Source organism: Pipistrellus kuhlii, unplaced genomic scaffold (genome assembly GCF_014108245.1).
Source record: "Pipistrellus kuhlii isolate mPipKuh1 unplaced genomic scaffold, mPipKuh1.p scaffold_m20_p_6, whole genome shotgun sequence".
Classification (NCBI taxonomy): domain Eukaryota; kingdom Metazoa; phylum Chordata; class Mammalia; order Chiroptera; family Vespertilionidae; genus Pipistrellus; species Pipistrellus kuhlii.
Genome location: NW_023425562.1, coordinates 58,421,609 through 58,492,957, shown reverse-complemented (window position 1 = coordinate 58,492,957; position 71,349 = coordinate 58,421,609). Strand labels below are relative to the sequence as shown.

General features: G+C 44.3%; 2 protein-coding genes and 1 pseudogene across 3 annotated transcripts; 1 reads left to right on the top strand and 2 right to left on the bottom strand.

Moving 5' to 3' along the window:
* Positions 1 to 12,920: 12,920 nt before the first annotated feature.
* On the bottom strand, positions 12,921 to 17,123 carry PRND (prion like protein doppel). Its single transcript, XM_045574605.1, has 2 exons — positions 17,058 to 17,123; positions 12,921 to 14,535 (listed from the first exon to the last, which is right to left on the bottom strand). The coding sequence occupies exon 2, from the start codon at positions 14,522 to 14,524 to the stop codon at positions 13,979 to 13,981; it is 546 nt and encodes a 181-aa protein (XP_045430561.1). The 5' UTR covers positions 14,525 to 14,535; positions 17,058 to 17,123; the 3' UTR covers positions 12,921 to 13,978.
* Positions 17,124 to 22,260: 5,137 nt separating this feature from the next.
* Positions 22,261 to 23,054, top strand: LOC118708436 (annotated as a pseudogene).
* Positions 23,055 to 26,893: 3,839 nt separating this feature from the next.
* LOC118707523 (prion protein) lies at positions 26,894 to 42,998 on the bottom strand. 2 transcript variants are annotated; one of them, XM_036417932.2, is made up of 4 exons: positions 42,889 to 42,998; positions 39,623 to 39,721; positions 28,980 to 29,240; positions 26,894 to 28,946 (listed from the first exon to the last, which is right to left on the bottom strand). In XM_036417932.2, exons 3-4 carry the CDS (start codon positions 29,224 to 29,226, stop codon positions 28,438 to 28,440), a joined length of 756 nt encoding a protein of 251 aa, XP_036273825.1. In that variant the 5' UTR covers positions 29,227 to 29,240; positions 39,623 to 39,721; positions 42,889 to 42,998; the 3' UTR covers positions 26,894 to 28,437. The 2 variants fall into 2 exon arrangements, with proteins under 2 accessions (XP_036273825.1, XP_036273824.1); XM_036417931.2 differs by having other exon boundaries at positions 26,894 to 29,240; positions 42,889 to 42,997.
* Positions 42,999 to 71,349: the final 28,351 nt, after the last annotated feature.

The window sequence follows — 71,349 nt, the reverse complement described above, 5'->3', positions numbered from 1 at the left end:
CCTTTTAAAGCTTTTCAGAGGCCCCTCATGCAGATTGGAGTGATGATCCCTGTGCACAGCGGCACCCTGGTTTGGATACCTGGATGCTCAATGCCCCGAGTACCTCACATGTGTTAACGAAAAAAAGCCATTGAAACCTGTAAATAATTTTTTTATGAGTTTATTTGAGCCAAAACTGTCGACATATGCCGGGAAGCAGAACCTCAACGGATTGAGATAATGCTCCAAAGAATGGCGGGTTACATTTCTCTATTTATACACTGAAACCAAAGGAAGGACATAAGTGGGTTACATGAAATTCATTGGTGATGGAGTAAAGAGGCAGGAGAAAGCAAAGTGGTGGGAAACTCCTGGGATTGGATAAAAAGTAAAATGATGGACGTGTACTCAGGTGAGTGCAGGAACAATTAACATGATAAAGAAGGAATTTGAGGCATCTGTCCTGATGCCCACCACATTTGGTTGTTCCCCAGGAACTCCGGAAAAAGGGAAGTTACAAGTTACCCAGACATCTCACAGATATGTTATCTTAGAGGCAAAAAGGCAAATGGGCTCAGTAAAAAGATCAAAGTTGATCTTTGTCTGGGAAAATATCTGGGACATGACTACCTACTATAACCTGTTAGATATTTAATTTTCAAACCATCTTTTGTGGTTATCTTAGGTTTCTGGGTTTGCAAGACTGCCACGCAGGCCTTCCCTGAGCTTGTCAGGTTAGCATGTGGCTTTTTTCTTTCACACATGTCATAAACTTCTCAGGATCCTGTATCCCAATCCCCAACCCCAACTTGCAAACTCATCTTTGCTCCCATCTCTAGACAGTGGCTAAGAAACTTCATTTTTGGCTAGTAATGTAAACACATGTGGGATTTTTTTTTGTTTTTTGTTTTTTCTTTTTAACATGAGTTTCATTTTTAACAAATATATATATATATATTGATTTCAGAGAGGAAGGGAGAGAGATAGAAACATCAATGATGAGAGAGAATCATTGATTGGCTGTCTCCTGCACATCCCACACTGGGGATAGAGCCCAAAACCCGGGCATGTGGCCTGACAGGGAATCGAACCGTGACCTCTGTTTCATAGGTCGACACTGAACCACTGGGCCACGCTAGCCAGGCAACATGAGTTTTGTTTGAAATACATAAGGAAAAGCTCTGGTTTTTAAAAACAAGTCTCTTTTGAGATCCGAAATGTCAAATTCTGGGTGTAGAGCCTGGTGTGGTGTTGGCAGCCAGGGGCTCTCTGGGGCTTTGAGGCCTGTCCCGGGCAGTGGCCCGTTCTCACCCAGGTGGCTCTGTCCCGGTACAATGAGCTCCCGGCCAGCTGTGACTTCTCCCCAGGCAGCCTCTGATTGTCCTCTCACTCTTTGTTCAGTGGGTTTCCCTTCCTGCCAGCCCCCATTCTTCCCTCCAGCAGGAAGAGCTGACAAAACCCGGAGCTGAAGCTTCCTTCAGCTGGCCCGCTGTTCCTGGACACCCCGAGCTTGCAGAGGACGATGGAGCTGTGAGCACTCAGGAGAGCCTGCGGCTGCTTCCTCTAGATCAGTGGTCTGCAAACTGCGGCCCTCGAGCCATGATTTGCCACTCTGTTGACTAATGAGTTTGCTGACCATTGCTCTAGACCAGTGTTTCCCAAACTTTTGACATATGTGTACCCTTTCTATAATTTTCGTAATGCTGAGTACCCCTTGTACTCATGAGAACGTAGAATTAGGCGCAGCTAAGCACGGTGCAGTGCATATCCCCACCAAACTCCGGTGCAACTAGTACCCCCACCAAACTCTTCCCGTACCCCTGGGGGTAGGCGTACCACACTTTGGGAAACACTGCTCTAGACCATCTCATCTTCACCTGCCGTTGGTGCTGACTGAGGTGTTTCAATTCATCCTCATGGAATTTTGCCTGTCAGAAGGGCCTTGGGGTGATTTTTAGAGAGTGGAAGGGAGGGAGGGAGTGGGGGCGAGGTCCCTGCATCATGGCAGGTAAGAAGAGAGACAGTGGGCTAAGATGGAAAGAAAGTCTGTGAACTTGACCCTCTCAGCTTCTGTGGCTCCTGGCTTCTCATTTCCTAAATGAGAGGGAAGAGCTCAAGGCAAGCTGCCTGATGCTTTTCTCTCACACGTGCCTCTGGACCTCCCTAAGGCCCTTGGCCATTGGCTTGCAGCCTGGAGGCCACCACAGCGGCTCCCTGAGGAATGGCTCAAATTATCTTCAATATTTTATTGAATAATAAATTTAATGGGCTGGCACTGGTCAATAAAATTATGTACATTTCAGGTGTACAATTATCCTATACAATAAAAGCCTATGTGGTCGTGACACCCTCACGCCATATGACTGATCACCAGCAGGCTGCATGTGCAGCAGGCATGTGTGGGTGGGTGAGGTTGTGTGCACAGCGAGGCACATGCAGGTGGGTGGGGGCTTGATGCTGCATTTCTGCAGACGCAGGTAGGTCTGGGTCTGCATGCGCAGCAGGTGTGTGTGGTTGGGCAGGGCTTCCTTGGGGCTGAATGGCAGTTGCTGCTGGGAGGGCTGGGCTGAGGCTCAGGCAGCCCTGGTAGCTAGCAGTAGCAGCAGCAGCAGCAGCAGCAGCAGCGGCGGCATGATGGGGGCGTTGCCTTCCCCTGATCAGCCTGGTCACCTCCTGCAGAGGGAGGCCAGACTGTGACTCTATGACATCCCCGTAGGACATCCCTGAGGGCTCCTGGACTGTGAGAGGGGGCAGGCCAGGCTGAGGGACCACCCCAGTGCATAAATTTTCATGCACCGGGCCTCTAGTATAATACAAATCTCTATGTTGTATTGTTTGTTCACCACCCCAAATAAAATCTCTTTCCATCACCACTTACTCTCTCTTTCCCCTCTTCTACTTACCCCTATCCCCTTTTCGCTCTGGTAATCACCATACTGTTGTCTGTGTCTATGAAGGTTTTTTTTTTTGTTGTTGTTTTTTTTTGCCTAATACCTTCACATTTTTCATCCAGTCCCACAATACCTCTCTCCTTTGACAGCCATCAATCTGTTCTCTATCTATGATTCTGTTTTCTGTTTTGTTCATTAGATTCTACATATAAGTGAAATCATATGGTAGTTGTATTTCTCTGACTGGCTTGTTATTTCACTTAGCACAATACTCTCCAGGCACATCCATGCTGTCACCAAAGGTCAGATTTCCTTTTTTTTTTTTTTTCCACAACCGAGTGTTCCATTGAGTAAGTGCACCACAGCTTTTTATTCACTCATCTACTGATGGACACTTAGGCTGTTTCCAAATCTTGGCTCTTGTAAATAGCGCTGCAATGAACATAGGGTACATATATTCATAGGGTTGCATATATTCTTTCAAATTAGAGTTTCAGGTTTCTTTGGTATCCCAGAAGTGGAATCACTGGGTCATAAAACAGTTCTATTTCATAGAGTCAGAGATAGAAACCATCAGGGAAGATTGCCCTTGGAAAAAAAGGGCCTCGTTTGTATTTCTGCACTGCCCCCTGCTGGCTGATGCTGGAACATCATTCCTCCTTTGGCTCTAGGAAGAGCTAAGAGAATGCCATATTGTTGCTCTTGAGAGGCAGAGGGCTCCTGCGAAAAGCGTTGAGCTAGAGGCAGTTGGATTTGGCTGAGACCCTCCACCAATGAAGGCCCTCCCTGGGATGTGAGTTTGAACAGCAGTGAAGGATCAACTTCTCCAAGGCATGTTAGATCCGGTGAGTGCTTCCAAGACAAAAGCATGGGATCTCGGTGAAAGGAAGAGATTCGGAAGCAGTGGAATTCAGGAGTCAGACAGGTGCAGAGAGGCATTGAGGGCCCCAGTCTGCGGACTCCAGTCCCCACAGATAGTCTGGGCACCTGCTGTTTAGAAGGTCACTGACTAAAGCACATCATTGGGTTTGAGGGTGCCTGCAGTGTGCTATGGGAGAGGTACATGTAAATGAATAATTATGTCACAAAGTGACAAGGAGGCTGGTTATTTCATCCAGAATCTTAACACAGGCCTCTTGAAGGTCACGTCTGAGCCGTCCGTAGGTGTGAGTAGGAGTTCTGCAGGGAGGGATTGGGGGAGGGTTTGAGAGGCTTTGGCTATAAGGCATGTGTTGGGGGTGATGGAAGGTGAGCTTGGAGAACAAGGCAGGTCTGGGTTTAAAGGGGCACCCGCACTTTGTTGAGATGCCATGACTTTCTGTGTATGGCGGAATGCCCTTATGGGATTTTTGAATTGATGTGGAGGACTCTCAGAAACAAACAAACAAAAACAACAACAACAAAACAACAGTGGATGCAAAACAGACCATAGGCATCATTTTGTTCTGCTTTCCTTACACAACCAGAGGTGTTTCAACCTGGATTGTTTCGGATGCACCTGAAGGATGGTCTCACAAATCCCATGCCACTTCACAACAATTCCATTCTTTGCCTTTAAAAAAAATTTTTTTTTTATTAATGTTTTTTCATTCTTTGCCTTTTTTATGGTGCAGGTAAGCTCTTGGGCTTTTTGTAGGAGTGGGAAGGCAAAGACTTTTATCCTACATTACTTTGAGCCACACATTCTAGTGTTGCCAAACCACTGATGGAGAATAAGGAGTTCTTGTAAGAGACCCAGGAACCCCACCCTTCCTTGCTCCCCTCTTACCTACACCCTTGCTCCTGAAAGTGTGGTCCATAGCACAGCAGGGTCAGCATCACCTTGGTAGAACTGCAGAACCTCAGGCTGCCCCAAACCTGCTACACCGAATCTGCACTTAACCAAGATTCCCCAGGGACTCCAGGTGCTGCCCTCAGCACACAGGGCCAGCAGAGGAGGCATCGCTGCTGGTCTTGCCCTTTTGTTCTCCAGCCTCATGGCATCACTCTCCTCCCTATGCCCCCGTGTTCCTGCTGGACTGAACCACTTGCAGCTCCTGGAATGTCCTGGCTCTTTTTTTTCCCCCCTTCAGTGATAGCCTTTTCCTCTCTTCTCCACCTGGGCACACCATCCATCTTTCAGGCTTGCTGCCTCAGGAAAACCATTCTTGCTAGCACCCATGACTCTCCCGCACTGCACGGTTGTTATCTGTGTCTTCCCCATCACACCATGAGCACCTTGAAGGTGGTTACCATTCGCTGTGGTATCTGCAGAGCTGGTGGATGGTCAGGCATGTAATAGAAAGTCAATAAAGATGGTCACTAGCCGACCTTGAACCCCAGCAGCAGCCCCAGGTGCCACCTCTGCTCTGTCCTCGGCTCTTCCTGGAGCCACATCCTGCCGGGTGTCCACCCAAGTCACTGCATGTGGGATGAGGGATTTCAGGGCAAGCTTTATCCATCAATAGCCCCCCACCTGACAGGACTTCAGCTCTGACTGGAGAGGGCTATAAAAACTGTCCATACTATAGACTCTATAGAACGAATGAACACGTACAAAAGCGTGAACGGTTACATCACTTGTGCTGGGGCTCTCATGCAGGCTCCCGAGACAGTGGTTCTCAGCCTTTCTAATGCCGCGACCCTTTAGTGCAGTTCCTCATGTTGTGGTGACCTCCAACCATAAAATTATTTTCATTACTGTAATTTTGCTACTGTTATGAATCATAAGGTAAATATCTGTGTTTCCAATGGTCTTAGGTGACCCTGCTAGCGGTTCTCAACCTATGAGTCTCGACCCTCAGCTTGAGAACCACTAGGTAGTAGGGTCGCCTAAGACCATCGGAAACACAGATATTTACCTTATGATTGTTCCCCCCACACATACAAGCAATTCCCCTACACCAGCTGGTAGCCTTATAATTCCATTCACTTCTGACACTGTCTACCTGGAGATAGCATCATACCCCACAGGTTAAGGCTTCGGTCTTACAAGACTTCCCGCCCTACGCCTCCCTGAGATGCCAACCCCAAGTCCAGGGCAGGATATAGATCATAGATCTAAGCTTCCAGCGACCCCCTCCTTGGGCGCCAGCACTAAAGTAGCTCACAGAACTCAGAGAAACATTTTGCTTACTAGATTACCGGTTTATTATAAATGGATATAACTCAGGAAGAGATGCACACAGCGAGGCCTAGGGAAAGGGCACGGACCTTCCATACTCTCTCTGAGCACCACTCTCCCCAAATACTCAACTGTTCACCTGCCAGAAGCCTCCCCATCCTTTTGGGTTTTCATGGTGACTTCACTGCACAAGTATGGCTGATTAAATCATTGGCCATGGATGACTGATTCAACTGCCTATCCTTTTCCTCTCCCTGGAAATCAGTGGGTGGGACGGAAAGTTCCAATCCTCTATTCTTGGTTGATACCCCTGGCACCCAGCGCCCATCCTTAGATGCTTTCCAGAAGTCACCTCACTAATAGAAACCCAGGAGTGTTGGAAAGGGGCTTGTTATAAATTATAAGACACCCATCACACTTTGTGCCTCAGAAGTGATTTCAGAAACCGAGGCAAAAGATCAAATATTATAACACGAGATGCTTCCATTGCTCTTTTAAAAAAAATATTTTATTTATTTTTTAGAGAGAGGAAGGAGAGAGATAGAGAGTTGGAAACATCCATCAGCTGCCTCCTGCGCACCCCCTACTGGGGATGTGCCCACAACCAAAGTATATGGCAGGCCGACATTCTATCCACTGAGCCAAACCGGTTTTGGTGCTCCCATTGCTTTTATTTCTCAGGAAACTCCAAGGGTTTGGGGAGTTGTGAGCCAAGAACCAGGGCTGAAGACTACATATATATGAGAGATGTATTTTGGTGATTTGAATGACCAAATCTATTTTTCTTATAAATCATTTCACAGACGTGATAAGCTCTTTTATTTTGTTCTTGATTGCCAAGTAACCCTTAGTCAAGAAAGCCAGTTAAAAAATCAGAAGCCTTAATTATGGATTTGGAAATTCAAACACAGCACAATTGATATGGGTCTTGTTTATCCAGGACCCTACTCTGGCCCTTTCCCTCTGCTCAGTCCTTGAACATCTCTCTCCTTGGTGCTGCTGTTTCTTGAGTGGGAGCCCTGGGGGCATAACACCTGCCCTGTGGGGTGCTGACATTGCCTCTGACCAGCTCCTGTGCTCCCCTCCCCATAGCCTCCCGCCCTTGCCCACCTCCCTCCATCCAGGGAGACCAGCTGGGCTAGGTCCTCTGGCCCTGACCTGTCTATTTCCAGCTCCCCGCTGAGTCCCTCTCTGGCCCTCTGCCAATTCCCTTTCACAATTGTGGCCATGGCTGTAGGAGTTAAAACAATCCGTTTTGTTTAGGAAGGAAATCCTTTCCCACAAAAATATTTGCATTAAAATAAGATCTGGGAATTCCGAGGATGGACTGGGTGAGTGGGTGGATGGAGATAAGAAATTCGGATCCGGCGTAGAGGGAAGCACCTTGGGGACACAGTGATGGGGGAGTTTTGAGGGGTAAGTTCTTTTGAGGGTCGGCTCCGGGCTGGTGCAGCACCAGGAAGGCTCCTTTCGGAGGAGTGTGAATCGCGTGTCAGACCTATTTCAGCGAGAGGCCTCCTGTGGGCCCAGGTGAAGGCTCTGAGGGGGCGCACAGCAGGCCTCCCCAAGATGTGCCACTTCGGCACATGGGTCATTTTGAGCTGAAGGCAATGGAGATTCCGTGGGCTCACAAGAAACGTTTACTTCTCCCTTAAAAGAATTGCATTTGGGGCCTTGCCCAGAATAAGAGTCATTATTATCAATGAGTTTGGGTTCCTGTCTCTGGTATGAGAGAATTTGTACAGGGACCCTGATAAAAGTGAAGGCAGATTTACCGAGGTTCTGCAGAGGGCGAGGACGCCGAGATAGGGTCGCAGGTTCTGTGCCCTGAATGTGGCTCTTTGGGTTTTTTATTCCTTGGAAACACAGAAGTTGCTGGGGCTGACCAAGCAGGGTGTAGGCTGGCGGGCTTCTTCCTTTTTTGGAACACTATGTCCCGGTACATGTCAGCCATGCGAGAGGCTCTGAGACTGTGCAGCACTCGTGGGATGCAGGAAGGGACCTGGCTTGGCTTTAGATCTGAAACAAACTTAAAAGGAGGCAGGTTGGTTCTCAGACCATTGTTTGTTTCCGCTCCGGGTTTAAATTATGCATTTTGTACTTTGAATGTCATTTTTATTTTATTTTTAAAATTTATCTTTATTGTTGAACGCATTAAAAATGTCCCCCTTTTTCTCCCATTGACCGCCTCCCCTCCCAACTGTCCCTCCAGGCCTTCCCCACAATATGTCTGTGTCCATGGGTTATGCATATATACATATATACATATAAGTTAATCTCTCCCCCTCCCCTATTCACCCCCATTTGTCAGTCTGTTCCATGTTTATATGTCTCTGGATAGTTTATTTTGTTCATTAGATTCCACATATGAGTGAGATCATGAGATACTTGACTTGCTCTGACTGGCTTATTTCACTTAGCATAATGCTCTCTAGGTCCCTCCATGCTGCCTCAAAAGGTAAGGGATTTCTTCTTTTTTATAGCTGCATAGTATTCCACGGTGTAAATGTACCACAACTTTTTTATTCCACTCATCTAATACTGGGCACTTGGGCTGTTTCCAGATCTTAGCTATTGTGCATTGCACTGCTATGAATATTGAGGTGCATATATTCTTTCTAATTGGCCTTTTGGGTTTCTTAGGATATACTCCTAGAAATGGGATCACCGGGTCATACATTCCCAGGCAGTTCCATATTTAATTTTTTGAGGAAACCCCTCCTGGACCATTTCTTCATAGCTACCTAGTGATAATTGCCACCGTTCTGGCAGGGCTTCCCTCAGTGGAGCAATTTGTCCTGGCAGGGTTTGATTCGATGGAGCAATGTGGGGGAACGTTTTATTCTACCTGTTTCATTATCACCGGAAATAATATTGTACCACTTAGCCACAGGGCAGGGCAAGTAATTACTGAGCATCAGCTTTTCTTATTATCCTGCAAATGACTTTCTTCCTATCTGAAGCTCCAAGGTCCCTTACCTCATCCTGAACTCAGAATGTCATAGCTACTTTATTTTCCCATTATCTCTCTAAAGAAATTTAATTATTAGACCAGTGAGAAGAACTTAAAAGAGTAGAGAAAGATTTCTTGCTTGCCCACAGCTGTTCAGGGAAAACAGCTGAGTCTAGTTTTCTGGAGCAGCTTTCAATGGCCTCAGAGATTGTACGTTATTCCACCTTTTCAAGGCATTTCTTTTTTTTTCTTTTTTTTTTAAAATATATTTTATTGATTTTGTACAGAGAGGAAGGGAGAGAGATAGAGAGTTAGAAACATCGATGAGAGTCATCGATCAGCTGCCTCTAGCACACCCCTTACTGGGGATGTGCCCACAACCAAGGTACATGCCCTTGACCGGAATCGAACCCAGGACCTTTCAGTCCCCAAGCCAACGCTCTATCCATTGAGCCAAACCGGTCTCAGCTCAAGGCATTTCTTTTAAAAATATTTTCATTGATTTCAGAGAGAAAGAGAGAGGGAGAGAGAGAGAGAGAGAGCTAGAAACATCAATGATGAGAGAGAATCATTGATTGGCTGCCTCCTGCACACCCCACACTGGGAATCAAGCCTACCTCAGACATGTGCTCTGACTGGGAATTGAACCGTGACCTCCTGATTCATAAGTTGATGCTCAACCACTGAGCCATGCCCCCTGGGCTTCAAGGAATTTCGGATTTTTTCCTGTTTTGCAGGTTCATGTCATTCCTAGTGGCATGAGAATTTGACTTCCTTCTCTTGCATCAGGGAACGTGGTACCCAACTGAGACCAGGTCTTCTACAAGCAACGAGAATAGGAGAAAAACAAGCCATGTGTTGTGTATGTTGGCATGGTCTTGGGGCAGACAGAGCAAGCACACAGCTGCTGGCATGAGCCGAGTCTGCCAGAGGTCTGCTCTTCAGCAGAGCAGCCTGAGCTTTCAGCTGGGGAAACTGAACCTTGTCATGATGCCATATTGGTGTGTCTTCCCCATCGCTTGCCCAGCAGGTAGTGTCACCAGTGTGTTATCACTGCCTGCATGTGGGCACAGGGGCCCTGCTGTCAGCATCTCAGCTGATACCCTGGCAAACCCTGGAATGTGCCATGCAGCAACACGGAATTTTAGGGCATCTCTGTTCAACCATATACATCACATGAAGAAAAAGTGTTGGGTGAGAATTCAAGATGTGACCAAACTGCAGGTCTGATGTAGGGCCAGGGGCCCCTGACCCAATGGACCACTGCTCCAGGTCAGTCACTTGTTATCCAAACCTTTAGGTAGTGCGGGCAGCTCAAGACAACTAGTGGCCACTACCAGGACACACGTCACTAGGACCAGAGGGCTGGGTGTCGAAATGTTGCCGGGCACATCCAAGGAAGGTGGGGTCCTAAGCAAGATGGGGTGCAAGGGGCTCCAGGGAGATGCTGTCCAGGGGCATCATGGGGTACCTTAACCAAGTATGCTTGATGCCTGCTCCTTTGGATCTTTATGACCTAAGAAGGCATTCTCACTGGCAAATACTCGCTTGTCTAATTTTGTAAAAGATTTATTAAAGAAGCAACAAACTTTATGCCTCTTCTTGCCCTTAGGGTGTATGGAGTTATGCAAACATGCCACTCTGTGAGCAGGAAGCTTGCACACACACTGCCTGCTTTCCAGGGTTCTCATCCAGATGTGTTGGGCTGAGGACCAGATTTAGAATGGAAATTGCTCACAGTTTTAGGATTTTCAAATGGTCTGTGGTCAGAAATCACGTGGGAAGCATTAGGTGTGTCATCTGCAAAGGGGAGAAGATGCTCAAGCAGCACTTGTAGAAAAGTCAGCTTAAATGACACAGAAACTCGTACACGTTAGCGCCATACACTGCAGATGGCAATGGGAATTGCTCCGCCCATGTGAACATTATCTAGTCACGTGGAGAAAAAATTTAAATCACTCATAGTTTTGTTCCAGAAATTCTGCCTGTTGAAATCTATGCCACAGAAATAAAAGTAACAGATTGCAAAGTCATACATATAAAGATGTTTATTGTTTGCAGTGGTGAAAACTGGAAACAACCTGAAGGTCCACCAACAAGGAAATGACTAAATTAACCAGGGTCTACCTGTCCTGTGGAATATTACACAGCAATGTAAAAGGATGAGTTTGCTAACTAGCTAGCTGTTGAACTGGAGAGAGGTTCTTGAAGCAGGGTGAAGTCACAGAGGCAGATTGAAGAGAAAGAAATGTGATCTGCATGATTATAATACTTTTAAAAGACTTAACCAGACCAAAACTCTCTCACATATCTAAGCAAAAAGGAAGTGCAGGCGTCATCTCAGGCAGAAAGGAGGGAGGTTAGGGAAAGTAGGGGGGAAGGCAAGAACAAAAAAATCTTAGGAAAAATGAAAAAAATAATAAAGTTGAGGGAAAATTTAGAATATAAATGCTGACAAATATGTACATTGGTATATGCAAATGGATAAGGGCTAAAAGTTTATAGGAAAAAAAGAAAAACACTGACTTAATCAGATGCTAGGATTGTGAGCAATGTTTTTCTTGAATTTCTGTTGTAATTTTAATGTCACAATAAATGTTCTTTAAAAAGTCATCACTATGAAGGAACAAGAAAGCAATGGTTGGTGAAATTATTCACATTTAAAAGGACTCTCAAGAATAATTCAGAAGCTTCTCACAGTGTCTTGTACATAGTAGGCACTCGGCAGTCCTTTGCTAAAATGAAGAACCAGACTCACATAGCCTTGGCTTGACCTCATAATTCATAAACACGAGCAAGAATGTTCAAGCACATACAGTTATGATTAAAAGCTCCATAAATAAAGTTTGCACCTGAATCACCATGTACAAATTCATTTCACGCCCCGCTTAAATCTGAGTTCTGGAACTATTAAAGAAATGAGAAGTGACAGCAATTCTAGATAATGTGCTACATAAAGATGGACTGTTTTCATATCAGAAATGAAGCCATTTTGCTTATGTGGCTGTGTGTGCCCTTGTAATTAAACTCAGGAGACCCTGGACCTGAAATTTCAACATCAGTTTATTAGCAATTGTTCTTTCTGTCTGGATTGTTGCTGTTATTATTTAGAAAATAAAAATGTTGAGGTCAATACTTCACTCTGTGAAAGGATTCAGGAGGACACGGGAAGTGGGTGGTGAGAGAGGTGCTGGCAGAATGAGAACCAAAACATCTTGGGGGGCCTCTGCTGTCTCAGTGCAGGATGGGCATCTCCCCGGGGCAGGCTGCTCCCCTGGAATGCCCCGCCCCCAAGTCCTCCACCCCATTTCTATGTTAAAAGCTTCCGAATGTATCTTTGAGAAGAACATAGATAACAGTGGGGGCTCAGAACAAAAGGTGCCCTTATCAACATTCATGTCCTAAAAGGCTGCATGTAAACTGTCTGATAATGTACTTTTTTCTCTCTCTTACAGACTCTCTTTATAGGAGAATAGATAAATATTCAGCAGTTGTTGTCTCCAAATATGACTCAACAACTCCTGTGGGTCTCTGAGAGTTCCCCAGAGGGCCTTAGGACATTCGATTCATTAATTTTATTTAAGCTGTATTCAAATTTTAAAATATATACTTTAAGCTAAAATTAGCAAATAATATTTTACAATATATATATATATATATATATATATATATTTTTTTTTTTAACTAATAAACAGTTAAGAAGTAGTGGATCTATTCTTGCTAATGGCATGGGTTAATTACTTCTTAATTTTATTTTTCAATGACAGTTTGCAGTCAACATTATTTTGTATGGATTGCAGGTATAAAAAATAGTGGTTAGACAATCATATCCTTGACAAAGTGGTCCCCAATTTTTCAAATCCCACCTGGCACTGTGAAAGTTATTGCAATATTATTGACTATATCCCCTATACTTTACAGCATGGATGAATTCTTTATTAGGTCTCCCTAAAGTTTCTTTTTAATCTTTTTGGCTAGGAGGAATTATTTTTTCGTAGCGATAAGTGGTTCACAAAAACGATGGCCTGTCCCCAAGGTGGTGGTAAAAATACTGCTAGAGATTGTGTGGAGTCCCTGGGTGAAGGAAGACTACTTAAAGATGTCCCTAAAACCATGCACAGAGAGTCAGGAGAGTATTAGAAAGCAAGTATGCTACTTAAAAAAACATTTTCTTAAACACATGGACTGTTTCAGAGATGGGAACAGCAAACATAGATCCTTCTTGTGGGGAAAAAAAATCTTCATGTGACAGACAGATCCTGTGTGGCACTCGTCTGCTCTGGGAATCAGCCTGGCAATGTTTCCTTACAAGATAATCTCTGGGCTTTTTGTCTAGTTTTATTTCTATTTTAGTTTAATCCCTTTGTTACATTGTAGTATAATTAGAGGAATTAAATGAGACCTCCATGTAAGAAAGGTATGAAACTACATGGCCATCAGCTCAGGTCTTCTCATATTTCTAACACTGGCATCTCAGAGACACATTTGGATGTGGCGTTGAGGGCCATCAGTGATCACAGGACAGCCCTGGGAATGCCCAGAGCCCAGCGCCCAGCGCCTAGAGCGGGCAGTCTGGGTTAGACAAGCCAGGGTTGAAGTCTGGTTCTACCACTTTCTGGCTACTTCATCTCTCAAAGCCTCCGTTTCTTCTGTGCTTCTGGGAATAACACTATCTCTGAGAATTGTTGGGAAGCATTGCGAAGTGCTTGGCACAGTCCCTGATGCGCCCCCCCCCCCCCTTCCTAGTTCACCAAACACTTATTGTGTGAGACGGTGTGCCAGGCACTACGCCAGGAGCTGAGGATGCAGCGATGAACGCGCCCTCGGACAGCCTGCGGGGGACTGAGACTCGAACAATCCAATTCAAGCAGACGCCCAGGTGGACTCTGGGGAGAGTTACGGAAGCGCTGAGGAATCACTGCTCTTTGGTACCTTCAGAACATGGGGTGGGTGGAGACCGGGGGGGGGGGGGGGGGGCGGGGGAGAAGGGTGCAGAGAATTGGGGTGACTCTGGTTTGCTCGCCCGCCCGCTTAGCTCACCTCCCCCCAGGCTTATTTCACAATGAACCAGACGGAAACCAGCAGGCAGAGCATGGCGGGCCGGTCCACAGTGACCCACAGACCCGCTCCGTTTTCCAGCCAGAAATCGCAGCGCTTGACGGAGCAGAGCTCCCGGACCAGCCGCCACAGGATGCGCCGGTGCAGCCGGTTGTCCGGCCTCTCCTGCCACAGCTCCTCCTGGTTGGCGGCCTGGGTGGCGTTGATGCAGCCGCTGACGATCTTCTCCCGGGTCACGTTGGCCTCGGAGCAGCCGTTGTAGTGGATATCGTCCGGGAACTGCCAGTAGTTGGCCTCGTAGTACCTGTTGGCCTCGGCTCCGAAGTCGATGTCCAGCTTGCGGCCGTGCTTGACGAAGGCGCCTGGGCGCGGCTGCACCTGCACCCGCTGGGCCTGGGTGACCTGGGCGCTGTTGCTGGGCGGCGCCTTGCGGTTCCACTTGATCCGGTGCTTGATGCCGCGCGCCTGCACCGCGGTGAGCTGGCTGCAGAGCAGGACGCACACGACGGCCAGGCAGCATCCCCCCAGGTGCCTCCCCATCGTGTCAGAACCTGCAAAGGCAAAGGAGGAGGCGGTCACTCCTCCAGCGCGGCTCCCCGCTCCCGGCCCCTCCCGCGAGGAGACTTTAAACAGAGGAGTGACACCCTTGCCTCATGCAGGTCTGTCCTGAAGCATAATTGTTTTCCCACGCTTGGGCAGCGCAGGGTTAGGCCCGTCCCACTTTTTTTTTTTTTTTTTTTTTTTTTTTTTTTTGCTTTGGCCTGGGACTAGATCCACTGGGGGGAGGGGGTGTGTGTGACCCTGGCTTTCTCAGACAGATAAGAAGCGGCAACTGGCAATTACACAGCCTTTGAATGAGCATGGGAAAGTGAGTGAGTGCTGACTGACTGAATACATATAGGTGTTCTCTGGTGTTCCCAAGCTTTTCAAATCAAGGGATCCCTGGAAGGAAGACAGTGGAAGAGCTGGAATCTATTCTGGGAATAGACTTTATTCATTCATTCATTCATTCATTCATTCATTTTTATATTTCTTTATTGATTTCAGAGAGGAAGGGAGGAGAGAGAGATAGAAACATCAGTGATGAGAGAATCATTGATTGGCTGCTTCCTGCACGCCCCCTACTGGGGATCAAGCCTGCAACCCAGGCATGTGCCCTTGGCCAGAATCGAACCTGGGACCCTTCAGTCCACAGGCTGATGCTCTATCCACTGAACAAAGCTGGCTAGGGCTGGGCATAGACTGTATTTAAAAACAAAAACAAAAAAACAAACAAAAAAAACTTTGTTAACCAATGTTCACACATAAAATGAATCTATACACTGCCAATCAGAGCAGCTTACATAATGAATAGGCTGTGTTTTTATTACTATTGTTGTTGTTGTTTTATGGCTGACACTATTATATGGGCTGTGTTTTTTTTTTTAAAATCTTCCTTCGTTATTCTGTATTGCTCTTAGCTGGCACTGGCTTGGGCACTTTCTGCCATCTACTCTAAGAAAGTCATTGGCTGCTGATTCCGAAGGCCTTTAAGGTAGAAAGAGAGAGGGAGGGGGAGAGAAAAAAAGAGAGAGAGGAAGAGAGAGAGAGAGAGGAGAGGGAGGGAGAGCTGGGATGCGTGGGGTCCCTGTCTCTCTCTATGTCCAGGAGTAATTCTTTCATGTTTCATCTCTAGGGACAGTGTGACCCCATCTGCCTCTCCCAGTTGGTTTCTTTCACACTTATCCTGTGTCAGCCTCTGACGTTGCCTACCTTACTTTTCACATGGGGAAGGTATCATATTATTCCCCTGTTATAAAAGTTGTACCAGGAACTAGAGAAATTAGGTAATTTGCCATGGCCGCACAGGTTTGAACACAGCTCCTTCTAACACCGCTCCCACCATGCCCACTGCCCTTCTGAATCGCCCGAGGGGCTGGTGCTCAGATTTTGTGCTTCTAACTGGGCATGAAGAGCAGGCCAATGGGCCCTGAGCTGAGCAAAGAGCTTGGGAGGCTTTTCAGAGGAAATGGGATGATGGTGAGAAGGGGAGGGCCAGGGAAGCGCTGAGGTGACCCCAGGGCATCTGGAGGACTGCTGATGACATCATGGACTGCCCTCCCTTCCAGCCCTGCAATGCGGGAGTGCATGGCATCTAGCTCCTGAAACTACAATAGTTATTGTGGAAACCCACTTCCCAAGGTCAACCATTTGGGCCATTCCAGCACCCGGACCTTTGTCCATGGGGAGCAGGGGCGCGGGAAGTTACTTCAGAGGAGGCTGTCCCCTAAATGAGGCTTATTGTAAGCCCATAAGTGCCAGAGCTGGAGGAGGTTGGAAAGCTATCTTGCTTAGCTCCTAACACACCCTCCACCATCCCCTTGCAGTATTCCTAACGGTGGTTAGTACACCTCAGTTAAAACATTCAAATCCAGTGAGACACTGATCCTTATGTAGAAAAATAGGGAAAATCAACCCAAGTGTTTTTTTGGCCTCTTCAGGGCATCTGCAAAGAAGCCTCTGCTAACATGTCTTAACGTGCAGACATCACCTGGCTCTGCCCCAGGGTGGGCATGAATGTGCCCGCAGCAACCTATGCACCCGGCTCAGCACCCACCACCCCTCAGTCCCCCCCCCCCCCCCCCCACACACACAGTGAGCTCAGAGCAGCTTTCTCCAAAGAGTTTCAAGCAAACACTCATTAACCTTCGAAATAGGGACCACGCCCCATGTCATAGCCCTTACTCCTTGGGAAGGGAAATCTTAAATAAGAATAATAACATCAATTACAGGCACATTACATTAAATAAAAACACAGAGCTCTTGAGAAAGAAATTAGTCTTTCCAGGCCAGGGCTTAAACGCAAGAGAAAATCCCAACCAGCCAACCCTGCAATAGCATTGTGTTACAGCACCGAAACACAGACCTGCAGCCCCTGATGACCATCCATTCTCACAAGTGTCCCCTGACCTGGGGCCCATCCCTCCCAGGAGATGGGAGTCAAGTAACCATGGCGTGGTTTGCAGTCTGAATGGAAATGAGCAGTCCTGAGCACAGAAATGGAATCATGCACAGACTCTGCCTCCCCACCTACCTTGGACTCCCTGGGAACGTGCCCCTGCAGCGATGGCCACACTGTCCTGGAGCACACCCTCTTGGCAGCCAGGCCCTCCCAGCTAAGTAGGAGCTGGAGAGGGAGGGGCATTTTGCTTCTCTCCAAATATGGCAGCCTCCCCTCCCTGCAGGACCAATCGGGGAGTCCCGGGAGATCCTTTGTCTTGAGAAGGATGGAGCTTCTCATCACTTTCTACAGGAAGATCTTGATGAAGTTCAGCAAAACTTGAGAGTTGCCTTGTATTGTATTTATGTGTTTTTTTAAACGATTGCCAGTTAATTATAAAGAATACAGATTGACGGCCAGGTGCAGAGGTGGAGAAGGCAAGGGCTGGAAACATTTCAAATACAGGTGCCCCAAAGAGTTTGGGGCGCACCACCCTCCCAGAAGGTGGATGAGTTCACCAACCTGGAAGTTCTCTGAACCCGACAGTGCCAGGAAACAGGGGACAAAAACCCAAGTATTATAACAAAAGCTGCTCCTTCCTATCAACCCTGCCACTCAGGAAGTTACAAGGTTGTAGAAGCTTTTGAGCCAGGAACTGAGGACAGAGATCAAACATATAGTTCTCATTACATGAGAATGTCACAGCTGGACAGATGGATGGATGTGTTTGTCCAGCTGAGGCTATTTTTAAGATGGGTACTTTTAGAGGTGCCCTCTAGAATGGAAATGAAAAGTTAGAAAGAAACTGCTTTTCCATCAATATCTACAACAGAGGGTGGTTACACAGGCCTTGCTGGATATGCATACCATCCTGCACCTTTAGACCAGCCAGAGCAAAGGGCCACCTTTTGTGGGAAGAGAGTGAGTGTTCAGCTAGAACCCACAGGGTGAGGGGCAGGGCTTGCATTGGGGAGCAGGTAAAACAGGACTAATGGTGGATAGAAAGCCAAATCAGAGGACTTGTTTGCATGTTGGGCTGCTGGGGTCATGTGGGAAAGCTTGAGCCACTGAATTAGTCCAAACATCAACGAGTTGAAGACCTGTGACAACCCAGGGGACAGGGAGAGATAGGTGGCAATGAAACAAACATAGTTTAAAGATGGTGGGGGCTGAGAGCGGGTTTCCTCAGAGTGTCTCTGTCTCTACATGATGCCCAGTGTAGCCAGGAGGGGAGCTAGGGAATCAATCGCTCCTTGTATAAGGGACTGTGCATAGATAGTTATTACCACCTCTTATACAAAGGGTCTTGTTCAGGTGTCCCTGTTATGGTCATGATTGCAACTTGAAATAAAAAGTGAATTGTGGATGTGTGCATGGAGGGAGATTTGCCTGTAAATAAAAGATGGTCGTCAGCCTGAACATGACTCCATCTATGTACTTTAGATTCACTTTAAAACCCTTTTGTGAACCAAATTGATTAATTCTAAATCGACCAGCAGATGGCGCTAGAAGAGTTTACAAAGACTTTCACCCTGGAGGTAAGAAAGCCCCCAGCTAACGCTGCCCTTGCAGAGCTTCTGTGCTCCAGTTGGATTTGGGGCCTCCAGTTGGACCTTCGTGTCTCCTCTGCCTTTTCTTCTCAAATTTTATCTCATTTTTTTTCTTCAAGAAAACACATCACTTTACCATTTTTATCTAGAGTCAGATATTTGGTCTTGAGAACACAAACACAATAGTGCAAACAGAATAATCTATTTGCAAAATGCAGAAATCAAAGAAAAAAGATCTCAACATTTCACTATCCAGAGACAAGTGTCAGTAGAATTTTGCTCATTATGTAGATGTTTAGGGTTATAATTAGGGTTTGGGATGTTCAGAGCTGGAAAGAACTCAGAATCCTCTAGCCCAGCTTTCACGCTGTGTGAGGTCATGGGACCCAGATAGGACCAAGGCCACCCAGCGAGGCAGGCTGTCCCTGCAGGCCCATTGCCCTGCTCTAAACTGTGTGTACTGTTCACCCTGTCTGTCCCCATCTGTACCATCACCTCCCAGCTGCCTCCATCCCTTTCTTTCCATCCCTTTCCGAGCAGGACTTTGCCCAGAGCACAGTGGGAGGTTGGTTTAGAGCTGATGAGGCTGCAGATTCTTCTTGTGGGGGAACAAAGAGCTGTTTTTGGAGGCACAGAGGAGTGAGGAAGACAGAAAATGTTCAGAAGAAAGGAGGAACTCTGGAAGCTGCAAATGAGGCAAGAAAACTATTAAGCAGATGCAGGGAGTACAGACCTGCTCCAATCCGCCCTGCAAAGAAGAACAAACAGCCAAGGAATTGGTATGAGAACATTAGTCTCTTTAAATGAGCTGAGTAGCCAGGGGCCACTGAATTGTGTCTTCTGGCACCAACAATTATATTAGGAATATATAATTTATTTATCTTTGTTAATACTCACCCGAGGATATAGTTACCATTGAGATTTAGAGAGAGTGGATGAAGTAAGGGGAAGAGACAGAGAGAGAAACATCGATGTGAGAGCAAGACATTGATTGGTTGCCTCCCACATGCATCCTGACTTGGGCTGGGGATTGAGCCTGCCACTGAGGTACATGGCCTTGATTGGAATTGAATCCATGGCCATTCAGTCTGTGGATCAACACTCTAACCACTGAGCAAACCAGCTAGGGTTAAGAATATAATTTAATCTTGATCATGTTTATGAAAATAGGAAGAATGGGATTGATTCAACAGGGCTGGGTGCTCTATGGTGCAAAGGACTATAATATATTTTGCAGAAATGGAGAAACAATAGGAAATTATGTGGATTAACCAAAAAAGCAACAGGAAGAGGCTAAGTTCTAGAATGCATGAGAGGGTCATTATTATACCACTCCCAGTTTGATTAGAGCTCAGACCTTCGGAGAACATTTATAAATAAAATAAATATAGTGATTGTTAACACACAATGTCAAACTGTACCCACAAGGGTTAGTGTGTGGGAAGAACCCACCATATCTTGGTTTTTTGAAGGTTTATCAAGAGTCTGTTATGTGCTTGGGGCCGTGTTGTGCCCCAAGAAGGCAGAGCATAGAGACAGATAAGGCAACCAATGGAGCTCCTGGTCTAACGGTAGAAAAATAATTGAAATGGGTTCTGGAAAATAATACCTATTAGAAAGCTGTGTAGCTGTCCAAAGAGCCATACTTAAAGTTTTTTTTCTCACAAAAAGCTACACATATCCTAACTGTACTGTTGTACCATGATTCTGTGATCCCCAAAGATCAGCAGGGAGCCAAATCCGATGCAATTAACAAAAGAGCCTCTTCCATGTTAACATGGGCTCTGTCCCACTCACGCAGACCGCATGGCGGAGGAGAGCACAAACTTCGCCAAGCCCAGGGGTTTTACACCGGTGGTGATGTCACTGCTTTGGCTGACCCCGATTGGTTGGGTGAGGGCTAAGGTCAAGTTACACAAAATGGAGTATAACTCCACCCTGCCCCACAGTGGAATGAGTTTATTCATCCTGCCCTGCCCTCTTATGTACAGCCCCTTGAGTGTGTCTCTTACGGATGTGAAGATTTATAATCCAGGATGGTCTCACTCTGACCACTGGGTACACTGGCTTTTGATTCTCCAAGGAGGTGCAAGGTCAGCCACTGTCTGGGGCGACCCAGCAGGAGCTACAGAGACATCTGCAGATTCCTCCTCTTTGTATGGGGTTTGGAAATGCCCAGACGAAGCCCAGCTATGAAGCAAGGCAGCTGCTGCTGCTTCCAGGCTGTGGGCCTTCTTTTGGATTAGCTGGAGCTCTCTGACCCAGCTGCAGTTTATTTTAGGCAAAAGGAAAGGCCACTCATATGCAAAAGCCACTGCACACAGCTTGGGTGTGGTTGTAAATTGGGTGGGGCAGGGTCTCTGGGAATCATCAGGGTGGAGCAAACAGTGATGGCTGCCCTGAACCGGAGAAGTCCCCGGTTCTCCAAGTCCTGGGCCCTTGTGCAGGAACAATGATTGCTGCGAGCATCTCTAAGAGTAAGCTGCCCTCGCATTCCAGTCCCGATGCCAGTCAGTCCAGTTTCTCCCCGTATGTGCCTGGGTCCCCTGGAGTCTTGCCTGGAACTGGAATTCAGAGCAAGCAGGAACTTGTATCACCCTCCCAGTTTAAAAAGCAGCACATCCAGGTGCTAGCACTTTCTGCATCAATGAACCTCTTACCAGTCTCAATGAGTTTTCTTCACCTCTCTAGTTGTGGAAGTTCCTCGTAGCCAGTTTTCCTGCAGTTCTGGGTGGTAGTTGTCCTGCTGTTTAGTTGTGTTTCTGATGTGGTTGTGAGAGGCAGCAAGTGTAGGTGATTATCTATGCCATCATCTTGGTTTCTTCAAGTGTCAAAACTTCTTTTAATTTTTAAAAAAATTATCACCAAGGATATATTTATTAATTATTTGATGATTGAGAGAGAGAGAGAGAGAGAGAGAGAGAGAGAGAGAGAGAGAGAAAGAGAGATGTGAGAGAGAAACATTGATGGGTTGCTTCTGACTGGACTCCTGGAATCAAACCTGAAACCTTCTTGGTGTATGAGACGATGCTCCAACCAACTGAGTCACCCAGCCAGGGCAAGACTTGTTTTAATTTTTAAATAAACAGTGACAATGATTTGCTAAGTTATAATAAAGCTAAGAACCAATGATAAAGATTAGAGGAGATTAGGCCTAACGTTGTCCCCTTAATTGCAGGGATTCTTAACTTGGAAGGGGGCTGTCCATGGATAGAATTTGGGAGGTACATGAACTTGGATAGGATAAAAAAAATCACATCTTTATTTCCACTAACCTCCGCCTGAAATATAGCCTTTGCTCCATGAAGAGTTCCCCGGCCTTAGCTGTGCCTGTGAGCATCACCCACTAGGATCACAGACTTTCTTGTCACGTTATGGGCATGTGGCCAGCAGTCCCAGTTTGCGAAGGAATGAGGGGGCTTCCAGAACACGGGATTTTCACTGCTAAGATGGGAACATAGGGGGCAAACCAGGACAAGTTGGACATCCCTGTCCCAGGTGAAATCCCTTACATGAATTATTATGCAAATATGGTAGTAGGTCCACCAGATCTTACTTAGTGCATTTAAAAACATCTAATGGGTGTAGAGCTGTTTTGATAGCTATATTTTAGCATTTGTTTTCCTGTGTAACCGCTATTTATTTTATGTACTCAAGAACATTATTCTGAGTCCTGGGCCATGTCTGAGGGCCTAGCCAGTGAGAGGAGAGGGCGGTGGGGGAGCCACCCGCCACCCGAGCGGGGACTGGCAGGGGCCGAGAGCGAGCCAGCAAGTGGGGTGGGATGTGAGGCGAGGCCCAGCCAGGAGCTGGCGACAACAGGACCTGGAGCAGCAGCTGCAGCGGGCTGGCTGGCCAAGCAGTCGGAGCGCTGCAACAAGGCCTCCTCCATGAAGGCAGTGACAGAGCTCAATGAAACTCTCCAGGAAGATGGGAACCTAAGGCCTATAACAATGTGGTTGGTGCCAGGCGATCTTCCTGGAGGATCATCCGCAGCATTGAACTGAAAACCATGGCCGATGGGAATGCAAAGAAGGTGGAGAAAGGTAATGCTTACTTCGAGAGGACTGAGAAGGAGCGGGAAACAGTGTGCAATGAGGACAAGCGCCTCCTCAAGAAGTGCAATGATTTCCAGGTATGTTACCTCAAAATGAGAGGCCATCATCACCACTTCTTGGCAGAGGAAGCTTCTGGGGAGAAGAAAAACATGTAGTCAAAGCTTCTGAGGTGGCCTACAAGGAAGTTGTTGAAATCAGCAAAGAGCACAGGCAGCCAATGCACCCAATGGGACTGGCCTGGTCCTCATCTTCTTCATGTTACAAGATCCCAGCATGCACCGGAGTGGGCCTGCCCCTTAGCCAAACAGGTCTTCCAGGATGCCATAGCTGAGCTGGACACATTAAACGAGCTCATCATGCTGTTGCGAGACAACCCCACCCAGTGCGGGACGGGCTTACTGGATGAAGAAGCCCGAGAAGGCAACCAAAGAGCCTTTGAGTCCCTGGCTCTTCCTTTACCCACCAGCCCCCATCATCACTGACTCTTCCTAGCCCAAATCACTAGGTATCTAGTGCTAAACCTATCTGTATTGGCAGCACAGCTACTCAGATCTGCTCCCTATCCCAGTTTCTCTGAGCTCCTGACCCCAAGTGGAAGTGACACACAGGTGTGAGGCGGGAGGGAGGATCAGGTATTCACACTCGAGGGGAAACCAGATGGAAGGAGAACCAATGGAGGGAAAGCCAAAACAGCACATGTGTGATTCAGATAGGGCATCCAGTTCTCAAAGGATCCAGCAAGGTCTCTGAACAGGGCAAGCAGGTCAAGGTAAGACAGAGAGAGATGTAATATGGGCAGTTCAGATGCTGAGGCTCAAATGAAGGTCTCCATTTTTCAAGGCCTGGTATTTACACTCCCCAGACTTGCCAAAGACTTAGCTCATAGCAGGCAAGGGTGTGTTCTTACCAGTCTGCATAACTTGGCTGTGAGATGGGGAAGGAACAGCTGGGGCTACCTCTGCTGGACAGACTGAGAAATTAGGAGAAATGCCTTCTTTGGGCAAGGGGTCAAGTTTCCACCAGGGGGATGAGAGTTGTTGAGCTAGTCTGTATGATGAGCAATTTGTAATCTAGTAGAAACGGTAATCACTAAACTTGTCACAAAGCAATTTGTCAGGACATTCATTCACCCATTCATCAAAGACACATAGCTTTTGTTGAAGAACCCTTGGTATTTAATGTGAGTGAAGGGGGCTGAATTTCTGCCACATATGGGTAACGTGTCTGTTCACCTAAAGTTCCATCAGCTCTTGATACCATTTGATCTTCTAGTATTACATATCACAGAACAGGCTAGCAGGTTTTAAACTCAAGGAGTCTGTGGTTAAGTAGTATTGCTGTGGTCTCCTTTTTAAAGGCCAAGAGTGTCACATTACATTTTTCAGCTTCCATGGACTGTGTGCCCAGGAACACCTTTGGGCCAAATGTTTACAAACACGGTTGACCTGAGGCTATTAGTGCTTATGAACATTTCCCAGGAACACCTGTGACAAAAACAAGTGGGCAGAAGTGTTCATATAACAAATTAAATCCCAAACAATACCTAAACCTCCCCCTACTCTCTCATCATTTCTATTATTAGGTAGGTAGTTCTACACTTTAAAAAAAAAAAAGCTTCACTGAGATATAATTCACATGCCATGAGATTCACCATTTCAAAGTTTACAGTTCAGTGATATTAGCATATTCATAAAGTTGTTCATTGATTACAAAATATCTTTACCACACCAGAAAGAAACCCCATCTCCATTAGCAGCCGATTGTTGTTCCCATACCTCTCTCCAACTTCTGGCAACCATGAATCTACTTTCTGTCTGGGTTTACCCAACCTGAGTATTTCATTTAAAGTGAATCATATAATATTTACCTCATTGTGTCTGGTTTATTTCATTCCGCATCACATTTGTAACGTCCATCCGTGTTGAAGCATGGATCAGAATTTCATCCAGCCTCATTATGGTTGAATACTGTTGTGTAGTCTACACTCTTCACCCTGAAGGACACATATGCTCTTCCATTTGATGTTGTGGTTTTATCACACACTAGGAGATACTGAATAAGACATTGTTTCTGTTTAGTTATTCATCATGTGATTATGCCAAAGGTAGGATGGTGGTTTTCTGTGGACATTTTCTATAACTTGGATGAACAGAGCCGAACAGCCGTCCTGATGTATTCATGGAGATCATTTCCTAGCATGTTCTGGGGAAGGTAGCAGCTAAAGCTGGTGGGTATTAGATGTGTAGCAGAGTCACAATGGGCCTCTTCTATGGGTGGGAGAGAAAAATCTTGCTCCTTTGGAAATATGCTATATCTTAATTAGAATGGTGGTGACATTGGTTATTTGTGCCTTTGTAAAAATTGGTCAAAATTTACAATTAAAATGGATGTCTTTTATGTAACTAAATTTACCTTGATAATGTTTAAATTTAAAATATATACTTTAAACATATCCACCTTGATGTTGTCAAAATAAAAATACAAAGAATATTAGAAATAAAAAAAAAAAGAAGAAAAAAGAAAAAGAAAAATCTTGCTCCTAAAATCCTCAAGGCTAAGAATGATCTCTGACAGACTTTATGGGGGTGTGAAGGGGATCTGGACTTGCCTGAGCATGAAACTATTTATCATTCTTTTCTTCATTCTTCAGAGGGCGGAATAAAAGGAGATTCAGAGACATGCAAGAGAACGGGGGAAACAGGCATTAGCTAGAAAAAGAAATCTCCTTCTTCATTGGGTTCTCTAGTCTGTGTCTCTACCATGGGCATGGAGACTGGATGTCTTGTGGAGGGCCTGGGATCTGTGAGGCTCTCCCTATATGTTAGAGTTGGCACCTTGGGAAGGTGAACCAGGGCCATAGAGAAACCTGAGTGGACACATTCCATGTGGGCAGCTACTGAGTAGGGCGATAGGCATGCCTAGCATTCGGAATTTGGCAGCGTGATAGGATCTTGCCAGCGTTCTATAGCACCCATGGAGTTACAGCTAACACTCAGTTTTATGTTAATGAACTCAATCAGTGTAACTCAAATGCCAGGTGTGTTTGCAGAGTATTGTGTGTAGGAGGCACATTATCTGGCTTAGGGTTTTAGATCTTCCTTTGTAGGAGCCAAAATAAACAAATTTGCTCATGAAACTCTTCATTTTGTGCCAGGCATGGGGGTGATGGCTCGATTTCAGTTGCTGGATCCAGAATGAAGCATTTCTGTTTGCTCTACAATGGGCACTGAGTAGGCACCTTTGACAATCCTAATTGGAGTGATGATGGGCAATAGTCCAGTCTGTTGAGGACACAATAATCCAGATGACATTTTTATTAGGAGAATCCTGTCAGTGTGTGAATATGGGGCCTCCACAAGGCATTCACAGTTTTGGTAATACCTTTGAACTTGGTTGAGAGTGGCACTGGCACACCATTCCTGGAAAGATGGTATTATGGGCTGAATTGTGTTCCCACACAATTCCTATGTTCCCAATACCTCAAAAGGACTATTTGGAAATAGGACCTTTAATGAGTTAAAGTTAAAATGGGCTGTTAGGATGGACCTTAAGCCACTATGATGGGTGATGTTCTTACAAAAAGACTAGAGGTCCATTGCATGATATGCATGCAATAATAGGCCTTTCTTCCCCTAGCTTCACTCCCAGCTGCCTGGGAGCCAGCAAGTCCTCGCACTACTCCTGTAGCTCCCTCTGCTGCAACCCCCCACTGCCTCATAGCAGGCCGCCCGCCCCTCCTGGCCAATAGTGCCTGCAATCCAAACCAATCCGCCATCTTTGTTGGGTTAGTTTGCATACTCACTCTGATTGGCTGTGGGTATATCAGAGGTACAGTCAATTTACATGTTTGTCTATTATTAGGTAAGATTAGGACATAGAGACAGAGGGAAGATCATGTGAAGACACAGGGAAGAAAATGGCCATCCACAAGCCCAGGAGAGAGGCCTCAGAAGACACCAATCCCGCAGACACCTTGATCTCATACTTCCAACCTCCACAATGGTGAGAAAATAAACCTGTTGTTTAAGCCACCCACTCTGTAGAAGATGGTATAATCAGCAAGAAAGGCAATGAAAATGGGGTCCTGTAAGTTTTCTAAAGTCATGGGGTCAATAAAGGTGTTAAGGATTAGAGTAACTGAAATTGATATCTTTGCCCAATACAACATTTGAGATAATGACTTTGTTTGCTTATTGTTAGTTTTTAGAGAGGGGAAGTGGGGAGGAAAGGGGCAGATCTGTCAGGACCATTAGGGAGAAAGGGCCCCGGCAGCAGGTGGGCCACACCCTAATGATTATAACTGTGAACTCCAAAGAAGAGGCTCATTTCAGCTCCTGTTTAATTATAGTCAGATATTAAACATTTATAAATTTTTTACAACAAATCAAGTACATGCAAAGTTACAAATATAGAAAATATAAAGTACATGCATATTTCAAAGACCACTTTGGATCCTTATACAAAACTATTCAGTGCACATGGTAAGCCTAAGGACCACGCAAAGGGTTTCCCACATATTTAGTACCTTACAAAACAGGTAATGCATTAGATACTTCAGATGTTAAGTGATCTAACAAAAATTTCTTATATGCAATATATATTCACATATATATATTACATAGAATACCCGCATAGTAAGCCAATAACATTGCAGAATAGTAATATAGATCTGCTAGGCAATAATATTGAATGATCCAGGGAATAATTTTACCTTACTTAAATAACAGAAACAGAACTTCTTTTTCTACTCAGAATAGATCATATTTCTGTCATCTCTAACCTAAGATTTATTTCTTTGTGTATTCCTTATTTTTCAACTCAAAAGCCAATTACAGAGATGAAGGATTCAACCTAATTCTGGTTTTTGACAACTATGAGACAACAATGAAGAAACACAAGCATTTCTTTGTACACTTTATCATTTTCTTCATTACATCATCTTCTGTGATAATGGTGTTTTTACAGCTACAGTTTTCTCTATATTAATATCTCCTGGCTTCACCCAATGTCAAAATCATTCCTATTTCCAGGTAAATGAACAAAGAGATTTGTTCTTACTTAGTGTCCAGAAAGTAATCTATTCTTAACTGCCTTAATTATCTAGTTGATGTTGCTAATGGAATGCCACATGTAGGTACCCTCCAAAGACACCACTCCCAAATTTTGTATTTTTTAGTCCCAGAAGCCTTTCGTATCATGTTAGTTATGATCATTTCCTATGAAATGTCCTTTGCCCAGAAGTCTAATGTTGCACGAATATTTACTCTTGATGCAATAGCTGCTGTGTAGCCTATATTGTGAAATGCAAAAGAATGTCACAGTTCTCTGCAGACACAGGGCTGAGCCTGGGCCCAAGAGCTAAGAATTTCCAGTCCTGTTTCTTCAATGAGTATCCTTCCAAATTCGGCAGAAATACTATTTAAACAGGCAAATGCAGTCAGGTATGCTTAAAATGAATGAGAAAATGTGTCCAAACTGCTACAAAAGAATACTGGTAACTAAGACAGGGCATTAGTGTGCTGAGCTGTAGTGGGGCAAGGAGCTGGAGGAATCTAGGCAAAAGTATTCAGGGACTGTTTTTAGAATATGTTAGCCTCAGTGTTGCACTAGGCAAAAAATAAGCCCAGATCACGGAATGATTATTTGCTATCACACTTTCACCAGCCTGGCACTGACACTAGCCCATGAGGGACTCCATCAAAAGGGGCTTGAAAACATAGCGTGCCAGGCCTGCTCTACATTTCCCTGTGCCATCAATGCCAAGGGTATTAGATTACGGGTGACAAAGAGAGAAGCAAGAACGAGACACCACCACTAAAGGGCCGCAGGTAGACACCTTTTCCCCCCGCAAACAAAAAGCTGCCCTCACCCCACTATTAGGAAAATGAGGAAAGAGATGAGGAGGATCACAGGAGGGGAGGAGAAGAGGACCACGCTCGACCCTCTTTGGTAAGCTGCCTGGTACTCTTTCTGGTACTGGGTGGTGCACATCTCCTCCACCACACGCTCCATGATCTTGACGTCTGTCTCGGTGAAATTCTCCCCCTTGGTGGTGGTGGTGACCGTGTGCTGCTTGACTGTGATGTTGACGCAGTCACGCACGAAGTTGTTCTGGTTGCTGTACTGATTCACGGGCTTGTAGTACACTTGCTCGGGGAAACGGTTCATGTTTTCACGATAGTAACGGTCCTCATACTCATTGCCAAAATGCATGGCGGGCCTGCTCATGGCACTTCCCAGCATGTAGCCACCCAGGCCCCCCACCACTGCCCCGGCCGCGGCAGCTCCCGCCACATGCTTCATGTTGGTTTTTGGCTTATTTGGCTTGTTCCACTGATTGTGGCTGCCACCACCATGGGGCTGTCCCCAGCCTCCTCCACCACCATGGGGCTGTCCCCAACCTCCTCCACCACCATGGGGCTGACCCCACCCGCCACCATGGGGCTGACCCCAGCCTCCACCGCCCTGGGGCTGACCCCAGCCTCCACCGCCCTGGGGTGGGTAGCGGTTGCCTCCAGGACTTCCCTGCCCTGGGTACCGGCTTCCCCCGGTATTCCATCCTCCAGGCTTTGGTCGCTTCTTGCAGAGGCCCACGTCACTCCATGTGGCCACAAAGAGAAGCAGGATCCAGCCGCCTACAAGGCTTTTCACCATGATGACTTACTTATCTGCAAAATGAAGAGGGTGTCAGAGTATTAGGCCTGTTAAGAGCACTAATATTTGCTGCCTAACAAATGACTGCACAGCAGTGACATCAGCACCTCCGGCACATGCTCTTCACTCTCTGTACACCTTCAAAGCACCTCTGACAAAACTAACTGTAAGTAAAGGGTTAACACAATACTTTCTCCTTCCAGGGACAATTCAATTCTGACCTTAAGATCATTTCGGCTGTTTCTGGGAAATGTGATAAAGGTGGAGTGTCAGCCACATTGTTTATGAAAAAAATCATCTCTGATTTATAATAGAAATGCAACCGGACTGGGAAAACCTCTGAACACCTGGTGGGGTTGCCATCCGTTTGGGCTTTTGAGCAGTGGTCCTTGCACCTGGCACATCCTTGTGGGGACCCTGGAAGCTGTGCCCATTGGTCTGTTATAAGGGACATTGGCTCCTGTGGGGCCTGGGGCTTCTATGCCAAGGAGACCCTGTTATCCACTAATATGGGTCTCATGCCCGTAAACCTGAGCAGTCACTTTGGGGTCTGGGGGTGGAGGCAAGTCCCGGGCTGCTGAGTAGACCACTGTACAACCCTGGTGCGGCCCCTATAGAAGTCTTGTGAGTCCAATGTCTCATTAGGAAGCCCCCAGGTGGGTGCTACTGTGGTGAAACGCAGTTGGTTTCTGCCTTTTCTCCCCTGTTAGGAATATAAGCAGGAACGAAATCTCTTGTTTGCTGCTATTTTCTCTGGGGCCAGGGCAGTGCCTGGCACAGAGCAGGCACACAATAGATACTTGTTAAGTGCAGGAATTAATATCCCCTGAACATATAAATGCCAACAAGAATTTCCTTAAAGGAAAACTTTTTATTTTTTGAAACAGGAAACAAGCCCACTTGTAAATTCATCTTTCTCTCTATACATGGACAGAAGATGGAGCTGCTGAAAGTGGGGTAAAGAAGGCTGTGCTCACAAGATATGCAATCACTCACTGGCTGAATAAGTTTAGTTCAGCAGGTAATGGTTTATGAGTGACCTATTTTCTTCTAATTTTTGGTTCAAGAGAAACATGTCTTATATAAAAGGGCTTAAGAGACAACCCAAATATCTTGGGTGATAATTTATGCCCCTTTGGAGAATGTAAATTCATCAAATTTAAAAAATCTCCTTTCAGACAAAAGATTTCATTTATCAGGTCCATGGGCAGAGCTCTAAAGCATACAGTAGAATGATTATTAAGCAGTTTCTACTGTATCTCACGTCAAACCATATGCTCTTTAATATTAGGTACCATAAAACCAAAAGTGGCATATGCTGTAATGCTTTTGTTACTCTTCTCTCCAGCACCGTTTATCTTCAAATAAAAGTGGCATCAAAGACTAGAAAATGATTTTTCATAATCTTCAGAGAAGAAGGATGAAACAAATAAATGAATTACATCCTGTTTATGTTTTTACTATCATTAAAATATTAAATATTTTGGAAGTCAAAAATAAACAAAAGTAAGTCTGGAAAGTTATGAGCCAAGTTAAACTCTTAGATCCTGCCAATGTAGGATTTTTGGAGGCACTTGGGTAAGGATCTGAGGGGAAGGATTCTGGCACATGATCTGCTCTCCATTTGCTCATGCACCAGGCCCCAGGCCTTCATGCTGTCTGTCCTTCTGCACAAATACCTCGGGGAACTAAACTAGGGGATTATCACCCTCAGTCAATAATGCCCAACCAACAGGAGTTTTGTGTCAATGTCAACAACTATGTCATTCATTCCCATGAGCCAAACTCAGACAACACCCTAGAGCTATTCTTAAACTCTCTCTTTCTCAGAGCACACACTGACTCTATCAGCAAATCTTATTAGTCTATCTTGAAAACAAATCCTAATTCCTGAAACCTGTCACACTTTCCAACACTACCATCCTAGTTGAAGTCTTTTCCATCTCTTCTGGCCAGAGTCTTTACAGCCTCCAACCAGCTCCCCCCTTCTGCCCAGGTTCCCATTGTGTGTTCTCCACTCTGTGGCCCGAGAGCCTTTTCATATTCAGGTCACACCAGCTACGCCTTTGTACTCAGGATAAAACCCAAATCCTGACCATGCCAGGCAGGCCCCACACAACCTTTCCACTTTCTCATAGCTGGCAATACTTTCGTATCCTGGGACATTTGTACCTGCTGCTCCTAGGGCCTGGAAGCTTCTTCCTCCAGTTCCTCTTATGGCTCTGGTTTTGCTATGATGGCACCTCAACATGGTGTCCACGCCACCCTACATAAGTCAGCACCCTGTCATCTCTCTCACTCTGCTTCACTTTTCTCCAAGGCAGCAATGCTACTCAACATCTATTATTTACTGTTTGTTATTGTTCATCTTCTCCAGGACAGGAGTTTTGTGCACAGCAATATCCCTAGTGCCTAGATGTCATGTCCAACTCAAAGACATACAAAATAAATGCTGAATGAATTAATGAATGTGAAAACATCTATGATAAGGCATACAAGCTAAGCTAAAAATTAAATTGCTACCTACAGTAAACCATATTTATAAATTTACAAAACATATTCTTTTTGCAATGGCCAACTGTCTAGCATCTTCAACTCAGTTAAATAACCATTTAGTTCATGTACCAGCCACCATGGCAGACTCTGACTAGGTGGAGATGTCACTTGAAATTATTGAGAAGGGAGGCAGAGTAGACTGCAAGGGGAGTAGCACAGTCTAGTGTTGATCATGCCTTGTTCAAGGTTGTAAGAGTTGCAGCTCTGTAAGCTCAACTACACAGATAAGCAGGTGATGACATCACATCGTAAAGGAGGCACAGAGAGGGAGCCAGATGCAGGAGGTGGATGGGGCCACAAAGCATTCAGAGTGGAGACAGGTGGTGAGAGAGAAGACAGGCAGGTCTGGAGATGACAGGGTTTCATGGAAGTGAAGCTTCAATATGCAGTGGAGAGGGAGGCAGAGGTCAGGTAACAAAGGGCCTCCTAGCTCAAGGTGAGCAGCATCCTGACTTGCCTGGGAGAGTTTACACCTGTTGTTCCTGCACTAATATTAACAGAGCCCTTTTCATTCTCAAGAGTGTCCCAGTTCGAATGCTAGGTTATACAGTCAGCCCAATTACAAGGCAAGTCAAGTAGTCTGGACTTGATCCTGAAGGCAGTGGGGAACCACAAAAGAGTTTGGGGTTTTCTTTTTCTTTTTACAGAGAGGAAGGGAGAGAAATAGAGAGCTAGTAACTTCGATGAGAGAGAAACATCGACCAGCCGCCTCCGTGCCCGCAGCCAACGTACATGCCCTTGACCGGAATCGAACCCGGGACCTTTCAGTCCGCAGACGGACGCTCTACCACTGAGCCAAACCGATTTCGGCAAGGGGTTTTCTTTTAGAAAGAACATTGTGGAGAATAAAATGGAGATTCTGTGTGTGTGTGTGTGTGTGTGTGTGTGCGCGCGCACACACAGAAACTACTGTGTTTCCCCGAAAATAAGACATCCTCTGAAAATAAGACCTACTTACAGGTTTCCTTCTGAGTAAAATATAAGGCATCCCCCCAAAATAAGGTCCCCCCTCCCCCCAGGCTAAACATGAGAGATTTGGTCCACTGATTCTGAAAGAAATGGAGTCACAAGAAATTCACCAGGAAATTCAGGAATTGGATTGTTATGATGATGCTCCAGAAGATGATGACATGATTGTCATTGAATAAATGAGTAAATTCTTGATACTGTAGGATTCAGTTTGTCTGGTTTGTGTTGACAACAACCGTGCTACCGTACTGTATACAGGTAATAAATTTCCTTTATTTTCATTTAACAATAAATGTGTACCATATTCTTCTTGATGGAAAAATAAGACATCCCCTGAAAATAAGACCTAGCGCATCTTTGGGAGCAAAAATTAATATAAGACACAGTCTTATTTTCGGGGAAACAGGGTAGTTAGAAGGGTACTGCAATGACTCAATGACTGAGATAGAAGAAGATGATGGCCTTGGCCAAGGAGTGCAGGGTAATGGATGGTTCCACTTAGATGGAAGCTTCTGGAGAGCTTAGTGTTTGATGTGGAAAGTGAGAGACTGGAAGAATTGAGGTTTCTGGATTGGGCAGTTATGTGGACAGAATGCAGAAGACAGAGCAGGTCTGGAGGGAGATTACTGAAGGGCGTGGCTTTGGCAATGCTGTCATCAAGCTACATGGGACAAGAGATAGCAGTTTGGTGAGTCTAGAGTAGAAGAATGACCATGGACTGGATGGAGATAAAGGCAATAGGGCACCAGAGACATGGCATGTGTTGCTGATTAGTACTTTAAAATTGGATGCTGAGTAAAGTTGAGTAGAATATTCAGTATGTTATTATGGTCACATTATTGAATCATTCATACTATATAATAAAAGCCTAATATGCTAAGTGTCCGGTTGTCCGTTCAACCAATTAAAGTGTAATATGCTAATGATATGCTAAGGCCTCTCAACTACTTGCTAAGATGTGCATTGACCATCAAGGGGCAGATAGTTGACTGGTCAACAGGTTGCTATGATGTGCACTGACCACCAGGCGGCAGACACTCTGCTCATTTTAGCTTGCTGCTGAGATCTGCCTAATTGGGACTAAGTGAGATGGGATGGACACACCCTGGAGCCCTCCCATAGTCCCTCCCTGGCTGACCAACCTCATATGTCCCTCTCCAGCCCTGATTGTGCACTGATGGGAACCCTTGACTTGGCCTGCACCCTCACACAATCCAGGACCCCTCAGGGGATATCGAAGAGCGGGTTTCAGCCTGATCCTGCAGGCCCAGCCAAGAGACCCCACTGGTGCACGAATTCGTGCACTGGGCCTCTAGTTGAATATATTAAGACTAGATCATTTTAAAATCAGTTGAGAACGAAAGTAACATTTAATTATGAAAAGCATTAAAAATAACAACTACATTTTCAAGTAGAGAACCATTTCTAAGGATAAAAGGGACTCAAAAGTTACATAAGACCTTGAAGAATCTCTATTTGTGATAAAATAAGAAAGATCTTATAGTATTTAACCCAAACCTCTTAGTCTACATATTAGACCACCAAGATACAGAAAGGTCAAGAGTTGGCTAGTGAACTTACTGGGAACAAAGACTAGGTTTCTGAATCCTTGGCTGTGCTATGACACTAATCATCCAAGATACTCTCTGTGAAGGTTGTGGCCCAAGCCTCTGGTACATTTAAGACAATAAGTATTTGATAAAAGTCAATACCTATTTATCACTAAGAAAATTTCTACTCAGCAGAGTAGGAATAGGAGGGAACTCACCTAACTTGATAAAGGTTATGTAACAAAAACAGCAAACATAATGGGTAACCTCTGAGTATATTCACTTTAAATTGGAAATAAGACAAGGATGTCCATTATCTTAGGACACATGCAAAGACAAAGAAGTAATTAGTGTTAAGAAATGCAAAAACAACCCAAAAAACTCCAGCGTCATTATTTGCAATTAATGTAATCATATACATAGAAAATCCACCAGATTCAACAGAGGTAATGAGATACACACAAGATCTCAGCAAGGTTATGGAATACAAAATTGCATATAAATATCAACAGTATTTAAAACCAACAGAGAATTTATTTCTAGAACCAATAAGGAATTCATTCACAGTAATAAGGGACAGAAATTCCAATAGAAAAATGGACTAAATATATAAAATGATAATTTACAGAAGATGGAAAACCAAAGAGTATAACAAGATGTTAAAAAAATTAAGAATCAGATAAAATTAGACAATATATATATCTCAGCCAAAAGAAAAGAAAAAAAAAAAGAGAGGGCAGGCATATGAGAATGACTATGTGTGGCCTGGCCAGTGTCACTCAGTGGTTGAGTTTCAACCTATGAATCAGGAGGTCACAGTTCGATTCCTGGTCAGGGTACATGCCCATGTTGTGGGCTCCATCCCCAGTGAGGGGTGTGCAGGAGGCAGCCTATTAATGACTCTCATCATTGATGTTTCTCTCTCTTTTTGCCTTCCTCTGTAAAATCAATCTAAATATATTTAAAAAAATCTGTCAGATGAATTGCCTTTCTATTAAAAAATAATTTACAAATATCGACTTTAGAATTAACTCATTCAATAAGTATTTATGGAATAAGTAGTATGTGCCAGTTTTAAGAGAAATAGAAAACTTGAATTGATCAATAATCATAGAAAAAATGGAGGAAAAATGTCAAAAATTAAATATGATTACTTATTATTTTTTTTTTTTTGGTTTTTTTTAAAATATATTTTATTGATTTTGTACAGAGAGGAAGGGAGAGAGATAGAGAGTTAGAAACATCAACGAGAGAGAGTCATCTATCAGCTGCCTCTTGCACACACCCCCACTGGGGATGTGCCCACAACCAAGGTACATGCCCTTGACTGGAATCGAACCCAGGACCTTTCAGTCCCCAAGCTGACGCTATATCCATTGAGCCAAACCAGTCCCGGCAAATATGATTACTTATTGATTCTTTCAATAAATATGTCTTATAAGAATATTCTAAAGTACTAGCACTGTGCAAGGAGCTGAGGACAGAATGGTGCGTAAAATATTTAGCTTAGTGGGTTTAAGGACCAAAAAGGAGGTGCATCTGGAGCTGATGGGACTGGAGTGGATACGCCATAGAGAAAATTTCCATTTCATTTTGAATGCAGTGGGGAACCATTAAAGGGCCTTAGAAGAGTAACATAGGGCTGTTTTTTAAAAGATTACCCTGATTGTTGCGTAAAGAAAATTTAGGGAGCAAGCAAGGAAATGGTGAGACCAGGTAGGAAAAATTAAGGAAGATGGCAGTGTGGCCCGGGATGGTGACCAGATTGCTGAGGAACTACACGTAAATGAGACACATTTTGAACCAGTTAAGACTTGCTGATAGAGTGGATGAAGAAGTGAGAGTTAACTAAGTTTGTGTTTTTTTGTCCAGGCCCATGGTGGCAATAAATTAGAGGAAACTGGTGGAGGGCCATGTTTGGGAGAGAAAACTAAGAATTTTAGTTGGAACACATTAATTCTGCTCCATCTATGAGATGCTCAAGTGGAAGTATGAATTGGGGCAATTGTTAAAAGAATCTGGAACTTAGTAGAGATAAGCATTTGGGCATCTTCAACTGAGAAGCAATGTTAATAGAAAACATGAATTGATCAATAATGAAGCCAAAGGGATAAAGGTCAAGATTCAAACCCCAGTATTTCGGTGGATCTCGCTCTCAGTTACCCAGCTCCCACAACATGGGTGACAAAACCTAAAAGAAAATACCACTAAACTGATTTCAACATTTTAGTAAAAGAAGGATATACTGTGACCAATAAGGTTTATTTAAGGAATATAAGGATGGTTCAAAACCAGAAAATCTATTAATAGGTTAAGAGGGGGAAAAAAAGATTATCTGCAAATGTTGAAAAGTTTTTAATTAAAATCAACATTCATTCCTGATTTTTTAAGTTGAAGTTGTTAAAATAGTTTCTACAGAACTAGAAGGTAGTACCTTTCCATCATTAAGAATCACTATAATGACATACAGCCCACACCTTATCTTAATTAAAAAGAAAAAGCATTCTCATTAATGTAGTGAACAAGATAAAAATGCAAGCAATCACTGTTGTTATAGAAGTTTTAACCAGGCGTGATTTTCTACCTGGAAAATCAACCCAAAACTTCTCATAATACACAAGTGAGCCTATTAGGGTGGCAGTTTTTGAAATCAATATATAACAAAAGAGTCCCCAAATTAATTGGAATTAAGTTAGAAGATTTAGTATGGAAAAAACAATCCACCCATAATGGCTATATATAAAATAAATTAAGTACTTTTATGAGGAATGTGATAAAATTTTAATTGAAGACAAAGGAAGACTAGAAAAAAGAGAAAGACATGAAGTTTTTGGTTGGGAAAACCAATACTGAAAAATACCACTTCATTTCAAAATAATCCAGAAAATTAACATAGTTTTAGTCAGAATTCAAAGGGGATTTCAAAGAACATGAGGAAATGATATTCAAAATTAAGAAGACTGAAGAAACTGAAACTATTGAACAGAAAAAAAATCTAGGGCACATTTAGCCTGCCAGGTGTTAGAATGCATTGCAAAGCTACACTAAATAAGATCACAAGGCATTGGCACATGAGCAGAATGGCAGAGCAATGGAACTACAGAAGGTTAAAAAAAAAAAAATCCATAGATTACCCCAGTCATCCAATTCCTGTGTGTACAAGGAGTCAGAGCCGTAGGAACGTGCCTACTGGTTGTACGCCAGGGGCCAAATTTCTGATACTCACAACATGTTACAACGTGAAACTTAGTTAAATTGGGAAGTGGCACCAAACAGTGTCCCCACCATTCCCCACCCTGCGGAAATTTCCTGAGCTACTAAGTAGAACTCATGTCATACAGTAGTCCCTCCTTCCCTGTGGGGAATTCATTCTAAGACTCCTAGTGGATGCCTGAAACTATGGATAGTACTGAAACTTATATATACTATTTTTTTTCTATATAGTATGCTTATCTCTATGGTAAGTTTGATTTATAAAATAGGCACACTAAGAGACCAATAACAGCTGATAATAAAACAGAACGATTATAACAATATACTGTAATAGAAGTTATATAAATAACATCCTTGCCCTAGCCGGTTTGACTCAGTGGTTACAGCATCAGCCAGAGAACAGAAGGGTCCAGGGCTTGATTCCAGTCAAGGGCATGTACCTTGGGTGCAGACTCGATCCCCAGTGCTGGTCAGGGTACATGTCTCTCTCACACTGATGCTTTTCTCTCTCTTTCTCTCCCTTTCCCTTCTACTCTCTAAAAATCAATGGGGGAAAAACAAAATCCTCGGGTGAGGATTAACAACAAAAAATATATATTTCACCCTTCATGATGTGAGATGATACAATGCCTAAGTGACCGATGAAGTGAGGTACTCAGACCTGTGTTCAATTTAAAACTCATGACTTGCTTATTTCTGGGATTTTTCCATGTAATATTTTCAAACTGAGGTTTACCATGGGTAACTCAAACTGCAGGAAGTAAAACCATGGATAAAAGGGGACTACTGTATTTTAATTTTTTTGAGGTCATTGCCCTTTACAGAATCTGATACAAGCTATACCAAATTTTGCAAAGTATTTTGGGCTTTTCACTACTCTGAAGCCCAGTTCTGGATTGAACAGGGCAAAGGACCCCAACCTGATCTATCTCAGAATTACTTCAACAGCTTTTAAAAAGCAACATTGCTGGAGCCTATTCCAGGCCAGCAGCCAGGGAGTTTCTAGTGATGGGATTTGGGGCTTTTTATAATAAAACTTCCCTGGGAATTGCACTCCTAGCCAGGCTTCGTAGCTAGGTCCTCAGAAGCCCAACACTTAACATTATAATGCTCTTCATAAAAGGGCACACCTCCCTTGATGTGATCACACAATAAAATGGCAGTAGTAAGTAGAAAACCAGAAGTAAAAAGAAAACCAGAACAAATTGAGAAAAAAAATTCCCCCACTGTAGGAATTGCTGCACACACTATTTACTCAAGGATGACTTTGTAATGCTGTAGCCGTCACCTCATTAGATATAGGCATGCTCTGAATGTTTAATACACGGCAGTTCACGGCTGATATAGTTATCTTGGAAGAGGAAATCAGATTCGAAAAGGGAGAATGGGATGGGTAAATTAAAACTACAGCTTAGCAAAACTTTCCCCTCAAAACTTTTCATCAGTTGTTGATAGTCACCTTCATAGTTAATTTGGTGCAGAAATGTTTACGTTATTGTTTTATTTTTATATTTTCAGTTTTTTAAAGTTTATCTTTATTGTTCAAAGTATTACAGATGTCCCTCTTCTTCCCCCCCCCACCACCTCCCACTAACCCCCTCTCCCCCTGTCCCCCTCACTCCCCAGGCCTTCACAGCACTATAATTTTTTTTTTTTTTGAGAAAATTCTATACTGTTTTCCATGGGCTGCACCAATCTGCAGTCCCATTATCTACTTTCATCTAGTTCTTTAGCCCCAGACAAGTTACTTTTGTGGCCCTCTTTCTAATGACTTCACAATTTCTTCAAAATAAGTTTTCTGACTTGTAATCAGAAGATTATCACAATTTCTTCAAAATAAGTTTTTGACTTGTAACCAGAAGATTATTATTATTATTTTTAAATGGTTGCTGCCTTATATAATTCAGCATGATTCTAGAGAAAACTATGGCCTTTTCTCTGCAAAATCAAGTTGATTTTACAAGAAAGGATGATGCAGTAGGTGTGAGGTACATATACAAGTCTCCAGAGCGGGAGCTTGTGATCACAGCCTTTCCACACCCTATATTCTGAGACAACTGGGGACTTTCAACCATCATAAGACCAAAGACATTCCACAGGGTACATACATCTGTTGTAGCTCAGCTAAATTGGATCTGTGCCTCCAGGAAGACAATGCTTCTTCGGCTTGGCTGAAATTGTTCAGTTTTCAAACATATTCACAAGACCTTAAAAACAAAAAGAAAAAAACTGGAATTGATAAATAAATCTAAAATATGATCCCTTAAAAGAAAAGCTTAATATATAAATTTCCAAATCATCAATAAATCTACACTGAGTATCCAGATTATTATGATCTCTGAACGCATAATAATCTGGCTACTCAGCAGTGTGTATGTGTGCGTGTGTGTTGTGTGTGTGTGTGTGTGTGTGTGTGTATATATAGATAGTCAGTCTGGTGTATGAATTAATCCTGGAACATGGGTTAGGGTCCAGCCAGCATGGCAGGGGGACATGGGCAGTTGGCGGCCTGACTGCTGGTCAAACTCCTGGTGAAGGAGACAATTTACATATTAGCCTTTTATTATATAGGATATATGCTGAGTGGCCAATTATGCGTTCAGAGGTCATAATAATCTGGCCACTCAGTGTATTCCAGAAAAGAAAGGGAAAATATCTAATAAGAGAAATGAGGTCAGCTAAAAAAGCAAACATGACACTGAGCTCATTCTTTCACATGTAAAAAGCAAAGTCTATTTCATTTAAAAAATTATTTAGAAAAGCAAAACATCAACAAAATTAAATCACCTATAATTACTAAAAAGTTCTTGTTTTCGCTTTTCCTTTCAGATTTTGCACATATGCATCCATTATGAGTAACCTGCACTTGAACCTGTCAGTTTCTTCCCAAGTACCAACGGCTCTAAATTACGACTTTCGATGATTACATAAGTTCCTTTCTGTTAATATGCCATGATTTCTTAGCTACTGCTCTGCTGTTACACATTTTTAAAAAAATTTTATTGATATTTTACAGAAAGGGAGGGAGAAGGATAGAGAATTAGAAACATCGATTAGAGAGAGACACCAATCAGCTACCTCCTGCATGCTTCCTACTGCGGATGTGCCGGCAACCAAGGTACATGCCCTTGACAGGAATCGAACCCGGGACCAACAAAGCTCTATCCGCTGAGCCAAATTGGTTTCGGCTGCTGTTATACATTTAGATTGTTTCCCATTTTGTTCTAATTTGGTATAATTCTGCCCCAAATATGTGCTTGTTATTTTCTTGTTTGGCTTTCCATTGCCAAGTACATTCCTTGGAATGGGATTTCTGGGTCATGGCTTTTAACTTCTTAATGGATGACCCGATTGCTTTACAAAAAGTTTAACATACTGATTCAGAATGTCCCCAGTGGGGTGTGTGACTAAGAAAATAAATGTCTATATACCAGTGGGTCTGCTTTACATAGAAAGTTAAAGTAAATCTTTAACAGACTCTGGAAGTAGGTATCCTTTCCTCTATTTTATGAATGGACAAAAGAAGGATGAGGAAATTAGGTAACTGGCCCAGTCCTGAAGGTCCTTGCAGAACTATCTTTCCAACCTCAGAGCCCTGCCACCTCCCCAGATAACTAGAATATGCAAATTTCAGGGGTTGCTGTTAATATATAAAATAAAAACCCAGACTTGCTTTACTTTGTGTCTTATTCTGTAAATGATTCATCGTTTCACTATTTATCTGTTAAAATCTTGACATTTTCCTTTCACGAGTAGTAAAAACTTGCGTCAGGTACAAATAACACGTAAATCACATCCTAGCTCTGCTTTATTTCACTTTCCAGTTAGTTCTTGTTTTATTATAAGAGCCCCTCGGTGTTTGTGTAGGCAAAACTGTTTCTTTTCACTGCTTTTATCCCCCTTCAAATTTGAGCGAGTCGTTAATTTTTCCAGAAGTCTGACATTTTAATTCAATCTTCTGTTCCTACATTTCCTGATAATTTGATTTGTAAAAATCGTTAATCCTACGCTACCTGGAGTTTTTGTTTGTTTGTTTGTTTTGTTTTGTTTTCCAAGAAAGGGCAACATCTCAAATGCTCAGCTTGGGAGAACTGCGTATTAAACCGTGATGCTCTGCGTGCAGGGAGGGTAAGCATGATCAGGGGGTGAAGCTGCATTCTGCTCAGTACGAAGCTGGAGAAGAGGAAATGAAAAACAGCAGTGGCTTTGAGATGGTGAGGGTGGATGTGATGGCGGTGGGCTTACGATGCAAAAAAAAAAAAAAAATCTAAAAAAAAAAATCTGCTACAGCTTCCACAAAGAGTAAATGGAAAACAACAACACAAAAGGGGCAGTGATGCCAGATTTCTCCCCATTATTTAATACACAAACGTGGAGGTACCTCCAGCACAGATGGAGGAGGATGGCTCCGCGAGGGAGCCGCTGGGCCCAATCCCCCTCTCCCCCCAACCTTTTCCTCGGAGCCCCTCCAAATGGTGGCGTCCCCTCCTTCCAGAGGAGCAGGAGAGAAAGTGAAAAGCGAAGGCTGCGGCTGTGCCATCATAGGGGCGCGGGGGGCCGCCCGAGACCCCGCCCCTCCGGGGTCCGAGGCGGTCCCGGCGGTCCCGGGCGGCCAGAGCCCTACCGGCAGCCGCCTGTCTCCCCGGGGGCCGCCCGGGGCCGGGGGATGGCTGGGCCCGGCGCCTCGCGGGAGGAGCTCGGCGGCGGCAGGGGTTCCCCAGGAGCCCCCCTCCTCCACGCTGCGTGCCCCTGGGCATCGGGAAGGGCGGGCGGCGCCTGGCCCAGGGGCGCCCAGCTCGCACCCGGCCTCTGCCCACCATCGGGTGGCGCGCAGGCCGGAGCCCCCAGGAACCCTGCGCCTCTCCGGGTTCTCCCCGCCCAGGGTCCCGGGAGCCTCGGGCTCCCCGGCCACGTTAGCGCGCGGTGATGGGTGCCCCCACTTTCCCGGACCCGCAGCCCCTCGAGGCCCGCGACTCGCCATCCCGCTGCCGCCGTGGACACGCGTGTGAGTGCGTGTGTATGTGTGTATGGGGGGAAGGGTGATGGGGGTAGCGGTCAGACACCTCGGTGCCACCTCCATCCCCGCGGGGGGACCTGGCTAGCGCCCCCCCACCCCACCCCATCCCGAAGCGAAGGGCTGTCCGACCCAGAAAGGCACAACACGCTGCGTCACCAACACCCACCACCGCGCGCCCAGCAGGCCGGACGCGCCCGCGCCGCCCCGACCCTCCCCGCGTCAGGGTCGGCCTCGGGGGCCGGGTTCCCACTCCCGGGTCCGCAGCGGTCCGAGTCCCCCGTCCTCAGGCCCCGGCCCCCGGCCCCGGGCCCCAGACCCCGGCCCCCGCCGGGAGCGCAGAGGAAGCCGCGCTGTTACCTGCCTCGGAGGGAGAAGCGGCCGCGGCGCCGGCTGTCAGTGTCTGGCGCTGGGCGGGCGGCGCGGGCCGGGGACGCCGCGCGGGGGGCGGGGCGGGCGGCGGCGGCCAATCACCGCGCGGCTCGCTCGCACGCGGGCGCACCGGGGCCGCCGCCCGGTTCCCGAAATGATGCCGTTCGTTCTGCCGGCGCGTCTGAGTCACCGGGGAAAAAACGAGTCGAGATGCGTTTAAACACGTATGCCTGCTGACACCTCTCCCGGTGTCATCACAGCCAGATGTTGCTCATGGACGATAAAAAAAAAATAAAATAAAAAAAATCACATTTAAAGGGGAATTCGGCCCAAAGTTCCAACTCCCCCGTTACATAACGGAATACCCGAGAGAATGGAATGCTGGGAAATGAGAAAGGATTTTTCTGGAACTTGGGCCACCAGGCATTTCTGGGAAGGGGGAAAAAATGTCTGCTACCCTGATTGGGCCCAAGATTGACACATTTCCAAAGAAATCACTAAAATGCGAGGCCTAGGTAGGAGGCCTCTAGCCATCACCTGCTCCTTCATTTAGTCAGTTTCTGCTCCTTATTATATGTAAAGGAGGCGATTTAAAGGATGATATTCACGAATGAGAAAAAAATGTACTCCATGTAGCAAGTCCATTCTGCACGCTACAGAATGGTGTATTCTTGTTCATTATTCCCGCCAAGAAATTGGGGGTTTGTCTCACGAAAGGGGTGGTCAGAGATGAAGTGATAGAGGATGGGTGGTAGGGTTAGGGGGCCCATATAAACTATTATCCAAAATTGGGATGCCTTTGAGAGTGAAAGGAGCACCAAATTAAGCCGGGTCAAGGGGCATAAACCAGCACTGTCCCAGGGGAAAAAAAAAGGGGGGGGGGGACATCTAGTCCCCTCTTTATGGGCAAAAGTTTCCAAACAGGATTTGGATTAAATACTTGTATCCTGGGGCCATCACTCAAATAGGAGGCAATGAGTGGTGAGAGTAGGGAGAAGCCGGGAGAACTGTACTGAGTGGAGAGCTGTGAAACAGCTGAGGGTGATACTGACATGAGTGTGGGTGGGGCCCTGAAGGATCTGCTGGGAAGGGGAAATGAATGGTCTGGAAGATGTGGCCCCTGGAGGGAGATCATTCAGTAACAGAGAACTGGATTTTAGCTTCTTAGAAATGAGCGTTGGGCAGCAATGCCAGCCTTTTTCAATCCCAGCCTTATGTAATGAGTATGTTGACCGTACTTACAGAGCCTTACCTTCTTTCCTCAGAGATAGCTTATTGGGGAGGTGAAACGGGGCAATGTAGCATCTCTGAGTCTGGGGCCGGAGTGGGTAATCAGATCAGATTAGATAAGGGGCTGTCTCCCCCTGCCTGAAGGATCTCTGGAAAGCTTGGTTAGAAGATACGTGAACTCAGCTTTTTGATCATAGGAATCCTATGTCTACTGGCTGAATGCTCTGCTTCCTCCCCTCTTCCCTCCACCCCCCCTCCACCCCGAAGCGCGCGCGCACACACACACACACACACACACACACACACACACACACACACAATGGAACAGGCTAAAAAAGCAGAGAGAATTTTAAAAAGGTGGGGATGAAGAAACCAAAAGGGGTTGCCTTATGTCCTGTTCTGGCTGTGTAACCACCACCCCACAGAACAACCAACATTTTCCTTTGCCTGTGGATTGTGTAGGCCAGGGAGTCCGACAGGCACGGGGGCGGGGGGGGGGGGTCCTTGGCTCGGCCCTGTGATATCTGAAGACTCAAAATCTGAGGGTGACTTGAGAGCTGGGGGTCAGAATCACTTAAAGGCTCACTTGTGTGACTGACAGCTGGACTTGAGGATTAGCTGAGCTGATCAGAGTGCCTCCACATGGCTTCTCTGCGAGGCCTGGCTTCTTCCCTGCATGGTTGTCCCAGGTTTGAGGGATTCTTCCATGGCTTCTTAGGACTCCAAGGGCATGTTTCAGCAGACAAGATGGAAGCTACATGGCCACTTCCCACCTGGTCTGAGAAATCACATAATCTCACTTCCATTCTATACTATTGACCAAAGTAGTCATATGTCCACCCAGAATCAAGGGTAGGAGCTTTAGATCTCATCTCTCCATGGGAGGAATGCCAGAGAATTTGTGATTAACAAACAAACAAACCCTGCCATAATAGGGTTTAGCGGTCTGGCCTGCAGATTCATAGGGTCTTTCATTGACCTTATGGACAACACCAGGGTGGGCAACTCACAGAAGGAAGCTTTTGCAAATGGCCCTACAGCGTTCCTCATCCCAAGCCCATTTACAATCTCCTCTCCTGGTACCACACCACAATATCCCAGGATAAACGAGGAAGGCCATTTTCTGGACTTTTAGAATATGGTTGAGGGTTTGTCCTCTGGGGCTTGTCTGGTGGCCTTACGGACCCCTCTGTGCTACGTTTCACATTGAGCCATTCTTTGGAAGACTCCCTTCACATCCCCTGCATCCTGGCTCAAAGTTATTTGTCAACGTTACTTAGATCCTCCTCAGCAAAAATGAAAATGCTAAAGAAGTCAAACTCTAAATTTATCTTATTCACAGAAGAACTATTTCATTCAACAAATAGTTTATTGAGCACCAAGTGTGAATTAGATAGCTCAGTTCTGACCTCAGACATCAGAGGAAATGTAGGAAACCATATAGAAAGTGGCCAAGTCACAAGGTCCTAATAGCTATGACAAGGTGTTTAGATTTTAATTAAATGTGATAGGAAGCTCTTGATGCTTTAAGCAGGGAGGGAGGGACTGATCTGTCTAAAAGACCACTTTCAATGCTGTATGTGGCACAAATGGAAGCAGGAACTTGTAGGTGGCTTTTGCAGTGGTCCTGGGAGAGAATATCGTGGCTTCAACTGGAGTGGTGGTGGGTAGGTGGGGGATGGTGGTGGTGGATTCTGGGGATTCTGGAACTCAACGAGGAGAGTTTAGGGAGGGAAGACTGGTGCTGAAGATGTGCATTCAGTTGTATATGGATGGTTTTCAAAGTCATGGGCTTGGATGATAACAACAAAGAAGAAAGTGTAGTCAGACAAAAGAATTGGAATCAGGACCGAATCGTGAGGAACGGTAATGGTTTAGATCAGCAGTTTGCAGTCTCAGTGGTGTCACCTGAAGGACTGGATAGAACACAGATTACTGGGCCCCACCCCAGAGAGTCTGACTCAGTAGGTTTGGGATGGGGTCCGAAAATCTCCATTTCTAACAGGTTCTTAGGTGCTGCTGAGCCACACTTGGAAATGGAAGAAGAGCAGCTGAGAAGTGACAGACTGAGACGTGACAGCCAAGTGAGGTAGGAGGGAAACCAAGAGGGCCCCAGAAGCTGAGAAGAGAGTGTTTCAAGAAAGCAGGAGTCAACTGGGGAGAGACAGAATAGACCTGAAAGAGCCCACTGGATTTGGTGTCATGGAGGTCTTTATGGGGACCTGATGGGAGTAGCTTCAGTAGAGTGAAGAGGACAGAAGTAAATTAAAGAGGGAGTAGAAGGTGAGGGGATAAAGACAACGCTTCTGAGTTTTATCCTGAGGGGAGCAGAGTATTGGGCAGTAGTTGGAGGAGAGTGTAGGCAAAGGGGAGGGTACTTTGAACTCTAACAATGAGGGATCTCTTCAGGGATATTCATGTCCTTATAGACCCAATTCCTTCCCTCTCTCTACTCTGCCCTCCCAGGCTGGAGTCTGATGGCTGCAGCAGTTTGAGGTAGCAGAGCAGCAGAAATCCCTACAGACAGAGGAAGAAGAGCCAGCTTGTTTTTGCAGTCTCCTCTTAGCAGTGAGGAACATTTTCTCTAAAGATATGTGCTCCTGAATTGAAAGAGAAGTCAATACACTGGAGTCAATACCCAGTACAGGGTAGCTTATGCCTGTGCACTCTTTAAAAAACACACAAAACTTTTATTGATTTTAGAGAGGAAAAGAGAGGGATGGAGGGACAGATAGAAACATCAATGTTGAGAATTATTTATCAGCTTCCTCCTGCACTCCCCCTATTGGAGATGGAGGTTGCAACCTGGGCATGTGCCCTGACCAGGAATCGGACCATAGGTGAGACGCTCAACCACTGAACCATGCTGGCCAGGCTGTCCACTTTTTAGGGTTTCCTTGATGGCTAGATTCCAAGGTCTGGGATTAAGGTCTGCCCAGCCACTTATCCCTTCTTTAACTGCAGTATTGAAACCACTCCTGCTGTTTCCTCAGCCCTGAATTTCCTCACTCTACCTCTTCTCTGTGAGGTTCTAGTTCAGATGGGTCCCCCTTTGAAATCTTTTTCATTGTCCCATCAAACCTAACCATCTTATTCCTGCTCTGGTAGCAACTGGCTTGTACCATCCAGTCCCGTTTTGGTCAGCCCCATTATTTATGTCCCAGGCATTAACGAGGTTGTAAATGCTGGGAGGAGAGCCTGCGGGCTTTGGCTTTGCAGATGGTAGGTGCCCAGGAAAATCAGTTGAATCTGTCCTAAGTGTGGCTGTCTCCCCCAGCCATTCATTTTACTCTTGTTCCTATTTCCCCCTTGGCTCCTGCAGTACTTTTCCTTTTCTCTGTCTCTAGCTACGTGTGAGGTCATCTAGAACCTCTGCCAAACTGGGGTCCTTCACTTGCTTTCTTCTGCATCACAGGTTTTATGGAACAAACTGTTCGATTTTGTTAGCATTCCTTCGTCTCCCCCCCCCCCCCCCCCCCCCATGTTTGGCTTCTGACTTGTCCTATTGTTCTGGAAACTGGAGCTTTCCTGTATTTAGAGGGCAGTTCCTGCAGCATCAGTAATCTTTCTTGCCATCGACCAAAATGATTCTAACACCCAATCCCAACATGGGTGTGTGTGGCTTCCGCCACCATTAAGTCATGCTCTGATGGGTGGTGGGTACCTATAATTCAACTCAATTCCCACATCAGATCCCACAGGTTAAGGGTTCAGTCTCACAAGAGTGACTCACACAACTCATAGAAACATGATACTTACTGGATCAATGGCTTATTTAAGAAGAAATAACTCAGGAACACGCAGACGGAAGAGATGCCTAGGGCCAGGCGTGGGGAGAGGATGTGGAGCTCCCATGCCCTCTCAGACACGCTACTCTCTCCAAACCTCCATGCGTTCACCAACCCAGGAGCTCTCTGAACCAGCCTTCAGCCCCCTCCCTGGAAAGCAGGGGGTGGAACTGAAAGTTCCAAATCTCTATTCATAGTTGGTTTCCTTGGCAACCAGCTCCCATCCTTAGGTGCTTTTCCAAAAGCCATCTCACTAATATAAACCCAGTTATGGTGGAAAGGATCTTGCAATGAATAAGGAAACACCCATTTCACTTTTATGGCTCTGATATGATTTGAGGAGAAGAGACCAAGTACTATGATGAAAGATGCTCCCATTGCCCTATCACACAGGAAATCCCAAGAGTTGTGGGAGCTGTGAGCCAGGAACCATAGATGAAGACCTAATATATATGAGAAACTACAATAGTTTGGTCATCTGAATGACAAAATATATATATCCTATAAATTGTAATATCACTCCGGTGAAGTCAGCTGCCACCCTCGGCCCCCACTTGGTGTGTACAGTTACCTTCTTTTCACATTGATTCTGCCTCAGGCAAATCAGAGCAAATGGATACCGCCTAGGAAAGGGTGCTACGGGGGAGAGGCTTTTCCTCTCATGCTTTATTAATCCCAAATTAATACTAATATACGAGGAAGGTAATGGTTTTATCAGATGCTTCAACACCTGGCAGGAGTAATAGCACCCATTATCCTCTCTGCTTCAGAATTTGATATTTTTACTGTCGGTGTAAGAAATGCCCAAACCTGTGGAGAATCTCTATGAGTTTATGTGAGCCAAACTGATGACAACTGACAGGAAGCAAAATCTCAGTGGATTGAGAAAATGCTCCAGAAAACGGCAGATTTGAAGTGATTTTCAACCATTTCCATCTCATGGCACACATAAACTAGTTACTAATATTCTGCAGCACACCAAAATATATTTTTTGCCAATCTGACTAAAAAATAAGTGTACTTTTTTTAATCTTATTTTATTTTTTTCAGAGTCATATATACTTTTTTTTTTTTTTAAGTTGAAAAGGTGATGCCTCTATGAGACTACCTTTTTCAACACAAGTGTACCGAAGGCATATTAAAGTACATGGTTAAATATGATTTTTAGCTGCTTTGTCTATGGAGACATAGCTTCTGTCAAAACAAAACAGTTCTTACATAAGAATTAATCACAGATTTTCAGAGATGTGATGGAAAAGAACATAAGATTTGTTAAGAGGGAATTGAAATATAAGAAATATTAAAAAATCAGGGCTCATGGCCCAGAAAATTACATGTCCAAATTCTATGGAAATAATAATAATTTAAAAATCCCTGCACTTATTCTGTTATCTTTTAGAAAACGTAGAAAGGAACTACCAATGGCAATGGTAAAATGACCTCCTGTGTGTATATGTCCTGTATATCCCATCTTCGATAGGATACCATAAATGCTCTTTATTCAGCTTTTGTCAAAAATGCAAAAAATACCAAAGACCTATTTTTCTGCTACAGTAATTGGCACTTAGATTACCTAAATGACATTCACAAATAAAGATCTGAACAATCCTGTATGGTTTCTTCTACATTTTGACTGAGGGAAGAACAACAGGGCTGACTGAGAATTTAAAGTAGTTATCTTTCACATTCACTTATGGTTAAAGACTGTTTGGGCCAGAATTGTCTTTGTAAGTCATTACAAGTAGTCACCAATAAATAAGAGATAACTTCGAATCTGTACCTACCTAAAAAAAAGGTATACTTTTAAAAAATATGCTTTTATTGGTTTCAGAGAGAGGAAGGGAGGAAAAGAGGGAGGGAGGTAGGTATGGAGAGAGAGAGAGAGAGAGAGAGAGAGAGAGAGAGAGAGAGAGAGAAGTATAAATGATGAGAGAGAATCATTGATTGGCTGCCTCTTGCATGCTCCTACTGGGGATCAAACTGTGACCTCTTGGTTCAGGAGTCGATGCTCAACCACTGAGCCACACCAGCTGGGCAGGTATAATTTTGATTCATTCACACCAGATGACTATTGTGTTTTTAGTCTAAGGGAAAAGAGGTTAATCCCCTGGCTAAATAGTCAGGTACTACATGTTTTAAAATGTTTTGCAGCACACGGATTGAAAATCGCTGCATTAGAATAAAAGGAGAAGAGGGAAGGAGGGTTACACAAAATCCATTAGTGGTAGATTAAGGAGGCAGGACAGAGCAAAGTGGGAAATCTCTGGCGCTGGGTAAAAAAGGCAAAGTAGAGAAATCTTCTTTCACTGTGGTGGGTACAGTTAATGAACATTTACAGCACAAGTAGATGGCACGCCGGAACAAGGTAACAAGGAGCGGTTCCGTGATCTCCTACTCTGGCGCAGGCAGTTGTGCTTTGATGGGTCTGGAGAAGGTTCCTCTGACATCTCCAAGGTATGCTCCCTTAGTGTGAGAAGACAACAGACGGGTTCACTTAAGGTTAAGATCCACCTTTGTCCAGGAAGCTACAGCCCTAGGATATGACTACCCACCATGAATGTTCAGACCATCCTAGGTGGTTACTTTTGGTCTCTGAGCTTATAAGTCCCCCCCCCCCCCCCCCCCCCCCCCCCCGCCAGGACTCCCCTGAACTTGTCAGGTTTCATATGTGGTCCCTTTTTATCCATATTACTCACTTTACCTTCCAGATTAATGTAATAATTGTGTTGAATTCCAAGAAACTCATGGTTAGGATTTTTTTTTTTTTATTGGAATAGCGTCGCATTTATGAATAAAGGTGTGAAGGGTTGGCCTCTTTATGTGCTAGGGACTGAATGTGTTCATATGTTCAAGCCCCAATCCCCGATGTGATGGTAAGTGGAAGTGGGGCCTTTGGGAGGTGATTAGGTCACAGTGATGGCGCGCTCACAAGTGGGATTAGTGACCAGAGAGGAAGAGACGAGAGATTGATGATCCCTTCCTAGGCAAGTTAGGACACAGCAAGAAAACAAACCAGAAAGACAGCTCTCACCAGGAACTGGATTGGCAAGCATTTTGATCTTGGACTTCCCAACCTCCAGGACTATGACAAATAAATTTCTGTCATTTAAGCCACCCAGTCTGTGGTGTTTTATTATAGTAGCTCAAGCTGACTAAGACACTATGTAACATATATTGCTCCCAAATCAGGAAAATACGAATCTATTTACACAGGTGGTTTTGCATACCTTCCAATAGAGTCATTCATGGCAGATACTGTGGATGCTTCATCCTACGTCCACCTGAGCTCACCTGCAAAGGTTTTCAGAATACTCACACCTTCCCATCTCATTCAAGGCCTGCACCTCTCTTGTCTGCCTAAGGTCTTTCTCTGGCACCATGTCAGCTCGTCTTCACTTTAAGAGGAGCACCCCCAAAATGTGGGGAGTCAGGGCCCCTGGGGCAATTCTCATTACCGGAAGATGTGAGTTGGTGGTCGGATCAGTTGCCCCATCTTGTGTTTGGATGACCTGAGCTGTCCCAAAAGGCCCCTGACTGGATTTGGCCTCAGTAGCCCACATGGTAACTACCCAACTTCTCTTGGCTTTTCTCCCTTCTCTGTCTCATGGTTCCCACTTACTCATTATGCTTCTTGAAAAAAAATATTTAAATATATATTTCATTGATTTTTCACAGAGAGGAAGAGAGAAGGATAGAGAGTTAGAAACATCATTGAGAAAGAATCATCAATCAGCTGCCCCTTGCACACACCCTACTGGGGATGTGCCTGCAACCAAGGTACATGCCCTTGACCAGAATTGAACCTGGGACCCCTCAGTCCGCAGGCTGACGCTCTATCCACTGAGCCAAAGCGGTTTCAGCTGCTTCTTGAAATTATCACTTGAGCCTCAGTGTGTCGACTTTTGGTGAACCCCAAACTAAGACTACAGGTTTTGTAATTTGCCTCTGTTATGAAGCGTTGCTATTTCGAATGCCCATGTTGCTTCCACAGTACATATACAGTCAGATATTTGGCTACTGACAGCTTTGAACGAGGCAAGACTGTTGTATTCCTGGGAAGGATGCAGTTAACATTTGCATAAATAATGGACTTGTAAAAAAAATTGACTTGTAAAAATGACACATTGCAGAAAAAAATCCCTAACAGTGCACAAGTAGAATTAGAAGCATGATAACATATTGAATTTCTCCCCCCCCCCCCCATTTTTTGTTTTATTTCTGCCTCATAAATGTCTGATACTTGCAGAGGAAAGGAAGAAAGGCTACAACTCTGAATGAGTAACATGAAAGCAAGCCCTGGTAAAGGAGAACGCCGGTTGAGCGTTCCCCAGGAAATACTCAAATAGTAATGACGGGAGAAAGGTACTGTAGCAGTACAGCAGTTGTGGGAATAGATGGTGTGGCCATCTGGGAGACAGTAAGCATGTGATAGGAGGGTACACAGGGTCATGGTAAGTAAGAGCAGAGCGTGGCCCCCAGATTGGTGACCTGGGTATTGGTGAGGAGGGCTTACTTCTTAGACTGCAAGTGGTTGTGAGAGGCTTGGGATGGGTGTTTGCATGGTCTGAAGATGGGATTTGCAAGTGCAGGGCATCCGGCTCCAGGGTGGTAAGGTGGGTGGCATGGGCCTGGCCCCCGAACAGACCCTTTAGGTTTCCTGGCTCTGGCTGCTCAGAGTCACTCTGGCGGAAAGCACCTGACAGCCAGAATGCGGCTGGCGAACCTACTACAAGAGCGAAAGGATTTGGACGTCTCCCCGCTTCGCTGAGGCTGCTCTGGGAATTGGTACAGAGCAGGAAGTCTGGCATTTTGTTCTAATCTGATTGCCTTTGCCAAAAACACCCTTGCCTTGTTTTTAAGACATTCTGTACTGATGTTAGTCTTCTCTGGGAGCAACACTTTCTTGTCGGCTGCAGCCCAGGAAGCTGGCCCTCTGACCCCATGCTCCCTTCTTTCCTCGGGGGTCTATGGGTGCTCATGGCCGTGGGTTTAGCTTGTGTGAAGCTGTCCAGCTGGGGGAGGGGAGGGTTAGAGTGGGGTGCCTCAGCTTTAGCTGAGGGTTAGGGTGGGGTGTCTCGACCACAGCGGAGTCCATCAGGGGCCTGACACCCTGACGGTGTGGTGCCTGCCAGGAGCCCCGAGGGAGAAGACTTGTCTGAGGGGAGACATGTCAACCAGACAAGCTTGGCCTAGGAGCACAGAGCATTTGTCCTTTGTGTTTGTCTGTCCTGGCCCTGTTTAGGGGTGCCACGAATGGTAAGATGGAACATGCTTTTAGCACAAGAACCTTTAAAGTCTCCGAGGAGGAGGAACAGGTGTTCTTGCTTCTGCTTGGGACACTGTGGGCCGCAGGGCTGGAAGCCCTCAGGCGCCCTGCGGTTCCAGAACCTCCTTAGTGGTGACCAAAGTGGGCTGGGAGGAGCCAGGCTCCCACAGCCCTGCAGCCCGAGAAAGGAACTTGATCTTCACGAATACACATAAACACACGTCTCGTGTTCCTGAAATCCAGGCAAAAGGTGCCTTATAGGGGACTGGTCCTACATTGGTAGACGAGGAACACAGCTGTTTCCCAAATCTGTCTTGAGTGCTGAACTTTCAACTCACATTCTAGACCTTCAGCTCTTTATTTGGCTCAGTGGGGACAATAAAAACAAAGAAGCATGTGTAAAGGAAGCTTATTTCCTCTTCGTTTCTCCCCGCTGTTTCTGACGATAACAGGACTTGCTTGTGCTGACATCATGCCGAGGTTATTTCCAGTGGCATTATGAATGGACCTTGCTTTTGACAGGTTTCTAAAAATTTGCATTGTAATTCAAGATTTTTTAAAAAAACACAAAAGTGTGAAAAAGGGTCAAAGCGGTAGTAACCTTTCAAACGATCCTTTTGTAGGGCCCATCATTCCTTAATGTGCTTTGCAGGGCCATGGTCTCCGATGTTGGGTTTGCAAGACACATCTTCAAGCACCACCGTTCATGTCGCCCTGTGGGTTGCCAGCACCTGGCAGCCCCTCAGTGGCCTCCCCTCAGCTGGAACTTGCCTTTTGCTTTGAGTACTGGCAGGCAGGGTCAGCTTCCGGGCCTGCTGTTCCGAGAACAATGTTCTTTCCCTCAAAGGCCATGGTGTGACTTACTGTCAGTGCTTCACACATTAAAATTCTAACTCTCCCAACGCCTATTCTCTACTGTGTTTTCAGAAATGCTGTGTATTCGTCCTGTGAGATTTTCTTGAGAGGCACATAAAGAGTTTAATTGTTTTCATCTTCGAATGAACTCTTATTCCTTTGACTGTGATTTTATGCCACGACTGAACTAGAGAACAGGAATTGGCTTTCTTTCTTTCTTTCTTTCTTTCTTTCTTTCTTTCTTTCTTTCTTTCTTTCTTTCCACCTTCCTTCTTTCCTTCCTTCCTTCCTTCCTTCCTTCCTTCCTTCCTTCCTTCCTTCCTTCCTTCCTTCTTTTTTTTGAACTTTACATTTTATTTTTAATTACATTTTATATTCAATATTATTTTGCATGAGTTTCACGTATACAGAATAGTGGTTATACAACCATATACATCACAAAAATTTCCCATGATATTTCCAGTACCCACCTGGCACCATTCATAGTTATTACAATATTATTGGCTATATTCCCTGTGCTGTTCCTTACATCCTGTTCTTTATAGTCTGTGGAGTTTTGTAATGGCCAATCTGTACTTCTCAATCCCATCACTTTTTTTCATCCAGTTCTCCAATCCCCTCTCCTCTGGCAACTATCCATCTGTTCTGTGTGTCTATGAGTGTGTTTTAGATTTATAACTGGTTTTATGTCAGTTATAAATTGTTTGACTGGGACAACAATGGAAAATGCCAGAAAATTTAAAAATGAATGATATCTGAACCCCCTCCCCCTTCAACACACACACCAAATAGTTAATGGCATACCGTGGAAGCAACAATGGTGGGAGGTTATGTCAGAGTTCCTACTCAGTTCGTTCTTTTGAATAAACTAAATGAGACAAACCAGGATTGGAAATGCTACGTTTAAAGCAATCTAAAAAAATCATTCTGAAGACTCTGCTTTTGCTTCTGATTATTCTGACGGGGAGAATTATCTTGAGACTGAAAGGGGGAGTGAGCCTTGGGGTAGTAGGGACGTGAAGGCTCAAGGGTTAGGAGAGAGTTAGAAACCCTCATTTGTGTTAAATGCAGCCAGGTCTCCAGATTGATTGCAGTCATATCTTGGAAAAGTAAAGACTTGTGCATGAGAGTGGAGTGTCGTCCCCATGGTTCCAAACCCAAATCCAATCTCCGTTTTCTTGGCAATGGTCCAAGATGGCAAGGAGGCCCTATTTAACCCTACTGTACCAACACTAAAAGATGGTCTTAACCATTCCAGATGTTGAAAATTTGAGTTTGTCCGCACAAGTCTTAACGCGTTGGGTGGTGGAGGTTCTGGAATACTATAAGTCAACCTTTGGTTTAGTCTTTGGCCAGATGATACAAAGTGGAGAGAGAGTTATAGAGAACAAGGAAAAGAAATCCAACTCAGCTCAACTCCAGCAAAAGGCAGTTGGTTATAATGCAGCCAGGCTTCATGCAGCGGCATTTATAACAGTTACTTCTCCTTCCTTTTTTATGATCATAAACTTTAAAGTAGTTTTTAATACTTAATTTTTTTTTTTTTTGGCCAAAGCAATAGTGTCCTCTATATATTATATCCACAGGAAATAAAAATTTTATAGGAGATATAGACAAGCATAAAGAAAATAAAAATATTAATAATTATACTGCTTTCAAATTATGTTTACATATCTTTTTTACTTACCCAAATCTATACTAATAAAAGGGTAATATGCTAATTAGACCAGGAGACCTTTCAGACATCCTTCCAGACAAAGCCACGGTGGTGGGGCCGAGGCAGAGGTGGTTAGGGGTGATCAGGCTGGCAGGGGAGGGCAGTTGGGTGAGTAGGCCGATGTGGGGGGGGGGGGCAGTTGGGGTTGATCAGGCAGGCCGGCAGAGTGGGTAGGGGCGATCAGACAGGCAGGCAGGTGAGTACTTGGGAGCCATTAGTCCCAGATTGTGACTGGCAGTCGAACATTCCCTGAGGGGCCCCAGATTGGAGAGGATGCAGGCAGGGTTGAGGGATACCACCTGCCCTGCCCCCCCTGTACATAAATTTCATGCACTGGGCCACTAGTATAATCATAATTTTTGAACCAGTGACTTCCCCCTGCCCCATATAACAACACATTATGCAACACCATTTGGCAGAACATCCATTATGTGGCGTGTAGAACATTCTTGCTAGGGGTAGGACATTCAAAAAGGATGGGCACATCTTTTTAAGTGAGCTCTTGAAGCATGCAGCCAGAGTGGTTGTACATATTTATACTCCCGATAGATTCTGAATCTCCTTCCATAGTATTCTTTTCTTTCTAATCCTTGCAATTTTTTCCTAATCATTACAAAACCAGTGAAATGGTATTTAATTATTTTTAATGAATGACTAAAGCTTGTTGATTGCTATTAAATCAAAATGTGAAATCCTGGCTTTTACACAGAACCTCAAGAGACCGAGTGAGGAGGAAGCATTTTCTAACACTCTCTCAAGTCATTGCCTGTTGGGTTCCTTGGTCTCTTTTTCTCTAGCTTACTTGTATAAAGAATCCAGCTACTCCTAGTATTGATTTTACCCCCTATGTTTCTGTTAATTTTTGTGAATGCTGTTGTAGAATATCAGGAATATTCTAAAGATATTTCCTTTTGTAAATGAGATAGAAACATGTGGAATTATGATAGGAAGAGTGGAAAATGTAGAAAGTTGAGAATTTTTTTCTGGTCAGACCTTTGTGAGAAATTATTTTCATTCTTTGGACCCTCCGAAAGAAAATACCTACCAAGAAATTCTCTTGGTGGTTAACTGAGCTAAAATTAAAAAACAGAGCCTAGCAGCCATTTCTATATAGAGGGCCTGGCATGCAAGCCACACTTCATGGAGAAGCCTGCACTAAGCTGTCTGCCTACAATGTGTTCCTGCCTCTGAGTGAGTCCTTATTGCCAGAGGTCTTAATCCAGCATCTAGAAGGGTTCAGGAATCTGGAGAAGGGGCTGCTGAAAATGATTAAAGAGTCCAGAGATAAAACATAATTTTGGAAGGCATTTTGGGGAGTCAGAGAAAACTTAGCTAAAGAAACCAAGTTCTCTTGTCTCTCTGGACCCCTTGCTTTTTATTAGCACAAATTGTCCTAAGGCAAAGTAGACATGCATCAAAGGCAAGATTTAGTATACAGAAGCATTGTTGGAGTGGAGGAACTGCCTACAGCTGTTCAGGTGTTTGGCCAGCAAGCAATCATTTATGCATTCTTTTCAGGTTTGGGGAAATGCCCTCAGCGATTCCAGATGATTCAGCCCTGCTGACATGCTGGAATTAGCTCTCAGCACTTATAAAGAAGTTACTGGTATTTGATTTCTACCAATAGGACTAAGGCTTTCCCTGTCTAAACAAAGTTGTGCAGCTATATCCCCATTAGCATCTCCACCAACAAATCAGAGAGGCTCCATTCTGATCAATCAGGACAAGTACCTTTTTGAACCAATCAAACTAAAGATTTGGAGTCCTTATTGGTTGAGCAAACTAGCACAGTGCAGAGCAGAGCAGAGCAGAGCAGAGCAGATTGGCATGGAGCAGAGGAGTAGAATGAAGCTGAATGGGATGAAGCACAGCTGTGAGGCTGGAGTGGGGCCTGGCTCTAGACGCAGGGGTCTTCAAACTTCTCTCATTATGAGAATCACCTGGTGGAGGTGTTAAAACACAGATTCCGGGATCCCAACTATAAGAAGTGCTATCAGGAATCTGTGTTTTAACACCTCCACCAGGTGATTCTCATAATGAGAGAAGTTTGAAGACCCCTGCCTAGAGCTTCCTCTCACCAGGTCTGCCTTGCCCCAGGACCACCTCCCAGCATGTTGGTCCACAGCTGTGCTGTTTCATAATTGCTCTGTAACACAGTCACCCAGTTCTCATAGTCATGGTGTATCACAATTAAGCTGTCTTCATTGAATAAATTTTCTGTCTTCACTGCACCCCAAATTGAAAATCCCTGTTTTGAAATGACATCAATGATCATCGGTTGACAATTATAACTTTATTTTACATTCCAAACTCCACAAAGATAAGAATCATATTATTCATCTTTCTGTCCTCAGGAATGTATTAGCCAACATCGGAAATTTTAAAAAGTTCTTTTGTTTATAATTTAACTTCTCATTTCTACCAAAGTTATACATACTAGTTAACAAAGTCAGTGTCACAGAACTTATGAGGAACTTAGCAGGCCTCTTCCTCTGTTGATTTCTCTTTTCTAGAAGCAAATATTTTTATATCTTTAAAAAAAAAACTTTTAGCTAACTGTTTTTGCCATTTATCCCTTTATTCCTGATAACACACTTCCATTGCTACTCCCTGATTTTTCAGTTATAAACATTACCTTCTGACATCTCATTATAGAAGATGAACATTTATGTCTTTGCCCTTCCTGCTTGTCAATGCCCCCCACCATTCACCCTTCCTCTTCCTGATGCCACCCCATCATCCTCATGAAGATATTGTATAATTTTATATAGATCAACATTTAGAGTTAAAATTGCCATGAACTGAAAATGCTATTTGCAACTGAGTCATGTAAAAAACTATGATTTTCTTTTCCTGCTCAAATTTTGTTTTCCTAGAGTTGATAATTGCTTTGTTATTGTGCTAAGGTCTTTCTGCAGCTTCAAGGGTTCAGGAATCTGGAGAAGGGCTGGGTATAAATGGATAAACTAGACAAGATATAAACATTCGGGAGGCATGGGGGAGGCAGGGGAGGCTCCACTTTCCAGTGAAGTGGGCTCTCTGAATCTCTGGACCCAGGCTTTTTATTCACACATTTTGCCCTTTAGCAAAGCAAATATTCATAGCAAAGGCCTGGTAAACAATAAAGGCCTGTCAGGTTGGGGTAATTGCCTTTGGCAGATTTTCAGCCATTCAACCTTTTGAGGACTTCTTGTATTTATAATGCCTCGAGCATTATTGATTGCATATATTTCTTGTGTTCTCATCAATCCAACCCCAAACTATTCTGAAGTTGTCTAAATCTAACAGTGCATTCAGGTGCATATAGAACTCATTTTTTTTTTTTCTAAAAAAGTCTCTCCTGCAGTTTTCTGATTGCTCTCTCTTCCACCATCCTGAGGATTCCCTAGGCCACTCCCATGCTGGGTCTCCTCTTTTTGGTGCCCCTTGTCTTCCTCTTCCTAGGTTTATGCTCTCATTTTGGTGGAGTACATTATAAGGGGGGGAAAAAATTAAAGGCTAATCCTGTCTACTGAAAATAAGAAACTTTCTCCTTTTTTTTAATCTATTACTAGAAGCCTGGTGCACAGAATTTGTGCGTGTGCGTGTGTGTGTGTGTGTGTGTCCCTCAGCCCAGCCTGCACCCTCACCAATCTGGGATCCTTTGAGGGATGTCCGACTGTTCCTCTCACAATCTAGGACTTATGGCTCCCAACTGCTCACCTGCCTGCCTGCCTGATTGCCCCTAACCACTTCTGCCTGCCAGCCTGATCACCCCCTAACCATTCCCCTGCCAGCCTGATTGACACCTAACTGCTCCCCTGCTGGCCCAATTGCCCCTAACTATCCTCCTCTGCAGGCCTGGCCACCCCCACTGCCCTCCCCTTCCAGCCTGATTGCCCCTAACTGCCCTCCCCTGCTGGCCCAGTCACCCCTAATTGTCCTCCCTTGCCAGCCTGGTTGCCCTCAACTGCCCTCCCCTGCAGGCCTGGTCCCACCCAACTGCCCTCCCCTGCCAGCTTGTGATCTCATGGGGGTAGCCATCTTTGTGGGTTTTTTAAAAATATATTTTTATTGATTTTGTGCAGAGAGGAAGGGAGAGAGATAGAGAGTTAGAAACATTGATGAGAGAGAGTCATCCATCAGCTGCCTACTGAGGATATGCCTGAAACCAAGGCACATGCCCTTGACCGGAATCGAACCCGTGACCTTTCAGTCCCCAAGCCGACACTCTATCCATTGAGCCAAACCAGTTTTAGCAAGGGTAGCAATCTTTGACCACATGGGGGTGGTCATCTTGTGTGTTGGAGTAATGGTCAATTTGCATATTACCTCTTTATTATATAGGATATATATGTAAATCTCTTTATAAACTAAACAAACCTCTTGGCAGCTTTATGACCCAGAAATGTCTTCACAAACACATGAGAGCCATCTCTTTGAGACATAATTGTCAAGGGAGAGAGCATCTCTATCCCTCAGCTTCTGTGGGAGGGGATGAGTCTACTTTCTGTGGGTGTCTGCAAAACTAGTTCTTGTCATAAAGACAGGACAATTTAGTTTTTCCTTTGTATTAGGGGTGTCGAACTCAATCAGAGAAGGGGCCAAAATCTAAAATCCAGCCTAAATCACGGGCCGAATGGTTTACTGAACAGTCATAAACTGTCATTGTGATGGAAACGCAGCGGAGTGCAGTGATGAGGGCGCGGTGCAGGCCACATTGCAAGGCCTGGCGGGACAGATTTGGCCCGAGGGCCTTGTGTTTGACACATGTGCTTTGGATAAACTAATTAGCAAGCATAGATGGGTTGGCCCAGTTACCAAGTGAATTTCAGATAAACTATGTGCGATCAGTGGTGCTGTCAGTGCTTTTACTTGAGGACCAATTATTGTTTATCTTGAAAGCATATAAATAACAACCTGTATCTCAGCTACATAAAAGAGTAAACTTTTTTCTGTCTTTGCTGTCTCTTAGTAGATTGCCTGTGATGTGCATTGCATTCTGGTTTAATGCTTATTCAGTGCTACCTTTGTGGAGAGGTTTTTTAGATGGGGAGAAGATTTTGTTTTTTGCGTTTTTTAAAAATGTATATTTTATTGATTTTAGAGAGGAAGGGAGAGAGAGAGAGATAGAAACATCAATGATGAGAGAGAACCATTGATTGGCTGCCTCTTGCATGCTCCCTACTGGAGATCAAGCCCGCAACCCAGTCATCTGCCCCTGGCCGGAATCAAACCTGGAACCCTAAAGTCCATGCAGGCTGATGCTCTATCCAATGAGCCAAACCAGCTAAGGCAAAGATTTTGTTTTTAATGATATTTCCCCAACAATACTTATGAACCTTGGAGGTAATTTCCCGAGTTATTGCATTTCTGAATATCTTTATTCTAACTTCAAACTTAATTTTTAGAATTCTATGTTAGATATATTTTTCCCTTCAGAATTTGATAGCCATCGATTGCTATAATGTCTCTAGTTTCCAGAGTTGCTGTTGGGAAGTCCGAAATCATTCAGATTCATGGCCTCCTGTGTTATGTGATCTCTTCTGTCCTCTGGAAGCTTGAAGAAAATTCTCTGTCTCCAGTGTTCTTAAATTCCACAGTGATGTGCTTTGGGGTGGGTCAATTTCTTTCTTTGAGCTGAGTACTCACAATCTCAAAATTCATGTTATTTTAATTCTGAAAAATCTGCTTAAATTGCTTATTTGATAAGTTTTCCCCTCTAGTTCATTTGTTTGTTTATTTATTTATTATTTTAATGGAGTACCTATTAATCAGACACTGGGCCTCCTCCCCATGCTTTCCATTTGTGTTTTCTCCTCTACTTCCTGGGAACTTCTTTAGCTTCATCTTACATTTTTCTCTTTTGTGCCTTTATTGTCATGATTCTAATTTCAAAGTATTCTTTTTGTTCTCTGGACCGATGCTCTTCAAAGCATTCTGTTACCGCTTCATGGGTAATATTACTGTAAAGTGTTTTTTCTCTCCTTGCACAGTTTCAGTCTCCTCCAACAGATTATTTTGAATCTGTTTTGTATTTGTCTTTTGTGGCTGATGCTTTGCTCAGATGTCTAGCTGCCTGCTCACATTGAAGAAGGAGCGCCTAGCAGCTGGCTGGCCGCTCTTGAATGCCAAGTGGGGTCTGCTGGCCTCAGCTGTCCGCGTCCTTTCACTGGAAACCTGTCTCGGTTTCATGTTTGGATGGTAGCTGGCATTCTGGGAACTGAATGAGGAATAAGGCTGCGTGAGGGCTGTCTCAGCATTCAGAACGCTCACATTCTCATAATTTCATTGTTTTCAGTGTGGCAACCCTGCTTTCCACTGTGTTTGTGGTCCCCTTATTGACCCTCTAGTCATCCTCTTCAGGAAATAAATTCCCACCTTCTGCAGGGGAGAGGTCAGTGACCTGGCTATACAGAGTGGGGAGATCTCGGGATCTGACCACTTCTTCCACAGGATTTCAACCCGTCCTCTTTACTTGTGGCTTTTCCTTCATCTCCTCACCTAGAGGGCTAGGTGTCACCAATTTCTCAGCTTTGGGGATTCAACAGAGCAGGGTAGGCTTTCCACTTTTCCGATGTGAGCTGAGGATTCGACTTAGGATCAAAGACGTTATTTACTTCTCACCCACCTGCTTTTTAGTTTCCAAAATGTTGTTCCGTGGTCTCCTCTCCCAGTCATCCTGCGTCTGCCTATTTGTGTTTTTGAGCTGCCATTTTCACCTGAATGTGCTGATCACTCCGTTCTTCTCCAGCTATGCTCCTCCCAGGCTTCTGGAGCACCACAATCACAGTTCTCTTGCCCTCACGGGCCCTTTCCCTCCCTACTGTCTGTGGATGCATGCCCAGACTGCAGCCAACGCCTCTGTTTACTCTCTCCAAGTTAACCTCATTTAGCCTCATGGCTTTAAACAGTATCTGCATTTGCTAGTGACACCCAAATGCACAGCCCTAGCCATGGCTGTCTCTAGGTGCTGTGGGGCTGTGTTTGCTCTGGAGGGGAGCCCATACCTATGAACACTGGCCAAGCAGGCACAAGAGGTGGCCTAAAGGCGGCATATATCCCCTGATGTATGTGAGGTCTCATAAAATCGTTGTGATTATGACTCAGTTTCTAGTTAAGACCTGTCAGAGTGCTGGAGAGATGGGTGGGGAAGCCACACCCTGGGTGATGTTCTAAGGTCTGAGGAGAAGGTCTGGTCCCTGGTTTCTTGTCCTATGAGGCGATTCCTGGTTGAGGAGACAAATGGCCCAAAGGCGCAAATCTCTGGCCCCTGAACCTGGGGGTGGGCAGGGCGGAGGATGCCAGCTCATCCCTACTTCTGACCAAGTGTGGGGTTGTCTCTTCACCTGGGGGGCCCTCTTGGGCCCTCTTTTATCTCCTCCCCAGCCCTTTCACACAACTTTTCACACCTGCCTTTTACTCTTAATCTCTGAGTAAAATCAGTCTTGTAGCAAAATCAACTGCCACAGCCCACTAGCGTGGCTCAGTGGTTGAACATCCCCTATGAACCAGGGGAGTCATGGTTTGATTCCGGTCAGGGCACATGTCCAGGTTGTGGGCTCAGTCCCCAGTGTGGGACATGTAAGAGGAAGCTAATCAATAGTTCTCTCTCATCATTGATGTTTCTCTCTCTCTCTCTCTCTCTCTCTCTCTCTCTCTCTCTCTCTCTCTCTCTCTCTCCCCCTCCCCCCCCTCTGAAATCCGTAAACATACATTAAAAATTTAACTGCCACAAAGGAAATAATTAAGAACCTGAGTTTACATGTTTTAAATTCAAACCCAACAGAGCTATCTACTTTTGATTTAGGATTATTTTCTCTTTTGCCAAAGGAATCCTTTAAGGCACAGATTTATATGGAGTGACAGTGGGTGACAGATCAAAAGGAAGAGGAAGGGGGAATGCAGGAGAGGAAATTTCTTGGGAATTAAGGAATAATTTTATATAGCATAGTTAAGGTTAGAGACATGAGATCTCAAGATGAAAAAAAATAAATATTTGTCAAACCCGAATTGCAATGTGAGACCCTTTCTGCGACCAAAACACCAGGTTTCTACAGTTTGAGCTGAGAAGTTAGAGGGCAACCTGCAGCAGCAACAGCAGCCACCTCTTAGCCTGCACTGTGGGAGCCCTGATGGTGAAAACAGTGAAATTGGGTGCAAGGATATAAGAGGTCAAAGCTAAGGGCGTGACAAGGCTATGGGGCCTAGCTGTAGGATAAGAGAGTCAAGGAATATTGCCTACAGGTTCAGTGGAGAAGCCATGTCTTCAAATAACCAAACCACAGGTAAAGAGTAGCGATTGATGGCCTGCTTTTCAAACTGTGGTCCATGGACCAGCACCATCAGCATACCTAGGACCTGGTTGGAAATGCAGAGTTTCCAGGCCCATCCCAGACCACATCCGCATTTGCATTGTATCAAGATCCTTAAATGACTCATGTGGACATTGAAGTTTGAAAAATGCTGTCTTCAGTGTTGCAAATGTGCTGTTGGGCTCTCAGAGGAGAGTAGGTGTCTAATATTCCTAAGTTTCTGAAGATATTCTACTCATGCTTTGAAAAAGTCTATATGTCACTAGATTATACACTAGCTAATCATGGAGATCTAAGGAACACTCAAGCAGAGTGTCAGGGATGTGTTGCTGGGCCTTGTGCTGGGTGGACCTCAAAGTTTGGACCAGATGTCTCTCAGGTTCCTCTTCAACACCAAGATTTTACACTTCTGTACAATAACCCTCCTCATATCTTTGCCTACTTGTGCTAGTGTTTCCTTTGGACAAATTCTTACAAGTGGGCACACTTAAAATTTTAGTAGATATTGCTAAATTTCTGAACAAAAAAGAACACCCATTTGTATTTCTGCTACCGGTATTGAGAATACATGTTCTCCACCCGTTTTGCCAACATTACTTGTTATTAACCGTTTAAATTTTGGCATTTGGACACACACAGAATTATATTTAGTAGCTTACACTTATATTATTGGAAGATCAAACTCCTTTAAATTGCAGTCATTAGTATTTTTTTCAGTAATTAATCTCTTCATATACTTATCTAACTTTTCTTTTTTTTTCTTTTTTTCTTTTTTATTGATTTTTTACAGAGAGGAAGGGAGAGGGATAGAGAGCTAGAAACGTCGATGAGAGAGAAACATCGACCAGCTGCCTCTGGCACACCCCCCACCAGGGATGTGCCCGCAACCAAGGTACATGCCCCTGACCGGAATCAAACCCGGGACCTTTCAGTCCGCAGACCGACGCTCTACCACTGAGCCAAACCGGTTTCTGCTTATCTAACTTTTCAATGGAGTATTTTTTCCCCCCCCCAATATTGGCTTGTATCAAATTTTATAAGTTAAGAAGTTAATTTTGGTCTCTTTTATGTGTTACAGATATTTTCTTTCAATTTATTTTGACATGTATACCTTTGCTGTATAGAAACATAAAACTGTTATGTAGTCATATCTGTCTCGTCCTTTGTGGCTTCCAGACTTCAGGTTCATATTTAGGGAAGCTTTTTCTCTGTTCCAAACTTGAAAAAATGTGTGCACCTATAAGAATAGTGTTTTTCTTCTCATTTTAAACAACCAAATCTTTGCTTCATGTAAAAGACATTTTGATTAAAAGTAAAGGAATTAAGAATTCACTCTATTTTGTTTTCTCCAAATGGTTAACAGATTATGCCTACAAAATTTCTTATATAACATTTTTTCTCATTGGTTTGAAATGCCACTTCTAAATAATGTACTGAATTCTCATATGTACTTGAGTTTAATTCTGTACTCTTTATTCCATTTACCTCTCTGCTAATTCCATGTTGTTTCCTTTTAAACAACTATTGTCATAGCTTTATGGTTTATTTTAATATCTGAGAGGACTAGCCCATTTACATTGCCCTTTTCTCCCCCATTCCATCCCAGAATTCCCTTGGTTCTTCTCATATGTTTATTCTTGTAGGCAAGAATAATAATAGAGCTAACATTTACACACCTACTCTATGCCAGGTGCTATTATAAATACTCTACATGTGTTAACTAATTTAAACTTTTTATTATTAGAACTTCTATGATTTTTATTTTTTATTTTTAATAATTCTTTATTGTTGAAAGTATTACATATGTGTGTGTCCCCCCCACTCCAGTCCCCCATTAACTCACTCCAGCCCGCCTCTGCCCCCAAGCCTTCAGCACCCTGTTGTCTGTGTCCATGGGCTATGCATATATGCATACATGGTCTTTGGTCAATCACCTCCAAGCTCCATTTTACATGTGGGGAAACAGGTGCAGAATGGTGAGCGACTTGCTGTTTGGTTGAGGCTGTGTTTAAGACAGTGTGTATTAGGAAGGATTGACTTTATTTTATAACATTATGTCTTCCCATGATGAGCGGGACAAAGCTGCTTCATTGGCTTAATAGGAGGATTGCCTGAGACAACCCAGAGCCTAGCAAGTGCCTGGACCATAATTACATAAAAGAGGAGGTGGTTAGACTGATGGGCCTAGTGGCAGTGGTGACCTATATTAGCAAACCAGAATCTAAGCCTGTCAATGCCTCCAGGTAATGAAAACAAAATTTAAGGTCAACAAATCACAAAAAGCCAACTGTGCCTTAAGCTACAGCCAATTAATAATTCCCTTACTTGGATTTCACCTTTTCTCTATAACTCTCTCTTCTAGCTCCGACCAGTTGACATGACAGCTCCTAACAACTTCGGTTTGGCATTGCCTGATTCCAACAGATTTTTGTGCAAATACACTTAAATATTTTTAATACGTCTCAGCTTATCTTTTAATAATTATTAATACTATTATTTATTCAACTATTTTATGTTTCTCTGATAGTTATACTTTTCTCATCAAGGATTTGCCCATATAAATGGTGGTTGTTTTTATTGCTCTTGTATGTAGGATATTTTCTTTCATTGTATTTTAAACTGGTTTCTCTGAGTGTAGAAAAGCCTTTGGTTTGTGTAGGTTCAATTCATACCCTGTCACCTAACTAAGTTCTCTAATTGTTTCTGAAACGTTTTCCCATTGATTCTTTCAAATTCCAGGAATGCCATCAGAGCATCCACAAATTATAATAAGGGCCTACTTCTTTGTGTTTGTCATTTTGATATTTCCTCTAATTGGATGGAGTCAATTAGGCTTTTAGAACCCTGGTGAATAAAGTGGTGATAATGGCCACCCTTGCTTTTTCTTACTTCTAATTGGGGCTGTTTTTAGGGCAGCATCATGAAGGCTGGTGCAGTGGGAAAAATCTATCTTTTACTATTACGAAAGATTAAAAAAGACTAAACAGGAATAAATATTGGATTCCATCAAATACTATTTTGTTGTTTATCCCCTTATTAACATTCGTTTCATAATCCATCTTCAAAATTGAGGCAATTGACAAATATTGGTAATGTACTATTGTCTTAATGGCTGCTGGATTACATTTGCTAATATTTAACTTGGAAATGTGCTTCAATATTGCTCAGAGTGCCTGAGTTGGCATACTTCTTTTCCTGTACTGTGTTTGATAGGTTTCAAGAAGCAATTTTGCTGTAAGAGACTAATTAGCATGCAAAAGGAATGAATTCACTGCTGGCGCTGGCAGGGCTGGCATTTCTTTGTGGGTATGTCTCTAACAACTTTCTACACTTCCGTGGTTCTTGGTCTGGTTTCAATCTCGAGTCAATTCTGATCATCTATGTTTTCATAGAAAACTATTCATTTTAAAGAAGATTCAAAATAGTTTTATAGAGTTGTGCAGTCTTCTAATTTTTTGTTTATAGTTTATTTCTCCTCATTATTCTAATTTTGTATTTGTGCTTCCATATCTTCTTTCAAATTAAAGTCTAACTTTTATTATTTTAATGACTTTCTCCAGATTTTATAGTTGTTTTCTCTTGACACTCTTAATCTTATTGCCTAATTTATTTTTAGTCTTTCTGTTAGAAATGCAAGCTTTAGATGTAGTCCATTAATATTTAGAGAGAGTGGAAGGGAGGAGGAGGAGAGAGAAACATCGATATGAGACACATCAATTGATTGCCTCCCGCACTCACCCCAACCAGGATGGGGAACTTTCCTGCAACCCAGGTAGAGGCCCTTGACCAGGAATCAACCACTGAGGTTACTGGCCAGGACTTGCTGGTCTATATTTTATTTTACCGTTTGTCCTCTCTCATTATTTTGAAACATGTAAGTCTGGTTTCAGCTCCACTGATGGCTGTTTATAAATGTTTAAGTATTATACCATCTTAAATCTCTCTCAGTTTATCAAGTGTAGTGAAGGGGAGCAGAATATGCCAGTCCCAAATGTGCACGTGGATTATTTGAGCCAAGGAAATCAAGACTCAGCCGACTCAGGTAGTCCCTTTTACCTCCCCTTTAACTGCCTCAATGAGTTTGGCTAAGGTGCCTCTCCCAGGAAGAAAGCTGTTTCGAGAAATAACTTTTTTCTATCTGAGAGACCTATCTGCCAACAGGGTGAACATTGGATTACCAAGCATCTGCTCTTAGCTGCCTGTGAGTGGCCCTCCTCCCCTTTGCAGCCCAGGTCCCATTCCTTAGCTCAGGATGGCATCTAAGCCTCGATTGCCTAACTGCCTTTGAGTGGCATGTCTTTGTGGGACTCCCATAAACAGTCTATGACATTAAGTTTGTTTTTCTCCTGTTAATCTGACTTATGTCAATTTAATACAACAGCCAAAGAACCTGCCTTCTATGTTCAAGGAATAACATAAAGGACAATGAGCCAAGGCAGGGAGTCAAAGGTGAGGTTAAAGATGAAGGGCTGAGGGAAAGTCTTGGGTCTGAGCTCAGGGGCCAGACCATGTAGAGCTATTGTAAGGGTTGTTTGGCTTCAACTCTAAAAGAGAAAAGAAATGACTGTGGGATGTGAATAGAGTAGCAGCATGGTATGAGTTTGTTTAAAAAGAGCAGAATGATTTCCGTGTGGTGAATAGGCTGCAGATGGCAAGGGAAGCAAAGGAGGTGAGAAATGATGGTGGATTGAGTTAGGGTGAAAGGGGAAGATGTGAAGTTGTGGGATTCTGGGTATAACTTCAAAGTAGAACCAACAGGAATGGCAGAGGCATTCGATTTACTGTTAAAGAAAACAATGAGTCAAGAAGACCACAAGGGTTTGGGCCTGGACACTTGTGGAAGATTGTCTTTTTATTTTTATTTTTTATTTTTATTATTATCTCAGAGACACTGAGGAAGGGGCAGGCTTTTGGGTGGGAGGGGGGTGATGATTCAGACGTTCAGGTTTGGGGCTTACATTTGAAATGCACATTAGACAACTGGGTAGAGGTGATGTCTGTAGTTCAGAGGGCATTGCCAGCATGTAGATAAATGGTACTTATAGTTATGAGACTGGATGAGGTCACCAAGGGAGTGAGTTCTGAATTGAGTCTGGGGGAAGATTGGGGGTCGGAGAGCTGAGTAGCAGCCTGAAAAGGAGTGGCTGATGAGTAGGAGAAAAACAGGAGGCTGACCCCGAAGCCAAGGGAAGAACGTGTTTGAGGAAGCTGGGAGAGATCAGCTGTGCCTCATGCCACTGAGTAGAGTGAATGAGGTCCGAGATATGGCTGCTGGCCATAAACCATGGCCTTGACTCCTGGAGACCTGGATAAAAGCTGTTTGGGGCAAGTGGTGAGACCCAATCTGACTGCAATGGGTTCATGGGAGGACAGAGATGAGCTGGAGGCACATCATGGACATCTCAGGGGTTTCCTTGTAAAGGAGGGCAGAGGAGTGGGGCAGTGGCTGGGGTAGGGGACAGTCACAGCGTTTAGAAGGGTTTCTCCTAATAGCATGTTTGTCCCTGTCCCCTATTGGGAATAATAATGCTACATAAGAGAGAGGGATGTCCTTGAGTAACTGAAGAGAAAGATGGAGCATACAGATAGGGAAGTGGGTAGAGTGAAGACAGTTGATTCCAGCTAATAGGAAAGGAGACAGAACCCAGGCCCAGTTGGAAACAGACTGGCAGATCGCAGGGGGGAGCATATGGAATGACTGTCCCATTTGCTTCTATTTTCTCTCAGAAGTGGACACAAGGCCCTCAGCTGCCAGTGTAGAGAGAAGACTTGACTCTCAGTGAATTGCTTTCTGGCAAATTGACCCAGAGGCCAGGGACCAGCTCTTGGGTGGATTTATAGTTCACGTATTTTCATTTTATTACTCATGAGTTGCTACTTTTATCTTTACTAATTTCTCCTATCAATCTTCTTCTCCTCCTCCTCCTCCTCCTCTTCCTCCTCCTCCTTCTCCTCCTCCTCTTCCTCCTCCTCCTCCTCCTCCTCCTCCTCCTCCTCCTCCTCCTCCTCCTCCTCCTCCTCCTTCTTCTCCTTCTCCTTCTCCTTCTCCTTCTCCTTCTCCTTCTCCTTCTCCTTCTCCTTCTCCTTCTCCTTCTTCTTTTTGGTAATCCTCAACGGAGAATATTTTTCCATTGATTTTTAGGAAGAGTGGAAGAGAGGGAAAGACAGAAACATTGATGTGAGAGAAACATATAGATTGGTTGCCTCCTGCACATGCCCCAATCAGGGCCTGGGCCAGGGGGGAGCCTGTAACCAAGGTATGTGCCCTTGACATGAATTGAACCCAGGACCCTTTGGTCCACAGGCTGACGCTCTATCCACTGAGCTAAACCGGCTAGGGCTCCCTTCAATCTTCTTTATGTTATTTTGCTGAGTATTCCAGTGATTCTTTCATTTCTTCTCATAGAACAAAGGGAGCATTTAAGGCTATTACTTTTCCTTTGTGCACAGTTTCCATTGGCCTCTCTCCCCCCAATAAAGATGTTGCAGTACAGAAGAACTTATTTAGCCTGGACCCCAAAGTCTAGATTCTTGCTGGATAATCTGAGGTCTGCTGCAGTAATAAGGCCTGGACCTCCGGTTTCCTCCTTTTCTACTTCTGAGGCTTTCCCAGACCAGGAAATGTGTCACAAAAGTGCTGCTTCTCCATAGAAGTTAAAACAATAGCATGACTGTTGTATTCCAGTGTGGTGTGTAGTGGCCAAACTATTCAAACCTTAGGGGCAAATGGAAGAATAGCTGTTTGCTCCATGGCTTTAATGGTTTAAAACTCATCCCAAACGATCTGAGTATTTGGGTTTTATGGATTAGGAAAGACTGAAATCACTATGTATAAATCAGTGTTTTTCAACCTTTTTTTGGGCAAAGGCACACTTGTTTCATGAAAAAAATCATGAGGCACACCACCATTAGAAAATGTTAAAAAATTTAACTCTGTGCCTATATTGACTATATATAAAGTAATTCTCTTGAATAGGAATCAAATAAACACAAAGAAAGTATTTTATAATTACTTTATTATGAAATATTAAGTAAACAAAATAGTGAAAAATTATAAAATTCTTGTCTTGTCTTGTCTGCACCTATGGCACACCAGGCAACATCTCGCGGCACACTAGTGTGCCGCGGAACAGCGGTTGAAAAACGCTGGTATAAATCATATGTAAGCCTTTGTATCACTTACCATCTACATCTCTGAAAAGATTGATGTTCACTGTGTCTAAGAATTAGATTAGATTAGACATTGTAATTACAACTACATAAAAAAGCATAGATAAAAAGGCTAAAAGGACATAATCT

Bases quoted from the DNA above. Each gene is read 5' to 3' on its own strand.
- LOC118707523 (XM_036417931.2), bottom strand. From the start codon at position 29,226: ATGGTGAAAAGCCTTGTAGGCGGCTGGATCCTGCTTCTCTTTGTGGCC.
- PRND (XM_045574605.1), bottom strand. From the start codon at position 14,524: ATGGGGAGGCACCTGGGGGGATGCTGCCTGGCCGTCGTGTGCGTCCTG.